Genomic DNA, 72,089 nt, shown 5'->3' on the forward strand with positions numbered 1-72,089 from the left:
CACACAAAACCTTTGAATTAATACCTTTTCATTAATGTTCATCATATTCCTTCCACAAACACAATACAACTTATTGCAACTCTTTATCCACAGCCACGGCTGTTGGTAGAAGTGGTGACGGTGATGATGATGATGTTGATGGCGGCACATCTACCACTGCTACCACTTGAATTCAACTCTATTTCATTATGGAAATACCTCATTGTAATCGTTTTTTCATATACAAACATACAGCCAGCAAAAGCATCATACATGGTTTAACATATGTGTAAATCTGAATAGATGCACAAGGATATGTGAGAGCGTTGTAGCAGTTTTGTTTCAACGTTTTTTATTACAACATTGTAGAGTACTTGCACTTGATTGCACATTGCTATGTATGTATATTTAAATGCATGTGTATTATTATGCATAAGTATACGTAAATGTGTGACTATGTATGTCAACTGTGTGGGTGAGTGTGCATGTTCCTCTATTATTACACATTTACCTCTATTTTCAGCTAGCGTACATATGCAAGCTTCATTTAGTATATGCGTTTAAGTGAGCATGTGTGTTTTATAAGGTGTGGGATCAGTAAAACCAGATCTAATAGACAAGATCTAGACTGTGATTAATAGACAATATCATAGTCTAGAATAATCTAGATCACAAACTTTTTCATATGCTAGTCATAGTCTAGATCATAATCTATATCATATCCTAGATCATAATCTAAATCATAGTCTGGATCATAATCCAAATCATAGTTCAGACATTCGCACAGTTTGGTAGATCGCAAATCTAACTGGGCAAAATTAACAAATCGTGTTGTGTTCACTTCTCACTTATTAATTATATAAAAAATTAGTTCAAATATATAAATGATTATAAAAAAAACTTATGGCGCAAGCTGCTTTTGATTTACATTTAAGTGAACACTTGAAAGATTAACCCAAATATAGTTTTAAACCGGAACTATCCGGAATAAATAGCTCTAACTCTACTTGAAAAAAGGCAATATTTTATATTTTGCTCTTTCTGAACTTCTCACAAATTTGGAAATAATTAAATGAAAATTGTAATATATTTCCTTGAAATAGAGCTTAATCTGTTTGACATCTAAAGCCACTTGTTGACAACAACTGACTTTAAAGCTTACTTTTCGCTTATCGGAGCTAAAAACCCAAAAAAAAAAAACATTAATTACAGTCTTAGTCTTAGTCTTAGTCTTAGTCTTAGTCTTAGTCTTAGTCTTAGTCTTAGTCTTAGTCTTAGTCTTAGTCTTAGTCTTAGTCTTAGTCTTAGTCTTAGTCTTAGTCTTAGTCTTAGTCTTAGTCTTAGTCTTAGTCTTAGTCTTAGTCTTAGTCTTAGTCTTAGTCTTAGTCTTAGTCTTAGTCTTAGTCTTAGTCTTAGTCTTAGTCTTAGTCTTAGTCTTAGTCTTAGTCTTAGTCTTAGTCTTAGTCTTAGTCTTAGTCTTAGTCTTAGTCTTAGTCTTAGTCTTAGTCTTAGTCTTAGTCTTAGTCTTAGTCTTAGTCTTAGTCTTAGTCTTAGTCTTAGTCTTAGTCTTAGTCTTAGTCTTAGTCTTAGTCTTAGTCTTAGTCTTAGTCTTAGTCTTAGTCTTAGTCTTAGTCTTAGTCTTAGTCTTAGTCTTAGTCTTAGTCTTAGTCTTAGTCTTAGTCTTAGTCTTAGTCTTAGTCTTAGTCTTAGTCTTAGTCTTAGTCTTAGTCTTAGTCTTAGTCTTAGTCTTAGTCTTAGTCTTAGTCTTAGTCTTAGTCTTAGTCTTAGTCTTAGTCTTAGTCTTAGTCTTAGTCTTAGTCTTAGTCTTAGTCTTAGTCTTAGTCTTAGTCTTAGTCTTAGTCTTAGTCTTAGTCTTAGTCTTAGTCTTAGTCTTAGTCTAGTCAGTAATCAGGTAAGTTGTGTAGTCAGTAGTGTAGAAAGTAGTTTAGTCAGTAGTCTTTTCAGTTGTCTAGTCAGTAGCCTAGTACCTTTTTGACTAATTTCAGTCCTTAAATATGCATATTTAAGTAAATAGGTATGTAATTTTATGTATTTTGCTATTTATATTATGAAGTTGCTTTTCGTTTTCTACTATTTTCATTTCGCAGCTACCATAACAAAACTAACATGATACAAAACTCTCTTTCTCTTTAGGTTTGTGTGCAAGTATTTTGTTAGTATTGTTCTTTTATCTAGGATTTAATGTATATAAATCATATGAGTAGGTAGGTAGTTATGTGTATCTAACAGTTTAAGTATATTGTAGTTGTAACAGTGCAGAGAGTTAAAATGTCAAGATAAGATTTGCATTTTAAGTATTTTTTAATAATGCTAATTTTTTCCCTTCTCATTTTTTTTTCCTAGATCTGTTTGTGTTTTTGTTCTAGTGGTGGTGCAATATGTAGCCATGATGTACATTGTTGGTTTATGCAAAATATTTTCTAGTTTCTAGTTCTACTTTTTGGTGGAGAATTTTCAGTGTGTGTCTGCGTTGAATAAACATGATAATATTTGGTAATAGTGTAATATTATAGTGCTATTATTCAGGTTATTTGCATTATTGAACAATGCATCAGTTAAAGTAATAAAATGAAGTGAATTTTTATAAAGTCGTATCTAATAGAGCTTTGGAAATAAGTTATTTTGTTCTTATGTATGTTTCTGTGTCATTTAAAAACATATGTGCGAAATATGAATATGACAAAAACTGTATCATATAAAGAAAAAATAGACGTTTTGAATTTGCTTAAATATAAATTTTAAAGGAAATAAAAGGCAACAGTGAAGCTCATAATCTGGTTCAAATCATTATTTTATTTGTTTCTTTTTATTTCCAAGATTTTCTTAGTTTCTGTCAACAATCTTTTCTTTGTATTTATAATAATTTATATAAATGCTGGATTTTGTAAAAGTAGCTTGGAATGATTACCAGACAAACTATTTTCATTAAATAACTTAAAAGTTCTATTCATTAATTCCCACCAGCATATAATCAAGTGAATAGAGACAATATTTCTGATATAAAAGTACCCTAAAATACATTAAAAAGCAGCATATTGTAAAAGAAACATTTAAGGTCTCTGTTTTGTAAAACGTTCTTGTATATATCCTGATAATTTCATATATGTTCCTTCATAAAACAGAGTTAATCGAAATGTTATTGAAATGTTAGAGTAAGAAAAAAGTAAAATGGGGTTGAATTTTACATTTCTGGTTACATACTTAAACAGAAATGTAAAATTGAAATGTGTAGTAAGGGGAAAGTAAAATGTGGTTGAATTTTACATTTCAGTTTACATACGTTATTATTAGCAGTGCTACAATATCTAAAAACATATATTTCAAATTACGATTAGTTCCATAACATTTAAAAGCCCTAAGCTCAAAAAGCTTAGTTTTAATATAGTAACATTTTAGAAGTTAAATGTCCCAATATAACAATAAAATGTAGTGTGAAAATACCTACGGTATTAGTTATGTTCCAAATTATTGTACAAAGTTTTACTATTTTTATAGCACTTAATTTTACTATGAATTGTAGCTCGTTTGGAAATAGTATTGATAATATTTGGGAAATGAAGCGAAATTATAAGTTTTGTTCTTTTCGGATTTGGGAAAGTTAAATTGTTATACAAAAGCTATTCACAACTGCTATACATTATTTAAAATATCATTTTTAGAACACTATCTAATGAATAATTTATTTATAACATTTACCAAACAGCTACAACTTTTTAAATTATAACAATGTTATATGAATTATTATAGTCAGCGGTAAAATTGAAATAAACGAAAATTGCATCTAGAATATTTGCAAGAAAAACACTCATATTGTTATAACCACAATCAAAATAATGGGGAGTGTATTGAATTTGTCATTCAGTTTATAACACATCAAAATATTCATCGCAAATTCATAAAAAAAATAATTATTTTCTGGGTCCTCATAAGATTTTAACATGATCTAGCTATGTCCGTAAGTCTGTCTGTTAAAAACACGATACTGATATTTTCCCCGAAAATAGAGAAAACTACTTTATTGTCATATATTGATATGACAATGAAGGGTACTTGTAATACCCTTCACCATGAATGGCAAGGGTATATATAAGTTTGTCATTCCGTTTGTAATTTCTACATTTTTCATTTGCGACCGCACAAAGTATATATATTCTGGATCGTCATAGACAGCGAAGAAGATATAGCCATATCCGTCTGTCCTTCTGTATGTTGAATCAACTTTCCGTGGATTGATTTTAAAATCGACAAAATCAACCCACAAATGGCTGACATATAAGAAAAAACCGGAACAACCTCGATTTTTGGCCTATCTTTGATCTATATCTATAACCAACAATTTGTCAAAACCGATTTTTTTTTTCATCAAAAATTTTTTTTGCCATAAATTCTTTTTCCAAAAAAAAAAATTTAAAATAAAAAAAAAATTTAAAAACAATTAATAAAAAAATTAAAATTTTTTTACCTAAAAATATTTAATAAAAATTATTTTAAAATATAATTTGGTGAATGGTATATAAGATTCGGCACAGGCGAATATAGCTCTCTTACTTGTTTCAAAATTTGTTGTTCTCAAGCTGAAACAATCTCGGATACAACTAAGTACAAATTACTCTTAGGGAATTCTGATAAAAAGGAACTTATATTTTTAAAAGCTATCTCAACAGATAAACTCTTAGAATATAAAAAACGCATACAATTTTCTAACAAGATTTTCCCTAGGCGCTTCCCAATTTAACCTATTTTTTTATCGAAATTTTGAATTTAATCTAAGTGTTCCACAAAAAAGGTGATATTCAAAAACAGGAAATAGTTTCAGCTATCATGTTGTATACCAATTCAACCATTTTAATTTTTTACCATCCATCAAATATTGAATTTATTGGCAAAATTCCAAAATCTACCTAAAATGTGATATTTAGTTTATTGTTTTCAATTATTCCTAAATCCTATATTTGGTTTCAACTTTAAATTTTCAATCAATTAAAATTTACAGTGCTTTTCAAGGTTTTAAAAGTTTGGGATTAATTTGGCCCCTTGTATGAAAGAGAGTGACAAAAATAGTAACAATAAAGATAAAGTTTGGGCTTAATAAAATATTACAAAATTTGTCATTTGACCTTCATGATTTAAGGGTCAAAGATTTTAGTAAAACTTATCTGGACTATAATATTCAGCGAAGGTATATAAATTGGCCGTATTCACCGGAATTCGGAAAAAATATGTTCTTCCCGAAATGCGTAAAATTCACATCGCAGGTACGGAAAAACTTTAGGAGGTATATCCACAATAAATCCCAAAGAGATATTCCAAAAATTCAAAAATTTATTTAATAAAATTTAAAAAAAAAAATTAAATTCAGTTTCGAAGAAGAATTTAACCAAAAAATCTGGGCAAAAATGCAAACATTAATTTAAGGAAATTTAAAAAACTAAGTTCACGACTCGATAGACAACAAAATTCTGCATCATATTGTGAATTTTCAAGTCTTGTAGTTTTGAGACGTTGCAAACCAAAAAAATTAACGACCAGCTTTAAAAAAAAAATTAATAACTAATCAAACCTAAATATCTCCTACAAACCTAAATATGCCTACACATGTAGGCATCTTTTTTGTAGGTCTTCTTAAGAACTATTTATACTTTTAATTCATTCGAATTATAAATGGATTTGGGGCGATTTTTTTTTAAACAAATTTAGACCCGAGGTGACAAATTTGAGGTAACACGCACTGGCCCCCATGACCCCTAGGAAGCTGATCAACTGTAAATCAACTCGAAAGCACCTCTGCTCTAACCATGTGAAATTTCGTAGCGATATCTCCATTAAAATCGGAGATGATAAATCAGACTGCTGTACATTTTAAGATAAATCATCCCAAATATATAATAAATATTGAAAACCATCCTCAAAATATACTTACAAGGAGCTGTTGCATATAAATAACTAAATTTAAATCTATTTGAAAGAATTTTCTTCAACTAAAAATAAATTAGTACTTCATAGCTTTACATTAAAATTCTATTTGTTAAACATTTCAAAATATCCAAAACAAAACTGAATACATACATTTCAAATGTGGTGATTTTTTTTTGTGCTGAGTTTATAAACTCTTTGCCATACAAATAAAAAACAATTGTATTCATATGAAAATGTGGTTAAAACAACATTTAATGCTCATGTTACGAATCATGGTTAACAAGGGAAATGGTAATTGAAAATTTTTACTCCATGAACACTGACACACTGTTAGAATTACTTACATGTCCTGGTAGTATTGGTAGTACTAAGTAAGTAACTAAGTAAGTAGTAGCTGTAACACAGTGAGTATTACTAGTTGTTAGAGAGGAATAAAACAAAAAAAACATCAAGTTTATAAGGATTAGAATAACAACTAGATACGAAAGGGAAATGAAATACAAACTCACACTTATTCACATAAATATGCATTACACTCACACATGTTTACAAGCACAATACATTGAAAGAATGAAGCCACTGACAATGAGACATTTACATAGACAAACAAAGGACGTCATACTCATACTCGCACTCACACAAAATGAGTCTCAGAGACAGTGTATTTTTAAACAAATGTAACCATTAACTTTGACGTTCAAATACGAGGAATATTTGAAAAGTAATTTTCAAATTAAAGACTAAAAAATACTAAAAACTGTGACAACTGGTAAAACTATTAGTGCAGAGTTCAAGAAATCGTATTATTTGACAGGAATGAAGTAATTTAAATAATATTCTGGAGATCTAAAAGAAACTGGGGTTTAAATTTAATTTCTTGTGAAATAACTTTTCATCCTGTCTTTATTCTATTATATGACATTAACAATCAAGTAGTTATGTAAATGTGTAAGTATATATACTCCGATACCTTACACATTTATTACTACATTTATATGTAATGGGATTTTTTCCTTTTTTTTATGTTTAATGTGTGGATTATTACAATTTAAATTGTTGAGATTGCAGAAAATCCATACAAATGAAATGAAAAATCACTGAAAAAATAAAAATAAAATCCCAGAACAAAAGAGTGAAAATAAAGTTTTCGTATTTATACTCGTATGAATAAAACTGAACAACAAAACAAAAAAAAAAGTAAAGAAAAATGATTTATGTGCATGTACATGAAATATAACAATGAATTAATTTGTCTCTTCATATTTTAATGGTTGCTGGTCATGAATTCGAGTTAATGAGACCAACAAAAAAAGTAAAATTTCCAGTTCAGATTCTAGATCAGATTCTAGTTCAGATTCTAGTTCAGATTCTAGTTCAGATTCTAGTTCAGATTCTAGTTCAGATTCTAGTTCAGATTCTAGTTCAGATTCTAGTTCAGATTCTAGTTCAGATTCTAGTTCAGATTCTAGTTCAGATTCTAGTTCAGATTCTAGTTCAGATTCTAGTTCAGATTCTAGTTCAGATTCTAGTTCAGATTCTAGTTCAGATTCTAGTTCAGATTCTAGTTCAGATTCTAGTTCAGATTCTAGTTCAGATTCTAGTTCAGATTCTAGTTCAGATTCTAGTTCAGATTCTAGTTCAGATTCTAGTTCAGATTCTAGTTCAGATTCTAGTTCAGATTCTAGTTCAGATTCTAGTTCAGATTCTAGTTCAGATTCTAGTTCAGATTCTAGTTCAGATTCTAGTTCAGATTCTAGTTCAGATTCTAGTTCAGATTCTAGTTCAGATTCTAGTTCAGATTCTAGTTCAGATTCTAGTTCAGATTCTAGTTCAGATTCTAGTTCAGATTCTAGTTCAGATTCTAGTTCAGATTCTAGTTCAGATTCTAGTTCAGATTCTAGTTCAGATTCTAGTTCAGATTCTAGTTCAGATTCTAGTTCAGATTCTAGTTCAGATTCTAGTTCAGATTCTAGTTCAGATTCTAGTTCAGATTCTAGTTCAGATTCTAGTTCAGATTCTAGTTCAGATTCTAGTTCAGATTCTAGTTCAGATTCTAGTTCAGATTCTAGTTCAGATTCTAGTTCAGATTCTAGTTCAGATTCTAGTTCAGATTCTAGTTCAGATTCTAGTTCAGTTCTAGTTCAGTTCTAGTTCAGTTCTAGTTCAGTTCTAGTTCAGTTCTAGTTCAGTTCTAGTTCAGTTCTAGTTCAGTTCTAGTTCAGTTCTAGTTCAGTTCTAGTTCAGTTCTAGTTCAGTTCTAGTTCAGTTCTAGTTCAGTTCTAGTTCAGTTCTAGTTCAGTTCTAGTTCAGTTCTAGTTCAGTTCTAGTTCAGTTCTAGTTCAGTTCTAGTTCAGTTCTAGTTCAGTTCTAGTTCAGTTCTAGTTCAGTTCTAGTTCAGTTCTAGTTCAGTTCTAGTTCAGTTCTAGTTCAGTTCTAGTTCAGTTCTAGTTCAGTTCTAGTTCAGTTCTAGTTCAGTTCTAGTTCAGTTCTAGTTCAGTTCTAGTTCAGTTCTAGTTCAGTTCTAGTTCAGTTCTAGTTCAGTTCTAGTTCAGTTCTAGTTCAGTTCTAGTTCAGTTCTAGTTCAGTTCTAGTTCAGTTCTAGTTCAGTTCTAGTTCAGTTCTAGTTCAGTTCTAGTTCAGTTCTAGTTCAGTTCTAGTTCAGTTCTAGTTCAGTTCTAGTTCAGTTCTAGTTCAGTTCTAGTTCAGTTCTAGTTCAGTTCTAATTCAGTTCTAGTTCAGTTCTAGTTCAGTTCTAGTTCAGTTCTAGTTCAGTTCTAGTTCAGTTCTAGTTCAGTTCTAGTTCAGTTCTAGTTCAGTTCTAGTTCAGTTCTAGTTCAGTTCTAGTTCAGTTCTAGTTCAGTTCTAGTTCAGTTCTAGTTCAGTTCTAGTTCAGTTCTAGTTCAGTTCTAGTTCAGTTCTAGTTCAGTTCTAGTTCAGTTCTAGTTCAGTTCTAGTTCAGTTCTTGTTCAGTTCTTGTTCAGTTCTAGTTCAGTTCTAGTTCAGTTCTAGTTCAGTTCTAGTTCAGTTCTAGTTCAGTTCTAGTTCAGTTCTAGTTCAGTTCTAGTTCAGTTCTAGTTCAGTTCTAGTTCAGTTCTAGTTCAGTTCTAGTTCAGTTCTAGTTCAGTTCTAGTTCAGTTCTAGTTCAGTTCTAGTTCAGTTCTAGTTCAGTTCTAGTTCAGTTCTAGTTCAGTTCTAGTTCAGTTCTAGTTCAGTTCTAGTTCAGTTCTAGTTCAGTTCTAGTTCAGTTCTAGTTCAGTTCTAGTTCAGTTCTAGTTCAGTTCTAGTTCAGTTCTAGTTCAGTTCTAGTTCAGTTCTAGTTCAGTTCTAGTTCAGTTCTAGTTCAGTTCTAGTTCAGTTCTAGTTCAGTTCTAGTTCAGTTCTAGTTCAGTTCTAGTTCAGTTCTAGTTCAGTTCTAGTTCAGTTCTAGTTCAGTTCTAGTTCAGTTCTAGTTCAGTTCTAGTTCAGTTCTAGTTCAGTTCTAGTTCAGTTCTAGTTCAGTTCTAGTTCAGTTCTAGTTCAGTTCTAGTTCAGTTCTAGTTCAGTTCTAGTTCAGTTCTAGTTCAGTTCTAGTTCAGTTCTAGTTCAGTTCTAGTTCAGTTCTAGTTCAGTTCTAGTTCAGTTCTAGTTCAGTTCTAGTTCAGTTCTAGTTCAGTTCTAGTTCAGTTCTAGTTCAGTTCTAGTTCAGTTCTAGTTCAGTTCTAGTTCAGTTCTAGTTCAGTTCTAGTTCAGTTCTAGTTCAGTTCTAGTTCAGTTCTAGTTCAGTTCTAGTTCAGTTCTAGTTCAGTTCTAGTTCAGTTCTAGTTCAGTTCTAGTTCAGTTCTAGTTCAGTTCTAGTTCAGTTCTAGTTCAGTTCTAGTTCAGTTCTAGTTCAGTTCTAGTTCAGTTCTAGTTCAGTTCTAGTTCAGTTCTAGTTCAGTTCTAGTTCAGTTCTAGTTCAGTTCTAGTTCAGTTCTAGTTCAGTTCTAGTTCAGTTCTAGTTCAGTTCTAGTTCAGTTCTAGTTCAGTTCTAGTTCAGTTCTAGTTCAGTTCTAGTTCAGTTCTAGTTCAGTTCTAGTTCAGTTCTAGTTCAGTTCTAGTTCAGTTCTAGTTCAGTTCTAGTTCAGTTCTAGTTTAGTTCTAGTTCAGTTCTAGTTCAGTTCTATTTCAGTTCTAGTTCAGTTCTAGTTCAGTTCTAGTTCAGTTCTAGTTCAGTTCTAGTTCAGTTCTATTTCAGTTCTAGTTCAGTTCTAGTTCAGTTCTAGTTCAGTTCTAGTTCAGTTCTAGTTCAGTTCTAGTTCAGTTCTAGTTCAGTTCTAGTTCAGTTCTAGTTCAGTTCTAGTTCAGTTCTAGTTCAGTTCTAGTTCAGTTCTAGTTCAGTTCGGTTCAGTTTCAGTTCACTTCTGTTCATTAGTGGATTTTGTTCACTGAAAATAGAAATAAAATCTTTTGCAGATTTCTAGATCCATAAACGATGTGTTGGTCACATTTCTCACAATTTGTGTAACTGAATAACAAGAAAAAACAAAAAACACTCTCCAACTTGAGCGTTCGTTGTTGATATTATTTTGTGGTGGTGGTCAACAACAAAAGAAACGCCACCGGATCTGCATGCACTCTCATACACACACAATAATGTAATGCGTTGTTCAACAATAAATGGAAATGTACCATAAATGTTGTCCAGTGGATAAAAGTAAGTAAGTACTTGCATGCTACAAGGACAGTTTATGAATACGGGGAGTCACAGAGATTTTTGCTCATTTTTTGTCATTCATTGAAAGTGGAAGTGTTAAAGTTTATGTAAGTTTTATTTTATGTATTACATTGTTTCATTTACTACACTTCCAGTTACTGTTGCAACTTGTAGTCCTGAAACTGATTTGCATTTTATTTAATGGAGTATTTTGTATGTTGGAATAAACGCTTGAAAATTGCCTGCATATATGTATATTACTGGGAGTTTTCGTAAAAGTATTGTTATTATTCAGTGTTTTTTTTTAATTTTGTTATTGTTTCTTTTTCTGTTTTGGTATTCAAGATTATTGTGTTTTAAGGACCATGTAAACAAGAGGAAATTATATGGTTGAATTGGTCAGATTAAAGGCAGTGGCTATTAAATCAATTTATTTTTAATGGTTAAAATGCAAATTGGTTATTTAAGTTTTAAAATCTTATAGAATTCCTTTAGTTTTTACTTAATAAAAATTGTTTTTTAACAATTCAATGCCTTAAGATAATTAAATAATAAATTCTTACTAACTAATCTAAATTCTAATTTTAGAGACCACAGTTTAGATCACAATCTTATTCCTAAATACCTGGACATGATATTGAACAGGACTTTGTTGTTCAACAAACACATTGTAAATATAGCAGAAAAATTTCAAACACAATCAGCATCATGCCTGTTTTCTGCGATCTGCATCTCTTAGTTGACTATATTATTATGCCAATCACACAGGCCACAAATTGGAAAAATTGGACTCACAGTTAAATACGTCAATCTATATGAATCAAATGCAAAAAGTTTCTTTATTTACGATCACTAAATGATCAAAGATTGATTTTCATATTCGATAACTAAACGAACCATGACCATGAGCTTAATCTTAGACTAGTTTATCGTAAACGGTTTATCTTAATCTTTGATCAAAAAATAATCCACGATTGAGCTTCAACTTTGACCTCAAAATGAAGTGGTTGACGATTGTTCTTCGATCACGAACTGGTCCAGATTGATCTTAATCTTAGATCACTAACAGAATTTTTATTATTCTTTCATCACTAAGTGGTTCACGATTAAGCATCATCATAGATCTCGAAATGGTCACCAATTATGCTTAGAACTAAATGTTCCACTTTTGAAAGTAGCCTTAGATCACTAAATGTTTCACGATTGAAACTGGACTTAGATCACTAAATTATCCACGATTAGATTTCGAAATTGTAAACAATTGAGCTTCATCTAAAATCACCAAATGATTCACGATTGAAATAAGTATTAGATTGCTAATAATCCAAGATTCAGCTTCATCTTAGATCTCGAAATGATTCACGATTGCACTTATTTTTAGCATCATCTAAGTGCAATAAATGGGCCGCAATTGAAATAATTCTTATGTCACTAAATGATACATGATTGAGCTTCACTTTAGATATTGAAACCATCCACGAAATGGTCATCTTACATTACGAAGAGGTCCACGATTTATCTTGATCTTAGATCAATTAATTAGTCAATATTGAGATTCATCATAGATCAAGAAATAGTCCGCGATTTAGCTTCATCTAACATCACTAAATTCTCCACGATTGAGCTTTATCTTAGACCACTGAATGATTTATTAATAAACTTTGTCTCAAGAACGATTCACTATTGAGCTTCATCGGCTGCGATACTTTGAATGCTACCACTCGTCATATATGAAAAATGCAAGTATTCGTGAACTGCTGACTTCGCAAAATCCTACGTGTATTCTGGCCGAGAACCATATCTAATCATACGCTCTGCGAAAAAAACAGAACAACAAATCAAATCGATTGAAATAAAGAGACGAAAATGGCGTTGGATTGGCTACATCTTAGAAAGCTGTCTAAAGACATCACTAGAACTGTCATAGACTGGAACCCGCAAGGGAAAAGAAGAAAGGGACGCCCAGCTCATACGGATTGAAGACAGATTGAGGCCAAAGTAAATATCAGTAACAAGAGTTGGGTAGAAGTGAAGGTGTTAGCACAAAATATAGATATCTTCAAACGTGCTCCTTGCAGGAACGACGGGAAATAGATATTGAGCTTCATTAAGAAAACTAAATGATCCACGATTGAACACAGTCTTTTATAACTAAATGATCTACGATTTAACTTTGTAATTGATCACTAAATGATCCACGATTGCACATAGTTTTTGATCATTGAATGATCCACGATTGAAGTTTGTCTTTGACCATTAAATGATCCACGATTGAACTTAGTTTTTAATATCTGAATGATCCTCGATTGAAGTTTGTCTTTGATCATTAAATGATCCTCGATTGAATTTAGTCTTTTATAACTAAAATAATACATGATTTAACTTTGCCTTTGATCACTAAATGATCCGCGTTGAACTTTATTTATGTTCACTGAATGATCCACGATTTAACTTTGTATTTGATCACTAAATGATCCACGATTGAACATAGTCTTTGATCATTAAATGATCCACTATTGAACTTAGACTTTTATAACTAAATGATTCACGATTTAATTTTGTATTTGATCACTAAATGACCCACGATTGAACTCAGTATTTGTTCACTGAATGATCCTCAAATGAAGTTTGTCTTTGATCATTAAATGATCCTCGATTGAACTTAGTCTTTGATCACTAAACGATCCACGATTGAACTTAGCCTTTGATTACTAAATGATCCGCGTTGAACTTTATTTATGATCACTGAATGATCATGTCTTTGATCATTAAATAATCCACGATTTAGCTTTGTTTTTGATCACTAAACGATCCGCTGTTGAGCTTTTTTTTTTGCTCACAGAATGATCCACGATTGAACTTTGTCTTTGATCAACTTAGTCTTTGATCACACGATTCACGAATGAACCTTCTCTTTGATCACTAAATTATCCACGATTGAACGTAGTATTTGATCAATAAATAGGCCACTTCATCTTGGATCACTAAATGATATACGGTTGAATTTCAGTTTAGATCTCGAAATTGTCCACGATTCCTAGTCAATTCAGTATATTTGCAAAACAAAATTTATTTACACATGTTGTGTTTTAACGCATTTCAAGTTGCAGTTAGTTAGTTTAACCAAGTTTATACATTTCATATGTATTTGAACGTGCTAATATACATACTGTTGCTGTATAAGTTGTGTCTACATATAGATATGTCTGTTTAGTTCCCACTTTTACCTGTTTATGTTAAAATTTTTACGCAAACATGTTGGTAATTTTTTGTTAAGACTGAATGTTGATATACATAAACGTAGCACGAGCTTGTAGTCATTAAAGCTTAAAGTTTTACAAATTGCTATGAAAGTACGTTTCTGTGCGAGTATTTAGTAATGGTATTATTTTAATTAGCTGCCACTTGTTAAAGTGTTTTTTTAAGCAAATGACCATATACTTACTACAACATGTGGCAGGACTTAGTAGTTAAATAAGAAAGTCAACTAAACAGTTCGAAATTAAAAAAATTACTTAGAATTAAGCAGAATTTGAATAAGAAATGGTAATTACGTAAGGACCAAGAAGTGTATCAATTATTGCAAAAAATACATGAATATCCTTTTTCTCTTGTTTTTAATAAAAATTTCAGTTTATTTTCAATATTTTCTCATTACTTCTTCTTTATTAAACAAGTAATATATTTCCTTAAAAATGTCATACTATCAAATCCCTTAAAATGAATCTATTACACACAATTTCACACTCCTTACATACATTTTCTCACAATTTGAACTTGCCAACTGGCCACTTCACATCTTTAACAACTGCACAAAACTTTTAACAACCAACAACAGCATTAACAGGTCTCTGTCCCATCGACTGGCATATTTTGCATTTGGTAATTCGTATCCTATAGAAAGAACCCTTTTTTTTTGTTGTTGGTCTACAAACAAAATTGAACTAAATGTTCAAAATTGTGTGACACAATTTGTTATTTTTTTTTTTGCTTTAGGTTCCTTACTCTCGAACAGCAATTGCAGCCATAGCAGTCGATGCAAATGTGTCACAGTTGTTTTTGCTATAGAATTAAATGAAAACAATTGGGGAAAAAAAATAAAATGTTACAACGAAATTGCAACATGATCTGTTAAATAGATTAAATTTATATATATTTTTTTCTTGTGTGTGTGTGTGTTCTGTTTATTGGACTTGAATTGAAAATGAAAACGAAAGAGAAGAAAATATTTTTTTTTTGCCATTATTATTTGTCTATGTGTCAGTCAATTGGTTTGACTGTAGCCCATGTACTTTTAGTTTTAAGTCTTGTTAAAACGAAATGAAATTTTAAATATGCAAATCTGTTGTTGATGATAATAATGATTATCAAGAGTTTAATCATCATGATGTTGTAGCAAAAAAGTATTGTAAAAACTGATAAAGTTTCTTTACAAAAAAAATAAAAAAAAAACTATTCCTCTTTTGTGTGCAGTTTTTCTCCTAAGAAATATTTTTGTCTATTTTGATGTTAAATGGCACGAACGAATTTGTATGTGAAAATATTTTGAATATAAACAGAGATGCTTACAAAGAATAAAACTAAATAATAATGAAAATGGAGCTAAAACCTCAACTATTATTTACCAATCTTCAAAACGACGAGTGAAAATAACAGACATTACAATTTGCACCAAATCACTACAAGTATACAGAGAGTCATCATTAGCTTAACGATCAAAATACATTTAGAGAATCTCTGCATAATTTAACTTCATCTTAGACTTTTAAAAGATTCACGATTGATGTACAATTGATGCTTATCTTGGACTACTAAAGATCTGCTATTAAAGTACAACTGATGCCTATCTTGGACTACGATTGACGCTTACCTTGGACTACTAAAGATCTGCTATTAAAGTACAACTGATGCCTATCTTGGACTACGATTGACGCTTACCTTGGACTACGATTGATGCTTAACTTGGACTACGATTGATGCTTACCTTAGACTACTAAAAGACCCACGATTGATGCTTATCTTGGACTAATAAAAGATCCATGATTGATGTACAACTGATTCTTATCTTGGACTACTAAAAGATCCACGATTGATGTACAATTGATGCTTACCTTGGACTACTAAAAGAACCACGATCGATGTACAATTAATGCTTACCTTGGACTACTAAAAGATCCACGATTGATGTACAATTAAAGCTTACCTTCGACTTTTAAAAGATCCACGATTGATGTACAATTGATGCTTATCTTGGACTACTAAAAGAACCACCATCGATGTACAATTGATGCTTATCTTGGGCTACTAATGGAAAAGATACACGATTGAACTTGATCTTAGACAACAAAAAGAACCACAATTGATGTTCATATTTGACTACTAAGTACAGGGCAGATCTGTTGAGACGGCTCTTCACTCGCTTTTGGCATTTGTAGATAAATCACTCGAGCACAAATAATATACATTGGTGGCCTTCTTGGGTATCGAAGGGGCCTTTAACAATATGACGCCAGATACGATTCTTCCAGATCTAGGCGGCCTGGATATAGATCAGTCTATAATCTGCTTCATAGGTAGACTAGGGTGGCCCTTAATAAACGAAAGTTGGATTTTGGCCATTCTCACCCCCCAGTTTGGTGAACATTAGTAAAAAAATCATCCTGAAAAAATTTTAGGTAAATCGGTTGGGGTTAAGACGTGCCGCAAGCCTTCTGAAGTTTTGAGATGCATTTACAAGGGGATAAAATGCATTTTTTTCAGTTTTTGTAAAAATTTTGCCATTAAAAAATTACTTTTGTAATTTAATTTAAAAGAATCGAAATGTGTACGTAATTGTCGTTCTAATGATACATAAAAAACAGAAATCGGTCAAAAAATGTTAAAGTTATTAAAAATTCGCCAGGCCATTAACGTGTCTCAGGTCACTAGAACAAGAAATGTAGGAACAAAATGAACATATTTTGATAAATATTAAAATAAAAGCTCATTTTTACTTAAAATATGTCCACATATACTTGTATATGAGTTTTTGTCTTCGTAGGATACCGTTAACCTATTCTTAGGTATGAACAAAAAAATAAAAATTTTTTAACGGCAGTTTCAAAACTCAATTTTCAAATTTTTAAAAATTTTGTTAAACAAATTTCACAATTTTTTGATCATCTCATTGGGATTTATTAAGAATATAATAGGGAATAAAAATGTGAAAAAATTATGAAAATATCCCTTATAGTTTTTCCGTACCTGCGATTTAAATTTTGAAATTTTCGAGAAAAACCAATTATTTGGCAATTTTTAGGCCAATGAGCTCTATTTCCTTAGTCTTATGAATTTTAAGCCAAACTTATTCAGAATATTATAGTCCAGATAATTCTAAATATACTCTGAAACTTTTACTAAAATCGGAAAACGTTAACCCTTAAATCGTGAAGGTCAAAAGTCAAATTTTTCAATATTTGGAATTTCTCTTGAAAAGATTTCGAAATGTTCGAAATGTTGTATATTTTTGGGCCGATTTTGATGAAATTTAACAAAAATATAACACAAAGCCTAGTATATACAAAAACAGCAGAAAAATTTAAATTAACCCTATATAGCACTTGGGGTTAAAATGACCCGAAACTTCTAAAACCATAAAAAAAAATATGATTTTAAAAGTTTGGTGTCATTTTAACCCCAAGTGCCATTAAGCGTTAATTTCCATTCTTGTGCTGTTACTATGAACCATAGAGTTTATGTTATATTTTTGTTAAATTTCATCAAAATCGGCCCAAAAATATACAACATTTCGAACATTTCGAAATCTTTTCAAGAGAAATTCCAAATATTGAAAAATTTGACTTTTGACCTTCACGATTTAAGGGTTAACGTTTTCCGATTTTAGTAAAAGTTTCAGAGTATATTTAGAATTATCTGGACTATAATATTCTGAATAAGTTTGGCTTAAAATTCATAAGACTAAGGAAATAGAGCTCATTGGCCTAAAAATTGCCAAATAATTGGTTTTTCTCGAAAATTTCAAAATTTAAATCGCAGGTACGGAAAAACTATAAGGGATATTTTCATAATTTTTTCACATTTTTATTCCCTATTATATTCTTAATAAATCCCAATGAGATGATCAAAAAATTGTGAAATTTGTTTAACAAAATTTTTAAAAATTTGAAAATTGAGTTTTGAAACTGCCGTAAAAAAATTTTTATTTTTTTGTTCATACCTAAGAATAGGTTAACGGTATCCTACGAAGACAAAAACTCATATACAAGTATATATGGACATATTTTAAGTAAAAATGAGCTTTTATTTTAATATTTATCAAAATATGTTCATTTTGTTCCTACATTTCTTGTTCTAGTGACCTGAGACACGTTAATGGCCTGGCGAATTTTTAATAACTTTAACATTTTTTGACCGATTTCTGTTTTTTATGTCTCATTAGAACGACAATTACGTACACATTTCGATTCTTTTAAATTAAATTACAAAAGTAATTTTTTAATGGCAAAATTTTTACAAAAACTGAAAAAAATGCATTTTATCCCCTTGTAAATGCATCTCAAAACTTCAGAAGGCTTGCGGTCTTAACCCCAACCGATTTACCTAAAATTTTTTCAGGATGATTTTTTTACTAATGTTCACCAAACTGGGGGGTGAGAATGGCCAAAATCCAATTTTCGTTTATTAAGGGCCACCCTAAGGTAGACTTCTTGTCAATAGAGTCATCATTTCTTCTATGGGAACTGCTACTATCTTTAGACTAGCGAACCGAGGCACTCCACAGGGAGGGGTTTTCTCGCCACTACTCATGAAGTGCAAAACTGTTGCGTATGCTGATGATGTAGCTGTAGCCGTTTCTGAGTACGCTTCTCTGTATCGTTGGTGGGCGAGTTACCTTCTTCTAGGGACACGTTTGTCATCTATACAAATGGCTCCAAGTCTGCGGTCGGGGTGGGTGGTGGCTTCTATATTCCCCATTTTCAGAAGTGGGTGTGTTACAAGATCAATGTAGTGTAATTCAAGCTGAAATTTCAGGATATTTGGTGTGCATATCCGAATCTGTACTGACAGTAAACCTGCTATCGAATCCCTATCTGGCGTATACTCGACATCCAGATTGGTACATGAATTATGGGTATCTCTTAACCTGGAGTTATTCTGGGTGCCGGGTTACTCTGGTGTGCAAGACAATGCTACAGCGGATAAACTGGCCAAAAGAGGCTCACGGCTACAAGTTGATGAGGTCGATCTTTTGGTCCTGCTGTAAATATTTTTTTTTTTTTAAACAAAAACAAACTGCGAAACGGTTTGCGAACCCGCAACCCTCAGATTAATAGTCCAGCACATCGGCCAGTCTATCGGGGCACTCATACAGCGTAAATTATTTGAGTATGCTCAGTTCAGATGGTCTAATCTGACATATTGCTCGATATCGAGGGTCACATGATCCGTTGTTGACCATCATAGGTCAATGTCCTGCACGGAGCTATCACGGGCTAGGCAGCGAGCTCTGAAATAAGTACTTTCTGGGCACTGCTTGATTGGTACGCATGCTAGAACACTCCATACAACGACTTGTGTAGAAGTTGCCAAGATGAAGACGAGGGGGAGACGGTTGAACATCTTCTCTGTCTTTGCACGGCCTAGCGGATTTGTCCACTGTGGCTGTCAGGAATGTAGATTCGTGCATTCGTTCATCAGGTTGGTTCGGCACTGAACCCATTTCTAACATATGAAGGACATCTTGAAGACCTGAGCATGATCCTTAGGGTATCTCAAAGGGACCAATTCATGGACCCAAGGGAGCTGGTTAATACTGGCTGCCTTTATAATATAACCTAACCTTTACTACTAAGAGAACAGCGCTAGTTAAGCAGCATATATTGAAGCTCCAAATCAAGGTTCTCAATAACCAAAATAGAGGTTTTAATCGATTCTCTTTGTGACTATAATTAAAGCTTCAAATCGAGTATTTATATAAACAAGATTAACACTTTAACGACTGAAGCTCCAAATTGAGTTTTATTCAAGTCTTAAATGAACGAACTATTACTAATTTTAAATAAAATAATTTCAACTAATTCGTTTCAACCCCATGCAAAACTCTCACTTGCTTACAAAAAATTTAAAAAAAAAATCAAAACTAAAATTCCTATTCAATCGAAAAAATGTTCTATAGATTAAATATGTTGTTTTCCTTTCTCTTTTTGTTATTTTTTTTGCTCTACATTGGCCTTTAGCATCAAAGCTGTGTACTACTGTCAGGACTCAGGACATAATAGGAATTGTGCTAAGCATGAAGCACATGCAAAACACAAACTGTAACAACAGCAAGGACATGAGGCAATATCGAAAGCAGCAGCTGTGTTACATGCAAAGAATGCATTTTGAAGGACATAATCTTTAAGCACAACACCAGTACGAAAGGAGAGCAATAGCAACAAAAAATAATATAAAATAAGAATATTTCCTTTTTGCATGAATGAAAGCAAAATCGAAAATAACTATAAGAATATAAATACATCTTAGCACAAGTCTTGTTTTTGTTGCTGCTATTTTGCAGCCATTGTGTTAAACACTTCTTGTTTTCTATTTTGAGGAAAAACTATTTCATGGATTGAAAATTTTGCACTGAATGCAAATGTACGGATGTAAAATGTAGTTCATAGAATTGTATATTTGAACAGTATATGAACAATTTTGGAAATTTTAAATTGGTGTTAATACTTTACTAAGTTGTACTATGTTAACTTAAAGTTGGTTTACTTTACTTATTAAAAAGTTGTAAAAAAAAGTTTCTAAAGAGGTCATGTAATTTTAAAAGTAAAATTTGTCATTTTTAACAAGAATAAAAATAAAATGTGCCTTATGTCCTTAATATTGAGCTTCATCTTCAACCAGAGAGCTACAGTTGACTTTATTCCTGTAGCACAGCAAGATAAAATATCCACGATTGATCTTCTAAGACTGGTAAAAGAGCCACTATTGCTTTCTCATAGACTCGTAAAAGATGAACCTTCTTAGACGATTGATTTTCCTAGACTCGTAAATGAGTCACGATTGATCATCTTAGACTCGTAAAAGAGACACGATTGATCTTCTTCATAGACTCATAGAAAAACCACGATTGATCTTCTTTAACTGGTAAATGAATCTCGAGTGTTATTATTCCTAGACTTTTTCATCATATACTACTAAAAGATCCATGACCAAACTCGATTCTGGACTTGATTTCTAATTGATTGGCTACGGAGAATCCAAGAGCACTTCAATTACACCCACTTAAGTATGCTGTTTGTTGCGGTGTATCATCCGAAAGGATAATTGGCCCATATTTTTTCGGAAAATGACATTGGTGATGATCTATTGTCTTTTATTACAGTTAAGGCCAATAATAACTGGTGACTGTTTAACCCTTTCGCTACAAGATTTAACTGGAGGTGTTAATAGATGTTTTAAGTATATCATATTCATATCATAATACTGACTGATATTAATATTAAGGTCCTACGTGTCCTTTGTTTATCCGTTATACCAAATTAAATTTTTAGACCTGTAAGCTTATCCTGACTTTTTGTGATTTTTTAAATATTTTTTATTTTTGTATTTCCCTAATATGTTTATAAGCATTCTAAATCATTTTTATTATAAATTCGCAGAAATACAGACACACTTTATAATGTACACGAATTCACTTGAAAAATACAGCATACTTTAAGGCACTCAGTTGATGTTTATTCAAATAGCGTATCTGATAAACTCACTAATGACTGCAACCTCTGCCACTATTTATAAGACTGCTATCTGCTCTTGCTATCTGCCTCTAGATTGCTCTTTAACTGTATTCTAAAACATACGCCATCTGTGGTGTACTTTCTACAATGTTCTTTAACTGAATATTCGAATTCGAATATACGGTCGCAGCAAACAGCGTTCCCATACTTACAATCAATGGTCAACTGAAAGCTTTTATTCAATGTTAATAATGCCCACAGATATGTTACAGTTTGCTATTACAGCACTGCTATTTGGAAGCATTCTGCTACTTTTAAAATCGTTATATTTGAATTCAAGTACAATTTCGTAACAATATTCATAAATGTCGAAGTTATGTGCAAAAATCTAAAATGTATCCATATGGATACAGTATAGCGAAAGGGTTAAAGCTGCACAAAATATCATTTGGGTTGTAGTGCGTGAGGACTCGCTAATAATAATAATAGCTATGAACATTTCCATCTTTCTGGCAACATATGGATTCCGAGCCAAAATAACTGCTCATCTTTTGAGGCCAAGAACGAAATAAGCCAATATTGGATACTCTGCTCCAAAGTGAAGAGTATTTCAAAGAGAGGGGTCTGCATCGATCGAAAGAAACAGTAATCGGAAAGTCTGGAGTCAAAACTTCAAAACCACTTCATTCTAAATACTTTTTAACACACAGAAAAAACAGATTCGTAATAGCAACCGAATTTGTTGACAATTGAATGATTCGGTTGCACATATAGAATTTGTCGGTTATATAAACAGAGAGTCAGTTGATAAAGAAGAATTTCGGTTGAAGCAACCAAACTTTTGTTACCACTTCTAAAATTTTGTAGCCACAACTGTAAAATTCGGTCAGTACGGTAGAATCATTCCATTGGCAACAAATTCGGTTGCTATTACGAATCTGTTTTCTCTGTGCAGGTATTGCAACATGTTGCGGAGCGTTGTCATGATGGAATTAATGTCTGGCCGCATATTTTGGGCGTTTTTCGGCCAATGCTCGCTACAAATGAATCAGTAGCGTTCGTTGCAGGTTTTATGTGATGATCTGGTAACATTTCAGACGCTAGTAATATATTGGACCCTTTTGCTGTTGTATTTGGTATTGATTCGGCTTTACATACAATCTCTTAGGCTTCGGGTTATCGCAATGGATCCATTTTACATCGCAAGTAATGTTGAGTTAGACAAAAATATTCATTCGGTTAGAAATTATTTTCTTTTATAGCGTTCCAGCAACATTTCAAACGTACAAACTCATCTTTCAAGGTATTTCAACTTCAATTAGTATGGTACCCAATCTCACTGCTTTTGTATGAATCCTGCTACTCACAAACGCACAGTGGGAGAAAACCCTTATTTAGTGGAACTAAATTCGTATCTTCTAAACGCTAGGCCAAATTAATTTCATTTATATGGAAATATTGCAGGCAAGGAGGTAAGCTAATAAAGTAATGCAAAATGGGTACTGCTACTTCAGTAGAATGAGCGGTAGTAGCTGCTAAACTACACTACCTCGGAAGAAATTCTATACTATTTTCAATTGTAAGAAATTATTTTAATATATCTTTCAAAAAATTTAAATTATATAAGTAATTTTATTTATAGCAAGTAACTATCTATCGATTTTGGACATTTACCCTATTGCCGGCATAGGTCGAAATATTCATATAAAATTAAACTTTTTTAGTTTTATTAATAAGTTTATTTTTAAAAACGAATAACAATTATTAGATATGAAATGATTTTATTTCATTATTATAAATAATTTAGTTATAATTAAACAATGAAATAAAGAGTAATTAAGCTAACTAACACTTGTTACAATTTTGTGAATTTTTATTATGAGGTTTTTAAAATTTATTTAAATTAGTCGTCTTCAGAGTCTAATGAACCACTAGGAAGTAATGGATCCAACAAAAGTTGCCTAACATCTTTCGATAACGGTTCCACTTTTTTATAGCTTGCAGATGAAGTTCTGGACAACGTTGATATAACAAAGCGTTAAAACAAATATATTAATATTTACATAAAACTACAATTTACCTTATTTATTTATGAAAAACGGGATTTGGAAAATCCTGGGATTTAAAATTATAAAATCCCGGTCTTCGGGATTTAGGAAATCCCGAAAACCCCGCGTTTTTCAGGAACGGGATTCCCCATTTGGCATCTCTACATAAAACGCTTTGCAAATGTTATATTTTTAATCTATATAAAGCACTACCATATTTAAAAGGACTCATAATTTTAAGTCAAATTTGGTATATGGGCATTTGTTTTTAGCAACTGGTAAGTAGTTAGAATTACATACATTTCATTTTTATATAATACTAGCTGACCCGGTGCGCTTCGCCACCCCAATTAGAAGAAAGAAATAGTACTATCAAGTCCCACTTTGTGAATCTAATTGTAAATGTCTAATTTCATATTTCTGGGTCCATTATTATAGAAAATGCAAAATGTGTTCCTAATTTTAAATTTTTAGGTTTATTATTATAAAATATTCAAAAAGTACCATTGCAATAAGGAAATAGTACCATTGATTATCACTTTTAAATTCGCATTCACTAAACCATAACCCGTCAAGTTTGAAATTTAGATTTGTATATCATTTCATATATTATCAACTAATTTTGTTTCAATAATACTTAAGATTTAATAAATTATCACAAAACCGAAACCGATCGGTTTTTAATTTTTTAAAACCGAAACCGCGGTTTTGAAATTCTTCGATTTTTTGGAAACTCTAGGTCCATTATTATAGGAAATTCAAAAAAGTACCATTAGAATATATAAAAAGTACCAAAAATCCCCCACTTGTGGTTTCCTACTCACTCGGGTCCATATAAGCTTAATTTCATTGCTTTAGGTTCATTGGTGAAGAAATTACAAAAAGTACCATTCGAATAAAGAAAAAGTACCAAAAAGTCTCCCCTAGAATTCTAACTCACTTAGGACCATGTATGCTTAATTTCATGTTTTTAAGTCCATTGATATAGAAAATTAAAAAAAAGTACCATTAGAATAAACAAAAGGTACCATGAGGTATCCGCTTGAATTTTCAATCACTTAGGACCATATACGCTTAATTTCATATTTCTAGGTCCATTATATTACAGAAAATTCAAAAAGTACCATTAGAATATAGAAGAAGTACCAAAAAGCACCCACTTGTAGTTGACCACCCACTCGGGTCCGTATAACCTTTATTTAATGTTTATAGGTTCATTGGTGAAGAAATTACAAAAAGTACCATTTGAATAAAGAATAAGTACCAAAAAGTCTCCCCCTAGACTTCTCACTCACTTAGGACCATATATGTTTAATTTCGTGTTTCTAAGTCCATTGTTATAGAAAATTCAAAAAAGTACCATTATAATATAGAAAAAGTACTAAAAAGTATACACTTGTGGTTTTCCAGTCACTCGGGTTCATATAAGCTTTATTTCATGATTCTAGGTTCATTGGTGAAGAAATTAAAAAAAGTACCATTCGAATAAAGAAAAAGTACCAAAAAGTCACCCCTTAGAATTCTCACTCACTTAGGACCATATATGCTTAATTTCATGTTTTTAAGTCCATTGCTATAGAAAATTAAAAAAAGTATCATTAGAATAAACAAAAAGTACCAAAAAGTATCCGCTTGAATTTTCAATCACTTAGGACCATATACGCTTAATTTCATATTTCTAGGTCCATTATATTATAGAAAATTCAAAAAGTACCATTAGAATATAGAAAAAGTACCAAAAAGCACCCACTTGTAGTTTCCCACTCACTCGGTTCCATATAAGCTTTATTTCATGTTTCTAGGTTCATTGGTGAAGAAATTACAAAAAGTACCAATCGAATAAAGAAAAAGTACCACAAAGTCTCCCCATAGAATTCTCACTTACTTAGGACCATATATGCTTAATTTCATGTTTCTAAGTTCATTGTTATAGAAAATTCAAAAAAGTACTATTAGAATAAACAAAAAGTACCAAAAAGTCTCCCCCTAGAATTCTCACTCACTTAGGACCATATATGCTTAACTTCATATTTCTATGTCCATTATTACAGAAAATTCAAAAAGTACCATTAGAATATAGAAAAAGTACCAAAAAGCAGTCACTTGTAGATTCCCACTCACTCCGGTCTTAATTTCATGTTTTTAGGTTCATTGGTGAAGAAATTACAAAAAGTACCATTCGAATTCTCACTCACTTAGGACCATATATGCTTAATTTCATGTCTCTAAGTCCATTGTTAAAGAAAATTCAAAAAAGTACCATTAGAATATAGAAAAAGTACCAAAAAACCCACACTTGTGGTTTCCCACTCACTCGGTTTATATATAAGCTTTATTTCATGTTTCTAGGTTCATTGGTGAAGAAATTACAAAAAGTACCATTCCAATAAAGAAAAAGTACCAAAAAGTCTCCCCCTAGAATTATCACTTACTTAGGACCATATATGTTTAATTTCATGTTTCTAAGTCCATAGTTATAGAAAATTCAAAAAGTACCATTAGAATAAAGAAAAAGTACCAAAAAGTCTCCCCCTAGAATTCTCACTCACTTAGGACCATATATGTTTAATTTCATGTTTCTAAGTCCATTATTATAGAAATTTCAAAAAAGTACCATTAGAAGAACAAAAAAGTACCTATAGTACAGTTCACACATTTTGGTACCTAAATATTATCCCCTATTCCTAACACTAACTTCACTCAAATACATATCAGCTAACTTTAATCTCGATAACTGAAATAATTTAAAATGTTAAAAAAGTACCATTAGGAGAAAAGTACCAATTTCCCTTTTCTTACTTGAACACCCCTCAAGTTTGAAATTTAAAAATATTCCATTTTGCCAAAATTGTTTATGCTATAGGCATGTATCAAAATATTAAAATCTGTGTTAATGTGCCCAAGAATAAATATGTTTTAAAAAAAGTACCAAACTGTTTACCCGGATTTGGCCCAATATACACCTTGGTACTCGAGTTCCAAATAACACCCTGTTAGTTAATTTTTGTATGAATCCAGGAACCAACGTTAAAAAATTATCAAAATTGGCTTAATTTCAAATATAATATATTTGCCCGATTTTATCCCCTTTTTGGTACCTTTTTTATCCCCATTGAGGTGGTACAATTTCATTCAAATAAATTTATGTAATAAAATAAATTTCATAATAAAATATTCGTATGTCTATGTCAAATTATAGAAAAACATATTTTATGAAAAAGTACCAAAAATTAATACAATTTTTATCCCTTAAAGGTTCGAATTTCCAAAAAGTACCAAACTTATATTTTTTATTTTTTGTTAATTAAAGAATACGATTTAAAATTTGTTTCTATGTTTATTAGTTTAAAAGATACATAGGGTGCAAAAAAAGTACCAAAATACAGTTTTTACCCGTTTTCTCCCCTAAAAGTTTCGAATTTCCAAAAAGTACGAAACACCTGTCAGCTTATTTTTGAAATGGAGTAACATGCTATTTTAAGTTTTTTTGTATCTTTATTAGTTTTGAAGATATAAGGTTACCGAATTTACCCGTTTTTACCCTTTTTTACCCCCTAAACGTTCGAATTTCCAAAAATCCCTTCTTATCGGATCGTTTTGGGGAGGGAGGAACCCACAGTTAAAATTTCGTGATTCTAGCTTCAGCCGTTTGGGCTGTGCGATGATGAATCAGTCAGTCAGTCAGTCAGTCAGTCAGTAACGTTACTCTTTTATATATATAGATAATTACCAACAACACTTTTTATATACAATCTTAAAAAAATAAGGAACAAATTTTGTACGAGATTTTACATCGTCCCAACGATAATAATTTCTTAAAAAAATTATATAAATTCACCTCGCACTTTTTCGCAGCTAAATTTTTCAGCATATGTAGTCTATAATATAGCCTTGATATTGGTAAAAAAATTAGGACTGCATCTCACAGCATTAGTAACTGGCAACCTTCCGAAAATTCAAAAAGTAAAAAAAAAAAATTCTATAAGAATATGGCCATTGGTTATCACAAAGAGCGGAAAATATATTTTTATTTTTCTGATTTACCAAGCCTCATATTCCATCTACATAAAAAAAAGTAAAAATACAACTTAAAGGAAACCTTGTACTATCCAGCTTAACAAGAACTTTGAAACCAATTCTTCATAAAAAAAATTCTGAAAAATTTTTTACATTTAAATAGTTGTCAAAACCAAACCACTGAAGTTATTAATAAATGTTAAATATTTTTAAGTACAGCAACAACTATAGATTGAAACTACGTAACAATAAATCAAATATGCGAAAGTTTTTTATTTTTTATTTTGCGCCACTAAATTGTTGATTTCTCCCACAGTGAAACGTTTTGAAATTGCTGCTTGAGTAGCTCCCAAATATTTTTCATGCTCTTGTTGAGTTTGTCAACAATCTTCATGGAGTAATGCCTCCTATTACACAGTGCAACAGTGAAAAAAACACACGATCATGACTGTATAGGTTCGACTCTACTACCAAAAGGTAGTAAACCCTATACTCAGTTTGTCCATTTTGGTGACCGATTTTTTTATGGGCCCCTAAATTTTCTGAAAATCAGTGGGGCGTGTAAAAAAGGTGTCATCAGTTTTTGGTTACCAGCTACTTCAGACTTTGTGATACGGCTTAACTTTATATGGCAATAATATAGCTAGGAGTCCGCCAAATAAATTTTGTTAAAATTTTTTTTGCAAAAATAGCATTTTTGTGCACTTTTGTTGAAAAAATATAGGAAGAAAAATTTATTTTTTTACTTTTTTTAGAATAACTTCCAGGGTCTCCTAATTTTTCACTAAATTTGTAGCTACGGTAAAGTTGAATAACTCTTGGGAACATATCAATGCATTCTGAACGTGTCTAGTCACTCTAAATATCACATAAAGAACACTTTGTACCTTAACAATTTTCGTTTTTACTATTTTTTGACTCTAAAATAATGATTTTTTGTTAAAATAGTATGATCAAGTCCACACTTCTACGTTGTGCTGTATTATTTACTCGGATGAGGTGTTCGGAATGGGGATCAGTGGGTGGACCCTCAATGTCACACATTTAAAAAAAAAATCGCCAAAAATCCATTTATGATCCGAATGATCTGAAATTTGAAATATAGATAGTCCTTGAGAAGGTCTATAAAAAATATGCATTTATCTGTAGATTATCTCTTTTAGTTCAAGAGATATTTAGATTTAATTTTTTTTTAAATTTTGCTCGATCTTTTTTTCGTATTTTATATATGATGGGCCTACGAAAGGTCGATATTTGTTTTTTATATATGACGTATATTTGCGATAAAATTTTAATGAAAATAAAATGAACCTGATAACAATTATTTCGTCCCTATAAAAAGTTACACGCATCCAAATTTGAAACATCTTTTTATATATTTCAACTTTGTATGCGTGTGTTTTTTAAGTTTTTTCCCAAAAAAGTCCCCATATTTTTCCTTTTATAAAAAATAATTTTCTTCGGGACTATATACATTTTTTTAAGATCTAGAGAGAGAACTTAAGACAAAAACGTATAAAGTAAAATTTTACTAATTTAAGCGGACATTGTACCCCCCAGCCCTATCCAAACTTGGCGAATTTCGAAACAAAATTTTAGGTTTGAGTAAAAAATTCTAAAAACGCAAAACACCAATCCTCACAAAATTGTCATATTTGTATAGCCCTATATGTTGTTAATATACATACAGAACGTTTTTACTATCATACTGTAAATAACGTCAAAGTGGGCTATTTTCTAAAAAAAAACTCAGTTTTTGGAACACATTTTCCCCGTGTTAGGAATTTCGGTGTTTAAAAACAAATAATGGCAACATTAGTGATGCCATTTACTTAAGAACATTTAGATCTATATTACTTCCAAATTTTATTGTGATGTCTGTAACTGTTCAAATTTGGCATTAATTCAAAGTTTTTATTTTTCTTGATGGAAAATCACCATTTTGAAATATTTTTAGTTTTTAAGGTAAATGAAGTCCAAAAAAAAAACAAAATTAATTCATTTCACTAAAATGTCAATCTCCAAGTCATAAGGTTTCCACCGATATCAAAGACTTATATAAAAAGTTTATATTTACTCTTCAGAAGCTCCACAAATCTTGCCCACTTTCAAAAATTTTAAAGTTTTTTCATATTTTGCATCAAGACGGTCTTGTGTGATCAAGATTGGATAAAGTGATGCGCCCGGATCATACCGATAATGATTTGAGCATTTTTCGTTATTCCAGCACAATAGAGAAATATACAGTCGAACATACATTTTTAACAAACAATTTTTGTTTTAGAGTCAAAAAATAGTAAAAAAAACTAAAATTTTTAAGCTACAAAGTGATTTTTGATAGTTATTTAGAGTACCTAGATATGTTTAGATTGCATTGATATGTTCATAAGAGTTATTCAGATTTACCGTAGCTACAACTTTGCTGAAAATTGTTACTGAAAAATTAGGAGTCCCTGAAAGTTATTCTAAAAAAATTAAAAAAAAAATTTCTTCCTATATTTTTTCAACAAAAATGCACGAAAAAGCTATTTTTTGGAAAACAATTTTAACTAAATTTATTTGGTGGACTCTTAGCTATATTATTGCCATATAAAGTTAAGCCGTATCATAAAGTCTGAATTGGCTGTTGACCAAAAACTGATGACACCTTTTTTAGAGGCCCCACTGATTTTCAGAAACTTTGGGGGCCCATAAAAAAAAATCGGTCACCAAAATGGACAAACTGAGTATAGGATTTTACTACCCTTTGGTAGTAGAGTCGAACCTATACTGTCATGATCTTGTGTTTTTCCAAAAGTCTTCATTTGTTGCATAGTGTTATTGGTCGTCAAACTTTTTTGGCTGGCCTGAACTATATTTGTCTTCTGTGTCAAAATCTCTCGTTCGTTGAAACCGTAGAAACACATTCTCCATAAGCTTTGATAAGCAATCGATGAGCTTCAGCAGCACTTTTTTTCAAATTAAAGAAGTAAAGCAAAATTTTCCACTTTGCTGGCATAGAATTCGACATTTTCGAAGCAAAATGTCGAATAGGTAAGTGAGAATAAACGACAGATATGTATCCTTCAAAATGACACGTAAGTTATTAAAAACAAAACTCTTGTTCAAAAGATACGCCATCTTTTGTAAATATTGCATGTTTAGGTCATACTCCCAACATATTTCTTTATTTATAACAATTTTTATGCTGTTCATAAACAAAAATTCCAAATAGTTTTTTATCTGTTCTACAAAACTTTAATAATTGCTATAACTTCTTATTTTTGTTAACAAATGAAGTTTTTATGGATATAGATGATTTTGCTATAAAAATTGTAGATGTTTTTCTATCATAATATGTTCAAAAACTTCATATATTTTTTAGCATAAAAGCTTTACGAACTCACCTAACCGCTTTCGCTTTACCACATATGTTTTTTATCATAAAAGCTTTACAAACTCACCTAACAGCTTTACCACATTTTTATCTAATATATTTTATTAATTCTTATAATTTCTAAAAGCTTTTGTTAACAAAAACTGCGTTTATGGATTTCTGGTTTAAAAATTGTTGATGCTTTCACAGCATATTTTGTTCAGAAACTCCATATAATTTAAGCAATAAAGTTTTACAAACTCACCTTACAGCTATCGCTTAAGCATTTTAACCCCCTAAAGAAACAAGATTTTTTTTTATTTTTATCCATATCTTGTGAATGTATTTTTATAAACATTTATTTCATTTAAGTTTCTCAGTTTTTATTTCATAATTTATTTATAATGATTTATGATTTATTGTTAATAACTAAGAGCTACTAAAAAGCACAATTAAAATGTTTTTTTGTTAAATTTATATTTACAAAATATAGAAAAATAAATTAAAAACTATTGGTTGCTTTTAAGATTAATAAATATTTTTCACAGAAATTTGTTTTGAATTTTTTATCTTTTTTTTCATTTTCATATTTGAAATATCAGGTTGTAGCGTTGTTTATATCAGGAGTTTATCAGAAAAAATATAATATTTATTATTAGAGTAGGTAGAGTTAAATAGAGATTTTATAATGTTTTTTGTTTTCTTTTAGATTTTAGATTGTTAAGTCTATATAACTAAACTAATAGTTTACATAACTAATAACTAACCTTAAGAAGCCTTAAATTGTTACATTTATATTGTAATTTAGAAATACTTTTAGGATGTATTTTATTAGGTTTTTCTTTTTGTGTGTGTTTTTTTTCAAAAATAGTTTTTTTTTTCAAATAAAGGAATGAAATGAACACAACTTGCGAAATAGTGTTAGGGACTCATATAATGAATTTCGATGATCTTTTGTCACAAAATTAAGGAATTGTTTTCTTTAGTTCTTTTTTTCTCTAAATAATTTGTTTACAATAGTTTGTTTTTTTTAAGTAATAAGGTTAATGTATAAAATATATATATGTATAATTACACTATGCAACAAATGAAGACTTTTGGAAAAACACAAGATCACGACAGTATAGGTTCGACTCTACTACCAAGGGGTAGTAAAACCCTATACTCAGTTTGTCCATTTTGGTGACCGATTTTTTTTTATGGCCCCCCAAAGTTTCTGAAAATCAGTTGGGCCTCTAAAAAAGGTGCCATCAGTTTTTGGTTAACAGTTAATTCAGACTTTGCGATACGGCTTAACTTTATATGGCAATAATATAGCTAAGAGCCCGCCAAATAAATTTTGTTAAAATTTGTTTCCAAAAAATAGCTTTTTCGTGCACTTTTAATGAAAAAATATAGGAAGAAATTTTTTTTTTTTACTTTTTTTAGAATAACTTCCAGGGACTCCTAATTTTTCAATAACAATATTTTGCAAAGTTGTAGCTACGGTAAATCTGAATAACTCTTGTGAACATATCAATGCAATCCGAACATATCTAGGCATTCTAAATAGCTTTCAAAAACCATTTTGTAGCTTAAACATTTTATTTTTTTACTATTTTTTGACTATAAAACAAAATTTGTTTGTTAAAAATGTATGTTCGAGTGTATACTTGCGCTGGAATAACGAAGAATGGGCAAATAATTATCGGTATGATCCGGGCGTATCACTTTATCCAATCTTGATCACGCAAGACCGGCTTGATGCAAGATATGAAAAAACATCAAAATTTTTGAAACTGGGCAAGGTTTGTGGAGCTTCTGAAGAGTAAATATAAGCTTTTTATATAAGTTTTTGATATCGGTGGAAACCTTATGACTTGAAGATTGACATTTTAGTGAAATGAATTAATTTTGTGATTTTTCGGACGTCATTTACCTTAAACACTAACAATATTATAAAATGGTGATTTTCCATCAAGAAAAATAAAAACTTTGAATTAATGCCAAATTTGAACAGTTACAGACATCACAATGAAATTTGGAAGTAATATAGATCTAAATGTTCTTAAGTCAATGGCATCACTAATGTTGCCATTCTTTGAAATTCCTAAAGCGGGAAAATGTGTTCGAAAAACTGAGTTTTTTTTTAAAAAATAGCCCACTTTGACGTTATTTACAGTATGATAGTAAAAACGTTTTGTACGTATATAAACAATATATAGGGGTATACAAATATGACGAGCTTTTGAGGATCGGTACTTTGCGTTTTTAGAATTTTTTACTCAAACCTAAAATTTTGTTTCAAAATTGGCCAAGTTTGGATAGGGCTGGGGGGTACAATGTCCGCTTAAGTTAGTCAAGTTTTACTTTATACGTCTTTGCATTAAGTTATCTTTCCAGATCATAAAAAATGTGTATAGTCCCGAAGAAAATTAGTTTTTTATAAAACAGAAAATATGGGGACTTTTTTGGGAAAAAACTTAAAAAACACAAGCATACAAAATTGAAATATATAAAAAGATGCTTCAAGTTTGTATGCGTGTAACTTTTTATATTGTTATCAGGATTATTTTATTTTCTTTAGAAATTTATCGCAAATATACGTCATATATAGAAAACAAATTTCGACCTTTCGTAGTCCCATCATATATAAAATACAAAAAAAAGATCGAGCAAAATAAAAAAAAAAAAATTAAACCTAAATATCTCTTGAACTAAAAGAGATACCTACAGTTAAAAGCATATTTTTGTAGACCTTCTCAAGGACTATCTACATTTTAAATTTCAGCTCATTCGGATCATAAATGGCTTTTTGGCGATTTTTTTTAAATGTGTGACATTGAGGGTCCACTCACTGATCCCCATTCCGAACACCTCAGCCGACTAAATAATACAGCACAATATAGAAGTGTGGACTTGATCATACTATTTTAACAAAAAATCTTTGTTTTAGCGTCAAAAAGTAGTAAAAACGAAAATTGTTAAGGTACAAAGTGATCTTTATGTGCTATTTAGAGTGACTAGACACGTTCAGAATGCATTGATATGTTCTCAAGAGTTGTTCAACTTTACCGTAGCTACAACTTTGCTAAATATTGCTAGTGAAAAATTAGGAGACCCTGGAAGTTATTCTAAAAAAAGTAAAAAAAAAAAATTTGTTTAATATATTTTTTCAACAAAAGTGCACGAAAAAACTATTTTTTGGAAAAAAATTGTAACAAAATTTATTTGGCGGAATCTTAGCTATATTAATGCCATATAAAGTTAAGCCGTATCACAAAGTCTGAATTAGCTGTTAACCAAAAACTGATGACACCTTTTTTAGAGGTCCAACTGATTTTCAGAAACTTTGAGGGCCCATAAAAAAAAATCGGTCACCAAAATGGACAAACTGAGTATAGGGTTTTAATACCCTTTGGTAGTAGAGTCGAACCTATATAGTCATGATCGTGTGTTTTTTTCACTGTTGCACTGTGTTATTTTAAGGATAAATGTTGTTAGTGTTAATATATATATAGATTTAAATTATAATTGGTTTGTTAATTTTAGAATTATTATTATTAATTTTTTATTTTTTGGTTTTAAAAAGCTTTGTCTAATTAAAAATTGATTGACTATGGTTGGCGATTAATTAAAATATTTTCATAATTTTTATCATTTTATTTTGGTTTTCATTTGATATGTTAGGCTATTATTTTGTTTTATTTAATCAGCAGATTTGAAAATGTAAATTAACCCAGCAAAAACTTGTATTACCAAATAATGATTTAAAAAATCAATTAAAAATTAATTTATAAATAATGCAGTCATTGAAAACTAAGTTATTGAGCAAATACAGGTCATTATCAAGTTATTACTGGGAAGTATTATTAAAATATCAGCCATGATTTTTACATAAAATCGAGTACAAAAACAACTATTACTCAATCATCAACTACTTCAAAATTCACATTGTCACGACATCTATACAAATAATCACTATTAAATTATAAAATAAAATAATCAAACAAAAATTAACACGATATCAAAATGGATTCACGGATTTAAATTCGTATTCAAACATTCCAACGATTCTGGAATGAATCTTAAATTAAACTTCTAAAATTAAACGATTAAAACTCAAATTTACAACCTAAGGGATCTTCAATTTAAACGAGTTCATTTTATCATTTTATTCTCAATTGAAAATTCTACTTCAAAACATTCACGATTAAACCTCAAATCAAACTTTAAAAATATATCTTTAATTGCTAGTCAAGCAAGACTTCTGTAATATCTATAATCGAAACTTAATAAAAATCTGGGACTAACACATAAATTTTAATTATGTTTGACGTAGGATATACAGACTCAAGTTGGATTTAAAAAACATTACAATTGAAACAAATTCAGCTTAAATTTATCCAGGATTGAAACTTTAAGTCGACTTCAAAAAGATCTTCGTTTAAAAATCTAATTCAACTTTAAAAGTTTTCTCAATAATTTCCACAACTGAAACTCTTGAATTTGACTCTACACAGCTCTAGGACTAAACCTCAAATTAAACTCCATACTTATTTACACTTGAAACTCAAACATAGAAATAATTGTTGGAATTTAGCAATCAAAGGAGTCACAAATAATAATCAAATTCAGCATCGAAAAGAAACACCATTGGAATTAAAATTCAGCATCACCCACTATTGAAGTACCTGAAACAGTACCTCGAAGATGCATGATTAAAGTTAAAATCTAATAATGAAGTCAAAATTATCAATGACCAATGATAGAAGTTCAGCATCTCAAAGACAATCTATTCCAGCATCTTAAATAACCACGATTACAGCTAAATTCCATCATCTCAAAGACCCATTATTTCATCTAAATTCCAGCATATTAAATAACCATGATTGCACCTAAATTTCAGCATCTCAAAGTCCCACGATTGCAGTCAAATTCCAGCATCTTAAATAACCACTATTGCAGCTAAATTCCAGCAACTCAAAGACCCACGATTGTAGCTAAATTCCAGCATCTCAAAGACAAACGATTCGAGCGTCTTAAATTACCACGATTACAGCTAAATTCCAGCATCTCAAGGACCCATGATTGCAGCTCAATTCCAGCATCTCATAGACTCACGGTTGCAGCTAAATTCCAGCATCTCAAAGACCCACAATTGCAGCTAAATTCCACCATCTCAAAGACAAACGATTCGAGCGTCTTAAATAACCACGATTGCACCTAAATTCCAGCATCTCAAAGACCCACGATTGCATCTAAATTCCAGCATCTTAAATAACCACGATTACAGCTAAATTCCAGCATCTTAAATAACCACGATTGCACCTAAATTCCAGCATCTCAAAGACCCACGATTGCATCTAAATTCCAGCATCTTAAATAACCACGATTACAGCTAAATTCCAGCATCTTAAATAACCACGATTGCACCTAAATTCCAGCATCTCAAAGACCCACGATTGCATCTAAATTCCAGCATCTTAAATAACCACGATTGCACCTAAATTCCAGCATCTCAAAGACCCACGATTGCATCTAAATTCCAGCATCTTAAATAACCACGATTACAGCTAAATTCCAGCATCTTAAATAACCACGATTGCACCTAAATTCCAGCATCTTAAATAACCACGATTGCACCTAAATTCCAGCATCTCAAAGACCCACGATTGCAACGAAATTCCAGCATCTCAAAGACCCACGATTGCAGCTAAATTCCAGCATATCAAAGACCCACGATTGCAGATAAAATCCAGCTTATTGAAGATTCGCGATTGTAGCTTAAAGATTCAAGATTTGAGCTAAAATCCAGCTTCTTAAAGATCCGCGATTGCAGATTAAAGACTCAAGATTTGAGATAAACTCCAGCTTCTTAAAGGACCGCGATTGCAGCTTAAAGATTCAGGATTTGAGCTAAAATCCAGCTTCTAAATATCCGCGATTGCAGCTTAAAGACTTAAGATTTGAGCTCAAATACCTTACCTTACAGATTCAAGATTTGAGCTAAAATCCAGCACCTTAAAGTTCCACCATTGCAGATAAAATCCAAGATTTCAGCTAACATCCAGCTTCTTGAAGATACAACATCTAAAGCTAAAATACAACATCTTAAAGGAGACACTTTTGATGCAGAAATTTTGAATGTAAAATACCTACGAATGCGGCTAAATTAGGCATCTTATATATCAAAGAGGGAAGATAAAAGACCCATGATTGATGCTTAAATTGGTAGTCTATACGACCCTCGATTGATGCTTAAATTGGGAGTCTAAACGACCCACGATTGATGCTTAAATTGGGAGTCTAAACGACCCACAATTAATGCTTAAATTGGGAGTCTAATCGACCCACGATTGATGCTTAAATTGGGAGTCTAAACGACCCACGATTGATGCTTAAATTGGGGGTCTATTCGACTCACGATTGATGTTTAAATTGAGAGTCTAAAAATTACACAATTGATGCTTAAATTTGTAGTCTAAACGACCCACGATTGATGATTAAATTGGTGGTCTAATCGACTCACGATTGATGCTTAAACTGGGAGTTTAATCGACTCACGATTGATGCTTAAATTGGGAGTCTAAACGACCCACGATTGATGCTTAAATTAAGAATCTAAAAGACCTATGATTAATGCATAAATTGAGAGTATAAAAGACCCACGATTGATACTTAAATAGTTTAGACTATCACGATTAACGATACAATTGATGATACAAAATGATGCTGAAATTGAAAGTCTAAATGTCTCACGATTAAGATAAAATTTAGTATTAAAAATATCCGCGATTTATGCTTAGTATTATAGTTAGAAATACCCAGGATTTAAGACAAAAGTTCGCATTAAAAAGTCCCGCGATTGATGCCTAAATTTTGCATTAGAAATATTCATGATTGATGATTAAATTTAGAGTCCTATAAGATCTAGGATTGGTACTTAATTGATAAAATATCCACTATTATAGATAAAATTTAATTATAATTACCCAGTATTGATTCTTAAATTTAGCATTAAAATAACCCATGATAACATGCTTAAATTTTGAGTCTAGCAGTCCTACTGTTGATACTTAAAATAATAGTCTAAAGACCCATGATTAAATGTAAAATCCCACATGTAAAAGACCCACGACTGATGCTTAAATTCAAAGTCTAAAATAACCACTATTAAAGATAAATTCCATATATAAAAGACCCACGATAGGCGCTTAAATTCAGAGTCTAATATTACCACGATTAAAGATAAATTCTCAAATGCAACTTCAAAAGAATCAAATTTAATACTTTAATAGAGATGAAGCTGAAATGCACCATCTAAAAGACGTACTATTTACTATAAAATTCCACATCTAAAATGTCCACGATTGAAGTTAAAATATCACGATTGCGAAGAACTTCTATATAAAATTTTACATTTTAATTATACACAACTGAAGCTTAATTCTATATTATTTACGTTTAAAGCTGAAATTCAACTTTTAAAATATATGAATATTTGGTTCATTTAAGTTAGGAAGCGCTAAAGTACATTTTAAACTATTTAACTCATTTCCCAAATCTGCTGATCAAATAAATTAGTTTTTTTTAGAATAAAATTATTATTAACTTATTCATATAATATATATATTATAATACTTCCGATAATTTATTGTATGCCAGATTAATAAAATTATTATTAATTTTAAACCATTCTTATTGATCAAGACTTATAGTTTTCTTAACATATTTGAGCAAATGTTCATATTTTATTGCCTTACAATTTAATGATACTCTAAACGTGCCCTAGATTGGCCTTTATCATCGATGAAAAATACTACCACTTTATGGGGTTTTTTCAACAAAAATGGATTCATTACTGTGGTCGTAGTTGAATCTTTCGTTGTTGTTCTTGTGGTTGCAATACTGGTGCTAGTGGTAGTTGAAGTAGAAGATGTAGCAGTAGTAGAAATACTGCTATTACTACTACTATTGCTACTACTATTATTAACGTTTATCGTTGTTTTATTCACTTTCGAAAGTTGACCAGCATTTGCTGTTCCATTCGTTAATTGAATTTTCGTTAGCATCGTTGTTATTGTTGTCGTTTTCATTTTCACTTGTTTATCTTTCAAGATTTCGTTGTCTTTTACCAATTTATCAATTTTCTTATCTGCCGTACGTTTAATTAATTCATCATTCTTATTTACACTCTTATCATTTGTTACCTTTCTTATGATGGGTTTCATTTCCAGTTTTGGTGGAGGCGCTGGTTTGGGTATCGGTGGCAAGGGTGGCAAGTCACATTTATCTTTTAGATGACGATAAACACTATAGACACGTTCCACCAAACGATTAACATATTTGGTGGCAGTACGATCAACCATAGAGGGAGCCTTTATACAATCATTGCCGCCAAATTCACAAACCTGCAGAAAATGGAAGAGTATATTGTAATGGGTTTTATAGGTTCTAGGAAAATGTTCTACTTACTCTATAGTGCTGTAATATGGCATCGGTAGGCGGCACATTTAATGATCCCTTGCCTGGTGAGTATTCCCAAACAAAATGGTTACCGGCCTCAATAACATCCTCTGGCTTGCAAATGTATTTGGAACGTTGTTTTTGGGGATGCAATTTAAAACGTCTGTAAGAAGATACAAATATATTTAATGACTATTCACTATCATCTAGTCATACTAATGTCTACAAATAAAATTATATTAAACTAATTAATGTACTACTTTTTAACGCTCTGCTATTATTGCCTTAGGAACAAATATTACTTTTTCAGATATATAGGATATCCAAGAAGTAGAATTTTAGATTCAATCTTTGACACCGCATTTAATATTTAATCGTGAATATTTTTCGACGTGGAATTTGAACTTGAATGGTAGTTGCTAAGAGGATGAATACATATAAAGTTTACTCGTGGATCTTTCAGACATAAAATGTGGAAATTAATCGTGCTTCTTTTGGAAGACTCCTGGTTCTTTTATTCGTTGATTTTGAGCTTTAATTATGGCTTTTTGAAGATGAATTTAAAATTAATTCCTGGATATTAAAGACGTCGATCTATATTTCGATCTATAATTGTGGATCTATTTTAAGACGAACTTATTCTTCAGTAATGTTTCTTATATAAAATAAATTCGAGATTTAATCGAGGATCTTTTAGAACTTGAATTTAATCATCATACTTTGAACTTTGACCTGGAACTTTTAGATGTTTAATACTGTACTCAACCGTGGTTCTTTAATAATGAATTATAGTCTCAATCGAGGATCTCTAGACGATTAATTTTGTACTCAATCATGGATCTTTTGGTATTGAATATAAAAATAAATCGCGGACTTTCAGATGTTGAATTTAAGTCTCAATTGTGTCCCAACCGTGAATTTGAGCCTCAATCCTAGGTTTTCACATTTTAAATTTGAGTTTCAATTGCACATTTATTAAATATTGAATTTCATCCTGAATCGCTGATTTATTATATGTTGAAATTGATCTTGAATCGTTAATCAAATGTTTAATTTAAGCCCCAATCGTGGATCTTGAGTCACTGAATTTTAGCCTTAATCGTGGATCTTTAGATATTGAATTTGTTTGTCAATCGTGGATCTTTAGATATTGAATTTAACTCTCAATCGTGGATCTTTAGAAATTGAATTTGACTCTCAATCGTGGATCTTTAGATCCACTCTCAAACGTGGATGTTAGACTCTTAAACGTGGATCTTTAGAAATTGACTCCCAATCCTGGATCTTTAGATATTGAATTTGACTCTCAATCGTGGATCTTTCGAAATTGACTCTCAATCGTGAATCATTCGAAATTGACTCTCAATCGTGGATCTTTCGAAATTGACTCTCAATCGTGGATCTTTCGAAATTGACTCTCAATCGTGGATCTTTAGATATTTAATTTGACTCTCAATCGTGGATCTTTAGAATTTGACTCTCAAACGTGGATGTTTGACTCTTAAACGTGGATCTTTAGAAATTGACTCCCAATCGTGGATCTTTAGAATTTGACTCTCAAACGTGGATGTTTGACTCTTAAACGTGGATCTTTAGAAATTGACTCCCAATCGTGGATCTTTAGATATTGAATTTTACTCTCAATCGTGAATCATTCGAAATTGACTCTCAATCGTGGATCCTTCGAAATTGACTCTCAATCGTGGATCTTTCGAAATTGACTCTCAATCGTGGATCTTTAGAATTTGACTCTCAAACGTGGATGTTTGACTCTTAGACATGAGTCTTTAGATATTGAATTTGACACCCAATCGTGGATCTTTAGAATTTAACTCTCAAACGTGGAGGTTTGACTCTTAAACATGGATCTTTAGATATTGAATTTGACTCTTAATCGTGGATCTTTAGAATTTGTGGATGTTTAGATACTACATTTGAGCGTCAATCATGGATCATGGATCTTCAGAACAGTGGATCTTTAGATGATGAATTTCGCAGATATTTAGATATTGAATTTGCATATAAATTGTTGATTTTCACATTTTGAATTTGATCTTCAACCGTGGATCATTAAATGATGAATTTGATCTAAAGTCGTGGATCTTTAGAATTTGAGTTTCAATCTTGGATCTTTATATGCTGAATTTAAGCTTCAATCTTGGATATTTAGATGTTGAATTTGAGCCTCAATTACAGATATTTAGATGTTAGATTGTAGATTTTTATTAGTTTAGTTTGAGCTTCCGTCTTGGTTGTTTCAAATTTGAATGAAAGACTGTATGTAAGAATTTAAATTTAAGATTCAATAGTGGATATTTTAGAAGACTCTTTAATCCAGAGTTGTTCGTTGAACGCAAGCCTTACTCGTAGCTATTTGGAAGTTGTATTGAATATTAAATAGTGAGTTTTTTGTAAGATGAGTTTGAGCATCAATCATGATTGATCTTTTGATAGTTGAAGTTTAGCTTCGTTCGTGGATTCATGTTTAATATGTTTAGATGTTTTAGAAGTTGCATTTAACTTATCGTTCTAGTTTACTTTTAGCTTCTTTCGTGGTTATTGCAGAGCTTGAGTTTGGACTTTAATTGTGGGTATTGTAGAGTTTTAGCTCTAATCGTGGATATTGAAGAAGTTGAGGATGAACTTTATTGAAGGATATTGTAGAGGATGACTTTGCTATTTAATATTTTTAAGTGAGATGCAGTTGAGTTGGTACTTTATTCGAGGATATTGTAGAGGTTGAGCTTGAGCTATATTCAATAATATTATAGGGGATGAGTTAGAACTTTTATCGTGAATATTTTAACGGTTGAAGAAACTGAGGCTAAGCTTTAATAGAGGTTTTGTAGAGGTTGAGTTTGCGCTTTGTAAGATAAAATTTAATTAATAATACTGGGAACTAATCAAACGTCGGAGAATTCACTACAAAGCAATAACAATGACCAAATAACACATGTATTTTCAGAACTTTAGTACTACTTTCATTTTAAATTATTTACCTTCCAGAACTTCCATAAATCATATCATTACTTAAAACCCTACATACCTTCTCGTTTTTCTCTGTGTCACCAAAGCAGCTTTCAATTTGGCTATATCCATATTCTCACCCTCCACCAAACGGGCCAACAAAGGATCATCGGCAAATTGTAAATAAAAGAAAGCATTTTGAAAAGAATATGCACCCAAATTACGATTACGGAAACGGGAATTCAAGGAGCTAAGAATAAAATATCATTATTGTTAATATTAAAATAAGTTAGAGAGACTTGAACATACCTTAACAACTCCTGAAGAGTGTCATTTAGCCTTGGCACTATAAATTCATCCAAGTCCACTAAAGCTAAATATTTATAACGGTACATGGTGCGATACAGACAATCATTTAAAGCGGCAAATAAGCCCTCAGTACGTATTTCCTTTTGCGAACGCATGCGCAAATTCCAGGGTAAAATCTGTACTGAAGGTGGATGATAGCTGGAGCTTTTGAGCAATTTGGGGGGAGGCAATGAAGAAGCTAAAGAGGGATCTGAAAGGAATTTATAATGAATTGATGGCACAAATTTAATAGTTTTTTCTGTATTACCCTCATATTTTCTGGCTGTTTCGTTTACATCAAACACATCTTGAGCTGTGGAATTACCCGGTATATCTCCTCTGATATAATGATCCAGTACACAAGAGGCATGTGTACCCACTGTGTGATTGTAGAAGGTAAAATGTGTTACACCCAATAAGGAATAGAATTCTAGAAATTCCATTAAGAACAAAGATTGATCATAATCAAAATGAAATGGTTTGACACAGATGGCAATTTCATCTTTCATTTCAGCTTCCGAAGGAAATTTGTTGTTGGCAAAAGGAGCTTGATTTGGCTTGGTTTGGGGCTGTGTTTCCAATTTTGATACGTTTGGCTTGGCAGCTTTTAGGAAATCTTCATCCCAATCGGTATTTCTTAATTCCAAAATATTGCCAGGAGGTGCACGTAAACGAGCCACTATACTAACATAATCAGGAACATCGTATTCTGGAGGACGTACTGGACATAGGATGAAACAAGCGCTGTACTTAAGATTCCAATTTTCACGAATGACCTGTAGGGAAGAAGGAAACGAGGAGAAAAGTTTAGTAAAAGAAAACGTCTAGATGGAAAGCTTAAATCTTAAACAACTCACCTTTACTCTCGCCATCACTGAGACCGATTTGTATTTCTCCTTCATATTCGATCTGCCCGCTTTGCCGGCAAACGTAACATTTCTAGCCACATACCAAAATCTACACCATACCCTCTCGGGGCCACGTGTTTTTGTAGCACCAATAACACGTACCAACTTCGAACCATTACGACGATCATAGTAGGCAGAGAAAACAAAAAATTTAAAACGTGTACCATTTACAATTTGCCATGAGCCATCCGTTGGCAATGAGCCAAATGGTAGACGTGGCAATGAGTTCTCTATTTCAGTGGGCAATGTTTTGCCCCATGGTATGAGGGGGCCATTGCCACCACTAGCACCCATCAGCGATGAGGAGCCCAAACCAGTGCCACCACCAATGCCAGCACCCATATAAGCATTACCGCCAGTTTGTGAATTTAATAAGACACCAGCCAATCTGCCAACACCACCACCTCCAGCACCGCCAGCACCATTATTATTGCTTTCAGCATCTGTAATCATAAAAATCAACAGTATAAATATGTATAAAGAGAACTGGATAAAAGTATAATGTAGACGTAAGTTTTCATTAGCAAAAAACTATTTACTCAAAAGTTCAGTTCAGTTGGTTTCTGGTGCTGTTCGTCTTTTTTTTTCTTCTCTGTTTTGCATTTTCATTTCCCAGTTTTAGTTTAGTTACATGAATGTTGGACGTTGTCATCAACGTCCATGTTGGCATTCATTCAATTGTAGTTATTTTCTTTTTTCCTTCAGTATTTTTTTATACGTTTTGTTGGTTTTTTTATTGTAGGTACACAAGCACCATTCAAGATACTTATCAATGTATATACGTATGTTTGTTTGTCTATCTTGTATTCTGAGTGGTATGTATGTAGGTATGAGAGCTTGTACTTGCAGAAAACTTTTGAATTGTACATTCAATTGCCAGTTTTGAAGTGATGATATTTTAATATTTTACTTACCTTGAATTTTAAATTTATTGTCATGAAACTGCACGAAACCTAATTTATTATCATTTAATAAGCCAGCATCCAGGAGATCATAATCATCCTACAAATATAAGGATTAAATAAATAATATGTTACAAAGTGTTTTAAGAATTTAATTTTAAATTTAAGATGAAAGGAAGAGGTAATATTATAAATGAGGGTGGGGATTAGCAACATAAAAAACAATCAATGCAAATATTATAAAGGTAGCATTAGTATAAGTTATATTTCCTTAGTGTCTACTAATCTGATGATATTTATATACATAGTAAAATTCTATAATAAACTTGTGTTACGTTAAATCGTTTGTATTAAAACTAAACGTTTAAACATATCAGCCAAGCATTTGGAAAAAAAATACTTAATTTTAAAGATTTGTTAGCACCCAAAAATGTGGAATGAATAATATTGTTACGTTTTAACCTTTTCAAAACGTTGGTTTATTTCCTTTAAATAAACCGGATACTTTTGATTGCAAATAAAAGCTGTTTAGTAGTTTGAAAATTGTAACAACTCTTTATTTATTTAAAATGTACAATAACAGAAATAAATAGTCACTCAATGTTTTATTTTATACACGTTTATAAATTCTCAGAAATACAGATACTTTATAATGTACACGAATTCACTTGAAAAATACAACTCACTCACTACTGCAGCTCTCTAGATTGCTCTTTAACTGTCCAGGTATGTGCTACCTTAGGCGGCATTAGTGTTTTAAAAGTGGACAATCGTGGAACCCCGCAGGGAGTTCTGTGGAATATAGCTATGAATACCCTGTTGCTCATGATGGACAGCGGAAGGATCAGAACAGTCGCGTATGCTGATGATGTTGCGTTATAATTATCTGGTAAATTTCTGGATACAATATCTGGAATCGTCATTAAGTACACTCAGTGAGTGGATTGTTTCAAGTGGACTTAGTGTGCACTCCCAAAAGACGGAATTGGTTCTCTTCACTAGGAGGTACAAGATCGATGACTTTAGACTACATAGACTCAATAGAACCAGTCTTGAGATAAGGGATAACGCAAAGTAACTTGGCATCATTCCAGATTAAAGATTATCCTGGAATCTAAACATTCTGAACAGGAATAATAAGGTCTATGTGGCCATCTACTCCTGCAAAAGGGTAGTTGGAACTAACTGGAGTATTATGCCGAAGAGTATCCATTGGATCTTCAAAGCTGTTATTAAACTCATCTTATTTTATGGAGCACTAGGGTGCTCCTTGGAGAATGCTACTCACCGGTAGGCTGTTGAACGAGTTCTACGGACTATCGCGATACTTATTACAGGCGCTATAAGGTCTAACTGCTCTAAGACACTTTTTACTCTTTTAAAATGGCTATCAGTTGATTTGATGGTGATACAAATGGCTCTCAACTCTGCTGTGACACTGAATGCTGGACTTTGGGCATTCTATGGTACTGAATTACTATGGGCATTACTATACATACTAAAGTCGATTATTGCATCGCTAAACCTGTTTTTGATAGGCATTTCAATATTATAATCCCGAATAGGTATTTATGGCAGCGCGGACTCTTCCCCCTAACGATGTCACTCTTCCCCCTGACAGGGTATATACCGACGGCTCTAAAAGGGGCTATAGGGTCGATGGAGAACTTGATAATAAAAACCTACTTTAGGCTACCTAACTTCTGTACTGCTCTTCAGGCGAAAATTACTGCCATTAAATGTGCATCCAATTGGCTGAGGTATTATCGAATATCTGGTGATACAGTGGTGGCGGTTTTATTCGACTGTGTTAATTCATACATATTCACCACGAACACATAAAATTTTTCTACAACTTGAAAAAAAAAATTGTTTTTAAATAAACATATTTTCTCACATTTATATCATTATATTTTTATTATTATAAAATATTCGGACCAAATTTCGTATTTTTAGTTTCATTAGTTTCGGTCATATCATGTTATTAACAGCGGATGTTCGCTGAGGTGGGTCAACGTATTTCCACATATATTTGTCCATATATGTTTTACCGATTTTTCGAAACATTTTTCAGAAACTAGAAACATTAATAATAAATTTCATACCCTTAGAGGTCCTTTTATTTTGGCTCTATCGCACTTCAAATTCAGTTGATGAAAAAAATTCAAGTATTTGTCTTAAATTGGTGGCCACCACTGTATATGTATATTTACTGATAGCAAAGCTGCCGTTAGCGGAATAGCAGGTGTCTTCACGACATCTAGCTTAACCGACCAATGCCGGGTATCCACAAATGAGATTGCGAGACAAACTAGGATAACGCTTATATGGGCCCCTGGGCACAATGGAAATCAGGGTAATTGTATAGCAGATGAATTGGCCAAAAGGGGTGCGACGATGAATGAGGAGGCGACCCCTTTTCTGGACACATGCTAGATGATTGGGCCTACGATACAACGACTACTGTAGAAGCTGTCATAATGAAGAAGAGGAGGAGATTGTGTCTCACCTTTTCTACACTCAAACATTTATTGCAGTGACTGATTGTAGTTTATTCAAAAAGTATTCCGTAAAGTTAAAAATTAATGAAAATGTAGTTATTTTGATAAAGAAATTATTTTTTAACTTTTTATGCACATTCTTTAAAAAAAAAACTACAAGAAAAAAATGTTTTTCTGTATAGTTAATATTTACAGTCATTTATTTTCATTTCATTCTAAAAACAGAAATAATTTTTCAGTATAAACATTTCGTTTGCTGTCACAAAAACTAAGGAAAAATCTGTTATTTTTACGTAACTTGTTAGTTATAAAAACAACATTAAAATATAAATGAAAATTTCTTTTTATTCAAATGAAATGTTAGCGGTCCGTTTTTTAAATAAATTTATAGTTATTATTAATGAATTTTCTGAAATTTCCTACATAATATTTTGAGTGTACCATTTCCCGGCTCTGACAAACCTGAGGGAACGCATCCTCGGAATCCCATTCTTGTCAAGCTTGGATGAGCTATCAAGGATGAATCTTAAACGAATGTACTACTTCTACTCGGAGATAGTCTGTTGTCAAAAACCTAACTCTCGCAACAACAAAATGCATGTAAGTCAATGTATTCTGTTGTTGTATCAGATATATGACTTGTGTTAATTTATGTTTGACAAAACTCCGTGTCTTATCTCCATGCCTGATTCTTTTTACATATATTATTTTCACATCCAAATGACAAAGATATATAATCGCGAAACTGTTTTCAATTAAAGCAAATTTTTCACAGGTCTTACAAATGAAATGAAACAGTATACTAATTATAATTAAGTTCATTTAAAATAATATAGAATGTGTTGGACTTACCTTGACATTATCATAATCTGGCATGGAATCTCCCAAACGGCCAAAACTATTGCCACTACGTAAGGTCATCATTCCACCATGAGCACGTTCATCGATCATAAAAAGCTAAAATATAAGAAATTGTTTAAACATAAACACATACTTATTTATTTGAAATAAACATTTATAAACAATATATATCTCAATAAATAATATCTTAAGTAGATTTTACTTAATAAACCTCTTCATATTTAAATAAATTTCACAAATAATGAATTAGAAACGAAAGATCCAAAGCATACAATGTAACATGTTAAATTTTTTTTGTGTTAAGCGAATATATGTTGTGCAACTTCCTCCATTTTCGTAATAACGATATATCTCGAAAATAAGAGCTAACCTAAATAAACGGTTTGCCCCACTGAACTCAGCGTACTCGGGTGCCCCGCTTGATAGTGTTTTCAACTAGCACAGTGTATTTACAATATAAAGAGACTCCATTGTATCCACTGTATTTGTGGGTTCGATTCACGCCTTAGACTCTGGATGTATCTGCAGACAAGCAACACGCCTTGTAATACATTAGTGTGAATTTCATATTGGAGGCATATTTTGTAGCCAAATATATTTCTAGCCATGTTACGGTCAATAACGTCTGCTGTCACGACATGCTGGAAAACTATTTTTGTCCAGAATTGAATGAACTTGTGCAATTCATTTGAAGGTAATTTTTAATAATCCCGAGAAATAGCTACAGCGGTAATGCGATTAACCTCATCGGATATGTCTGAAAAATTGTTGAAAATATCAAGAAAAAAAATGAATTCTGCCAAATGTATGTACCTCTAAATTGGGCGAAACTTTAGGCTGTGACTTACATAAATGATATACTCTTCAAAGATTTATCAGAAATAGTACACCGGGCATCATAAAAAGAATGAGCTAAAAAAAAATTCAAGAAAGTGAAAGCTCGACCTGTGCATCAAGCAACTCTTACAACTTCTGGTAGTATATCGTTTTCAGCCTAGCAAATCTGTCAAAAAAACATATTCGATCTGACATATTCCTATTAAAAATCAAAATAATATTAACTCCTTCTAGTGTTACAATTCTCCAGAGCATTTCAGATGATCTGTAAGTGTTAGACCACTTGAGTTTCGTTTCTTTAAGACCTCATTCGTTGATGAAGTTTGACACTGCAATATCATACACTCGTGTTCCGGAATCAAAAAACATATTCAACATGTTTAATTGATTTTTAAACTTAGAGCGAGAAAATAATTTAACCTTATTACTTTTCAAATGAAGGTCTTAATATGTCAATGGTCCTCTCTTATCGATATATTATATTATAAAACTTCAATTTATGTAATATGTAATCAATTGGCTACGCTAAGATAGTCCTGCCCATATGATGAAGTATCCAGAAGAACCATTCACATTCGATTCTCAGCATTACGTTTTTATGAGAGCTTTTAGCTGAAACTAACGCCAAGTTATTTGACTACTCTAGAAAATTCCAGAGTGTTTTTTTACCCCATAATACCCAAAATATAGTTTATAAATGCAGATGGTTCATATTTCAACCTTTAGCGTTATGAACACTCAATGTCTTGGAACGACAGCATTTACAGTTTGTCACAAGATCCCAATTGAGGGTATATTCTGCCCTATATCTCTAAACTGTCATGATCAGCCTATAAAGTGATTTCCTTAAGAGAAAATTGTATATATATTCGGTTTGAATTGGGAGCTATTCAAGCAGTAATTTCAAAGTGTTTACGAGCAACAGTATTCATTCAAAAGCAGAGAAATTGGGTACCATACGAATTGAAGCCGAGAGAACTTGAAAGACGATCTTGTATGTCCGAAATGCAGCTTGAAAGCTATAAAAGAAAATAATTTTTGCACCGAATCATCAGCGATGAAAAATATATCTATTTCTATAACCCGAAGCGTAAGACATCTCGGCCAGCCGACTCCAAAGCCAAATATCCATGGCGCTAAGGTAATGCTCTGTATTTGGCGAGCATTGGCCGAAAAACGTACAGAATATGCGGCCAGACATGAAATCGTAATATTCCATCATTTATTAATGTTTGTTCTTCAAGTTTCTCCAACCCACGCACACCTGTTCTTATTTATTTGCAAATAAAATATCTAAATTTGTACTGCATACTTTAGGGAGCTTTTTTATTACAGTTGAAAAAAAAGAATTTCCGAGTTTTACCCGGAATTTTTGAATTTTTTTTCTTTACAAACCATCTCCTGAAAATTTCGATTCGAATAAAAAAAATCAGCCAAATCGCTCCAGCCGTTCACACGTGATGCCATTACATACATGGACCATTTCATTTTTATATATATAGATGAAGTGGTGGGAAGATTTAGCTCACCCGCTTCGACTACACAGAGAAAACCGATTCGTGATAGCAACCGCGTTTATTGCCAATCGAATGATTCTGCCTTATTGACCGAATTTTACAGTTGTGGCTAAAAACTTTAGAAGGAGTAACAAAAGTTTCGTTGCATCAACCGAAATTCTTCTTTATCAACTGACTTTCTGTTGATAAAACCGAAAAATTCTATGTGTGCAACCGAATCATTCGATTGGCAATAAATTCGGTTGATATTACGAATCTTTTTCTCTGTGTACTCTTTCTTTCGATCGATGTCGAACTCTCTCTCTCTGAGATACGGTCCACAGAGTATCCGATATTGGCTTGATTCGTTCTTGGCCTCAAAAGATGAGCATTTCTTTTGACTCATAGCTAACAATGGCAAATACTTTAATAAATTTATATTGAACAAATGTTTAAAAATGAAAGCTATACATTTGAATAAACCTCGCATTTTTAAATAGTTTATAAGAAAATTAAATTCAATCCCATTCAATTCAATTATTTAATATATTCTATAATAGACATTAATAACACATTTAGTCGACTGCCTACATTCAAGAACAATAAAAACCTTACAGCGTCCTTAGAATTAAAATGCATGACCATCAACAGCCACTAAGTATTGATTTATTTAAGTATTTAATACCCACCCACTGACTGATTCTAAAACCAATTTCCAAAGCAATTAAATTAAAAACTAAATATTCCACTACATAGACATATAAACTTACCTCCGTTAAAATAATTAAACCAAAAACAGCAAAGAAAGCAATCACAATTAAAAAGCTCATGCCCGTACGTTCTCTGGTGCCCCAGTTGTGTTTTTTATGATGACGTTTCGATGATGCAGACAACGACATTGATATGCGGCCACTGCTTAAGCCCACGCCACTGCTGCCACTACTAGCGGAGCCACTATTGCTGCTGCTGCCACCACCGCCACCACCATAGTGATGATGGTGATGATGATGAGAGTCTGAATGGAATTTGCTGTATTTCATTTTCCTTTCTTTTTTCTGCTTAAACCACGCAAATTTAGTTGTTTAATTTAAAGATGATGTGTGTATATTCCAAAGTGTTTCGTATTTCGTAATGGAGCCCCCCAGTTTTGTGTTTAAAGCATACGGAGTTTTACATAGTAAGGGGGGCTCCTAGAAAAAGTTTCAATATAGGAAATTTTAAAATCTTGTAGAAAACTAAAATGCAGGCTTTAAGATTTTTAATTTAGATTTTCCTATTCAATGGATATGAGATGAACTGTAGAGTTGTGTTGTGTACTTAAATGCGGATGTTTGTTTTGTAAACAACTTCCTGTTTGGTATTCTTTTGTTTGTAAACACACAGCTTTTGTTTTGTTGACAAAAATAAACCAAACACAACAAACTACCAGCAACAGTTGGTTTTAAATGGTGTAAATAATCCCACTTGCCGGCTGATTTGAGTAAACTGGAGAGTAAAGAGTGCTAAGCTCTTTTCCTTAATACTCTCTCATACTCGCATACTCTTGCTCCTTGTTTAAAGAGCCACAGGAATTATGGTTTGTTGTCACAGCAAAAAAATAAAACTTCAAATGAAAAATCAATAACAGGCTTGTTATGGTGCCAAATGGAGATACCAAATTTGTCTAGTTTTTTTTTTAGAAATTAGAAAATGTTTTAAATAATATTTAATAAATTGTGATAAAAACTTTGTAATTATCTTTATTTAATTTAAATAATTTTTAATATAAGTAAGCTGTAAATTATTGCAGTTATTTAATTTGCTTTAAAATTGTATTTTATTAGGAAATCCTTTTGTATTTCATATTTACTTTACACCACTTTTATGTTTTTTAGTTTAATTTAGTTATTTTTTAATATTTTATGTATTTAATTGTAACTTTTGTTATGATTTCAATTAATTTATATTTATTTAAAGCTGTATTTATAATTTTATTTATTTTAAAAGAAATTTCTTTTATTACACTTCACGCTTTGTCTAGAAATTTTCAGCAACTGTCAGAATTTTTTTCGCAATCGCCTCAACAGTTATTGTTTTAGAAATTTCATGAAACAGGAGCAGCGACATGCGCACAAATTTTAAGGAGAGCGATTAAGATGTTACCAGAACTAAAAAATTACAACATTTCTAAATATCCTGGCGTAAAAAAATGGTATTGAAAATAAGAAAAAAATAAAATTTAAATCAAATTTAAATTTTTCTATTAAAATTTCAGTAATTTATTGCCATGAGTGATTTTCGGAAATGGGCCTTATATGGGAGCTAAGAACAATTATTGACAGATCGCCATGATATTAAGCGTTCTGATTTATGTCTATATGAAACTAAATTTTGTTAAATTTTATGTGGATAGACAGAAAAAGAACTGAGAGAAAAAATAACACGACCTGATTGTTTGTGGTAGAAATAAGAACTAAATTTGATAATATTTGATCTTCTTACAAACTAACATAAAATACTTATCAAACATAAAACAATCAAACAATGCGTGTGGAAAGTTTAATCACAAAATATTCTGGTAATAAATTGTATATTTTATGGATAGACGTAAAACCACACAATCAAAAAATACTGAGTCGATGACCTGATCGTGCATTCGTCAACATTAGTATGCACAATCAGATGTTACATCTTAGTTAGACTTTATATACCTCATGCATTGTTTTCTATTTTAAATCTAAAAATACCCTCAATATGATTGAACAGATACAAACATTTTTAAGAGATTTATGCTGGTTAAAACATATTTCGGAAGTTGGCCTTATATAGGAGCTATGACTAATTATGGACCGACCATAATAACATTAGGTGATAAACTTATTTGGAGTGAAAATTGTGTAGATACTAGGGTATTCGAATTATTCACACGTTTAAAATTAATCGAATTGTTTGAATAATTTAAATTTTTTTTAAAAAAGTAAAGAATGAAGTTTTGATGTCGGTTTTTATACCCTTCACCTTCGTGAGAAGGTTTGTAATTTTTACATTTTTCATTTCCGACCCTATAAAGTATATATATTCTGGATCCTTATAGATAGCGGAGTCGATTAAGCCATGTCCGTCTGTCTGTCTGTTGAAATCAATTTTCTGAAGACCCCAGATATCTTCGGGATCCAAATCTTCAATAATTATGTCAGACATGCTTTCTAGAAGTTTGCTATTAAAATCAGCAAAACCGGTCCATAAATAACGGCGATATGAGCAAAAAACCGGGACAACCTCGATTTTTGACCTATTTTTGATCTATATCTGGATTACTGTCATTAATATAGACAATATGGATATCTAATGGTAGATAAGGCTATAGTAAGTTGGACCTACAATGGGTCAAAATCGGGAAAAATATTTTTTAACCCGAATTTTTTATTCATCAAAAAATTTGTTTGGTCTGCTTTTACACACAGCAAGTTTACTTGAAGCAAGTCTCTTCGATTCCCTTTTAAACTTGCTCGACTGTTTACACACAGCAAGTCTGTGTTCAATTTTGTATGTCAAAACCTAATAGACACCATAATGAAAATGAGAAAACAAAAGAGAATTGAAGAGACTTGCCAGTACAAGCAAGTGTGTACCCCTCTTCTTTCTTCTTGCCTCTCTCCTATAAACTCTAGACTTGCGCAAGAAAACTTGCCCTGTGTAAAAGCAGACTTGTCATACATTTCAAAAAAAAAAAATAAAAACTAAAAAAAAAAAATTAAAAAAAAAAATTTTAAAAAAAATTTGGAAAATACTGTTTTTAAAAAAAAATAAAAAACAATTTCAAAAAAAAAAAAAAAATTGAAAAACAAAAAAAAAATAAATTTTGTTTACCTAAAAATATTTAAAAAAATTTATTTTAAAGTATAATTTGGTGAAGGGTATATAAGATTTGGCACAGCCGAATATAGCTCTCTTACTTGTTTAATATCATTAAATTTTCAACAGAAATATTCTGATCAGATTAACTCCCGAACAATCTACAAAACAATTGACCCTTTAGTTTCCATTTTGGAGCTAAATTTGAGCTAGTTGGACATTGGATCCTGAATTTAAATACAATCTAAACGTATTAAGAACTTTTTATGTCGTTCATTAATTCGGGTTTTAAATTGAGTATTCTTTAGTAAATTAATTATTCACTATTTCAAAATTATTTATAACAAATTATCAAGCTCTATCAACGTTGCCGAATCTTTGCTTAAAAATGTGGTCTTGGGGAATTACACAATAAAGGAAATCTGTACAAAGTTTGATATTATTGTCAATGAACGTGACTAATTCGAAGTCAGGCAGTGCATGATTGACGCATTTACAAATACGCAAAAAGTTTATTAGCATGTTAGACAAAGATGTTCAACGATGTTCAAAATCATGTATAAGACGAACTCCATACTTGTCATCCTCAATATCACTTTCGACGACCGTTTCAAAATCATATTCTCCATCACATTCAACTCCACTTTAATCTAAGTTAAAATTTTGATTATTAATTTCGATTATTCTAACATTTCGTCAGCTAAATAACAAATATTTTATTCCGTACCTTATATTTTCATTGGTTAAAGTCCTAAGTTAAAAATGTTGAAAGATTTGTTTTTAGAATTGTAACTTATTGCAGTAATATTTATATATTTATAGAAGAAGCTATCGCAACACTCATCTACAGTGATCGAAATACCCTTTGTCTTTAGTTATTTCAGAAACAATACAATTTTTGAGAGTCATTATTACTTATTTAGATTTGAAATTATGAAAAATTTTAAGCAATTTAATAAATTTAAATATTTATGAACATTTATTCGTTTTATTTGATTGTTCGAAGAATTATTCGTAAGAAATTTTTCGATTAATCGAACGATGAAGTCGAATGAATACCCTAGTAGATTCCTACATAAATTAAATATTTATGACAAATTAATTCCTATTTCGGGAGGACATTTTTATAGAGGCTAGGTGAAATAATGAACCGATTTCGTCCACTTTCAGTAGGGCTTGTGCAAAATTTTATCGAATTATCGTCAAAATAGAGATCTGTTAAATTGACGTCGTTTAATCGTCTCAGAAAGCGATTCTTATTCTATTAGTATACTTTAAATTAAGAAATGAAAACTGGAAATAAATGAAAAAATGGAAATAAATCTGTATATTCTAAACGTATTGTCCGATTTTTATAAAATTACCCACGGCTATAGAGGACGTGGAGGTGAGTTTAAGTTTTGAATTTGGAGTTAAAGCACTAATACGCGCCAGAGCCTCAAGGCCTCAAAGTGAGGTAACTCGGGATGAGAAAAAACACCTGTTTGGACAAATTATCAAATTTGGAATCCGTCAAATTTGACCGATCTTGTTGAAAAATTGTGTCCAAATTACTATCCGATAGGACCATCTTTGGTGCAAATTTCGTCCCGATCGGAAGACATCAGTTTTAAAATTTTTTTCAATGGACTTGAACATTTTTTTTTGTTAAAATTTTTTTTATAAAATTTTTTATTTAAAATTTTTTCTATTTTTTTTACTTAATAAGGCATAATCTTTAAATAAAAATATATAGAACAAATCTAACATTATTGCTTGAGTTAAGCATCACTTTGGATGCGATTCAACCCACTGTGCGACGTCCTATTGAAACCACATGTCAATGGTGTCCATATCATTCAATTCAGAACAATATAAGTTGTCAGTCAACGAACTATAGAGCTCATCGTTAATGGTGATGGCCTGGATACCGTCATTTTCAAAGAATATACAGATTCTAGTTGAAATTCTAGTTCAGATTCTAGTTCATATTGTAGCTCAGATTGTAGTTTCGATTCTAGATCAGATGCTAGATCAGATTCTATTTCATATCCTGGTTAAGATTCTAATGCAGTTCTAGTACAGATTGCAGTTCAGCTTCTGACTAAGATTGTAGTCCTGATATAGTTCTAGTTCAGATCCTAACTCAGATTGTAGTTCGGATTCTAGATATCTGATCTAGAATCTGACTCTAGTAGATGTCCTAGCTTAGCTCAGCTTATAGTTCAGATTCTATTTAAGATTCTTGTTCAGATTCTAGTACAGACTGCAGTTCAGATTCTACCTCAGATTGTAGTTCGGATTCTAGTTTAGATTGTAGTTCAGATTGTAGTTCAGATTCTAGTCCAGATTCTAGTTCACATCCTAGATCAGATTCTAGTTCAGATTCTAATTCAGATTCTTGTTCAGATTCTAATTCAGATTCTTGTTCAGATTCTAGTTCAGATTCTAGTTCAGATTCTAGTTCAGATTCTAGTTCAGATTCTAATTCAGATTCTTGTTCAGATTCTAGTTCAGATTTTAGTTCAGATTCTAGTTCTGGTTCAAGTACAGCTTCAGATTCTAGTAAAGATCCTTGTTTAAATTCTGGTTCAGATTCTAGTTCAAGTTCAGATTCTAGTTCAGATTCTAGCTGAGGTTCTAGTTCAGTTCTGAAAATTTAATTTAGCTACAAGTGAATTTCATACAAAATACTTCAGTTACTTTTTGAAAAGTTTGAACATGCGTATATCATTGGTTTACGGCTATTACAGTGTCTTATTTGTTTTAAATAAATCTATTGCAAACATTTTTATTTTTCAAATACCTCTATTAACTTTTGTCTAAACACAAAAACTAACTAATAAATTTAAATTTATTTGTATGAATTTGTTCTACAACTTTCAATTGTATTTTTGTTAGTTTTCTAACAGAGAGACGCAAAAAAACACACAAACTTTTTCACATTTCACCTGCCATTTTAAATTAGTATTGGCAAATAAATATTTAACAAATAAAAAAATCACAAACCTACACACAAACACAAACTTTTTCGATCTGGTCTTTCTTGCACAATAAAAATATCAACAATTGTTTGTAAGAAACTTAACGTACAACTATTTGAAATCAATTGGAAAATAATCACAAGAATTTTTGCCCATTGAAAAGGCTACAAAAAAAACTTAAATTTTATTCTATGTTTTTATTTGTTTGAAAAGTATGACTTTTGTTTTAGGAAAACAAATGAAAAACTATTTAAATTTATTGCTGTTTGTTTGTTGGCTGGTTGGTTGCTAACAAAATCCTTTTCATTCTTTGCAAAATAACAGAAAAAAACCTTTTGATAATTGCCTTAGAAATATGAACAAACATTCTAGCAATGGTATAGGAAGGAGTAGCATTGCATTTGCTTCTGAAAAACTTTAAAGTTTCTTGGTTATGTTATGTTTCGAATAGATACATACATTTTACAGTTTCACATAGAATTTTCAGAACAGTGTGAAATATTTATTTAACTACAAAATATAATGTGTAAATACAAAATTAAGTTAATTTTACTGGCTGCTAAAAAATTAATAATAATTTTTATTATATTGTCACGCTTAAGCACGAATATTAATATTATATTGTGGTCATAAAATATACCATTTACAGAAATTAATGAAGTTGTACTGTGAAGTGTCACAGTAAACAAAGCTCTTTTCTGTTGAAGTTATTTTAAAGAAATTGTTAAAAATACTATGCTGTATAAAAGTATAAACTTTTTTCTAGATATAGTTGACACAATTCACAGTTCTTATCTAATTGAATCAATTTACCTTGACCTTCACTAGAACTGAACTATAATTGTCTAGGAAATTGTGCAAATGTGGATAATGACTCCGATATAATACCTTTGGCATTTACTATCCCTTCTTACAAATCCTTTCAAAATGGTACTAAAGACAATGTGTTCCGCCTATAAAATAGTAAATAGAATTTGGAAAAACCAATTGATGAGTTCACTGAGTGTAGATCTTTTCCTCTCTCTCTCTCTAATGCACACTTACCCACATCGAAGATTACCTAGTGACGCATCTCATGTAGAAGACGACAAACTTAAACAGTCGCAGACAGCAGCAGCACCCAAATGTCAACGATCTAAGGTAAAGTATACGACAGTGAAATTGAACAAATATGTGGCGAAGGAACGTCTCATTTGAGTGATAATCGGCCTCAGGTCAAATGTTGGCACAAGTATGATAGTCCATGATAATTCTGGTCTACCATCACAGTGTAGAAATGTTTACCAATCCTGTAGAAGATTGGTTAACAGCAGTAGAGTGGAAGGGAGTATTTAACAAAGAACCATCTTATTTGAGTGATCACAGGTCAAGCGATTAGTTATTAGTTAGTTTCCTTTTCAGATAAGCATTCAAGGGAACTATACAAAGTCCATTTGTAGATAAGACAACTCATAGCTCGAAGAATTACCATTCGTGTTACGCAGAAAACAATATCGATCACCAAATTCCCTGCTATGCCATTTGACCCAAAGGAAATTCTGGAACATAGACAGTTCGGAGAGGGCAATTGGGATCAAAAAAACAGAAAAATGAATTTTTATGGATAAGATTTCAAAAGAACTAAAAAATGTCTCTTTGAAGATAGGAGGACGCGTAACTCGAAGCGATAGCATTCGTCAATATTCCACATAGAACAATATCGATCGCAAAGTTCCCTGCTGTGCCATCTGACCTAATTGAGATTCTGAAAAATTCATAAGGCAGTTCGTGGAGAGCAACTTTGGGATGAAATAAGTAGATAAATGTACACAGAGAAAACAGATTCGTAATAGCAACCGAATTTGTTGCAAATCGAATGATTCGGTTGCACATCTCGAATTTTTCGGTTCTGTCAACAGATAGTAAGCTGATAAAGAAGAATTTAGTTTGAAGCAACCAACATTTTGATACCCCTTCTAAAGTTTTGTAGCCACAACTGTAAAATTCGGTCACTAAGATAGAATCATTCGATTGGCAACAAATTCGGTTGCTACCACGAATCTGTTTTCTCTGTGTAGTTTATGGATTTGGAACTATATTTTCGGTGATCTATCAAGATAATGGAAGGGAGTATTGTTAATCTTCGGAGAATTCGACCAAATGTCATATGACTGTGAAGACACCCCAACGGTCAACTGACTTAGGACATTTTGCTGATATTGGTTGTTGGCTCAGAGAATGCTAACATATATCTATGTAGAGCTACCAACAATAAATCAAATAAACATTCACAACTACCAATAAATGTCAGGTAGCGTGCTTATTTAAATGAATCCGGCTTAATGCTCATTTTTGGCCTTGAACTATGATTGTATAAAGACTGGATCTACTCAATCACTCAAATAAAGGTTAAACCTAATAAATACTATGGTAACTCCACATCATCAATTTCAATTATAGAAAGGTGTGTTACTGAAATTCGTTGTGGCCGTATAAGTACGAAAGATGCCAAACATTTTGAACGCCCAGTTGAGGTCTCTACAGCCGAAGCTATTGAAAAAAACTAACGGTATGGTGTTGGCCGATCGGAGATTGAAAGTCCGAGAGATTGTGTAAGCGTCTCATGTGGTTCACAGTCAGTGGTTTTAATTTTTAATGATTACTTGGGTATGAAAAAGTTTTGCGCTGCTGCATTTGTTCATAATCGGGAGCACAAAAAGGTGCACAAATGTGTACGTTCCAAGGCAAAAATCCATTAATTAAGCTACGAAATGCTTCCTCTATTCTCCGGATTTAGATTTAGCTAGGCGGAGAGAGATTTGACTCCAATAATGAAATCATCTTCTAAAAAATACATATTTTGATGACATCTACAAATCTTATAAAAAAATTTAAAAAACTTTTGGCAAAATAAAATGTCCAAAAACATGTATTTCACCGACTTATTGACCTGCCCTCGTGTATATGCGAATGACGTGGCTGTTATATGGTAAAAATCTTAAACTATTGTCTTGATTTTGGAATCAGCTTTTGATATATTGGTCTAACGATGCTGGAAACTCAGATCGGCCGTTAACGAGTCTTAAACAGATCTGTGATTATTCACTAAGATCCTTAATTTTGGTACTCCAAATTGAAAGGATCCGACGTATCTGCTAAGAGACAAACGGTAACTTATTATTGAAAAAAGGCTGTTCTATGATGCTTCTTTTTCTGAAAACATCCGTCAGTGGCCAATATGAGAAAGCGTATTTTTGGCGTCCCTTTTCTCTCTCGTATTTGTAGGAGCTGTTGGGAATGAAATCTTGGTACATATATTCTTTCAGCAGAGAATCTGTTCTATGTACTTAGAACATGCAATGTTATAAACCATGGTCTCATTTTCCACAAATACTACTTGGGATATATTAAAGTTATCAAAAATTGCATGAATAATTTGAATTTGCCATCATATGTGGAGAAAGGTGACAGTTTTTAATAGTTACAGTAGAGAGAACAACGATTAAAATATGGTGAGATTAAATTCAAAGATTCAAATGCGAACATGGAAGCAGTGTAGTGTTGGTAAATGTCCTTGTTCATTAAATTCAGGAACATTGGATTAATTGGTGACGATAAACATACAGGATTTCAAGAAGCTCTCAATAGCGTATAATCTCAGAAGATCTGCTTCTCCATTCTTACAAAGTTCAATTGTCACAAGAACTGAATCTTAACGACCATGCACAGCGAAGAGAGTTCATTGAATGGACTCATAAACATCAAAAAGTGGATTCTGATTTCGCAATTAAAATCATCCAAAGCGATGTAGCACATTTTCGCCATGATGGCTTAACAACATTCCGAATAACAGTTCGAATATTGGACTGAAGTCATCATTGGATCATATAAATGAGGCTGAGCAAGGAGTGGCTGTTACGGATAATAGATATCGCGATATGACAATAGAATTCTCTTGCATAAATTGTATGATTTTGAACCGGACGACATATGAAATAATTCAATTCACAATTTCTAATCATATATTATCTCGATTCGGTGATCAGAATAGTTTTTAAGATAATGTCGGTTAACACTATTCAATTTCTTTTGATGGGGTTATTTGAAGTCTTATTCCAACTATTATGACTTAAAAATGCAGAATTTGAACACGGCTTTTGTTTTTAATAACTCATAAATTATTGTCAAACTCAACAAGATAAACAAATCATTGGGAGCCACATAAGCAACAATTTCAAAACTTTTAGAAGCAGCTGGATTCAATCAAAAGCAAAGAATTTGGGAACCATACGCATTGAAGCTGAAAAACCTTGAGAAACGATTTTGTACGTCTGAAATGCTTCAACGCTATAAATGAAAATAATTTGTCGCTAAGGTAATGATCTGTATTTGTTGGGAGTAAAAGGGTCCTATTATCTCAGTGTATCTGTAGCGAACGCAACTGATTCGTTTGAAGTGAGCATTGGCCGAAAAATCGCAGAATATGCGACCAGATATGAAGCCGTAATAGTCCATCATGACTACGCTTGGCCACATGTTGCAATGGCTGTTAAAAAGTATTTAGAATGAAGTGATTGGGAAGTTTTGTCTCACCCGCTTTATAGTTCAGACCTAGCCACGTCCGACTACTTTTTGTTTCGATCGAAGCAGAAATCTCTCTCTGGAATACGCTTCACTTTGGAACAGTGTAACCTTGATTGGTTCTTGGCTTCAAAAGATGAGCAGTTCTTTTGGCTCGGAATCCATATGCCAGAAAGATGGGAAAAGGTCATAGCTATGGTTTTTATCCCGGGAATTCCCGGTACAAATTTCCCGGGAATTTTGTCAATTTTTCACTACCCGTTTCCCGGGATTTTTAGTCAGGATTCCCGAGAATTTAAAACTGACGAAACTACAAAAAAATTATTATTATTATTATTATTATTATTATTATTATTATTATTATTATTATTATTATTATTATTATTATTATTATTATTATTATTATTATTATTATTATTATTATTATTATTATTATTATTATTATTATTATTATTATTATTATTATTATTATTATTATTATTATTATTATTATTATTATTATTATTATTATTATTATTATTATTATTATTATTTATTTGGGGTTTTTCCAATGAACATTTAAAAAAGCATATGGAAAACTGCACGATCTAGAAATAATGGTGAATAATCTTCAATGCCAAGATTGACCAGTGCGAATTATTCCAGAAAACATTAGTAGAATAAAGGACCTACTTTAGATGGCGGCACACCATTTGGTATTTTCAAGTATAGAATTGATTTTGGCCTTGAAAGGAAACACAGCAATAGTACTTGGTAACAATGACAGCTTTATAATGAGTGTGTTTTACAGATGTTGTATTATAAAAATTCAACTTTGAATCCAATAATTTGAAATTTTCGAGATCAACATAAATTATATCTCTTAACTATTCAGTTAAATGTATTGAATTCATTCCTTTTACTAAAATGCTTAAAATTTTTTTTTTCAATTCATTTTGAAAATGATTAAAAGCTAAATATAACTGAATGAAGAAAAAACATTTTAACTCAATTTGTAGTAGATTTGATTCAACAAAAATTTAATCATTCAAAGTTTGAATAAATTCTGTTATTAATTAACTTCAAAACTAATTCAATTTAAATGAAGTTTTTGAAGGAAGCTAAATAATTAGATATTGGGAATGGATTTATGAAATGAAAGGCTGACATTTTTTAATTACGGATTAAGATTTTAGTGAATTAAGCTAAAATTGAATTAATTACTACGAAGTTCTATATATAATGATTATAACACTAAGTTTTCATATGAAATTTTGCTATAATGTTAATAGTTTACAGTATTGTAGAATGTAGAGAAAAATTTTACCGATTCCCGGTAATCAAAAAAGGTCGGGAAATTAAAAACCCTAGTCATAGCTAACAATGGTCAATACTTTGAATAAATTTATATTGTACAAATGGTTAAAAATAAAAACTAAAAATTTTAAAAAATCCCGCATTTTTAAGTCATACACCCAACAAAATTTCAACTGGCTTATCCCCCAACAATTAATTTTAGTGAATTTACTTACTAAAATACAAATTTTGTATCCCAAAATATTCTTTAAAGAACTAATTTTTTTTTTAACTTTTTATTGATTTATTGAATCTGTCTATTTTGACCTTACAATAAGTATTTAAATCTTATAACTAAAATTAAAACTATTTGCTCTTCAGCAATAGAGCCATAATGGTAAACTGTCACTCATCTTAGCGGGGTGGTAGATCTGCTCTACGGAGCCTGGATCGGGTTTGGGTCTGCACAAGTTGTCTTGCAAGCGTATTGGGATGGTTTCGCAGCTTCACAATATATTTCTCACGGACTTTCTTGAACTCTTCCTTTACCAATGTCACTTCTAGGTCTCTGTGGATGTTTTCATTTCTTATGTACCATGGTGCTCCCGTCATGGTCCTAAGAATTTTAGATTGGGCCCTCTGTATAAGATCAATACTGGTGTTGCTAGCCATTCCCCATAATTGAATTCCATATGTCCAAATTGGTTTTAAAACGGTCTTATACAGGATGACTTTATATTCAAGGCTTAATTTTGATTGGTCACTGATTAACCAATGAAAGCTAGAGGCTTTTAACTTCATGTGAAGTCTATTGGTTTCTATATGTCGGCGCCAAGTAAGCCGTCTATCTGGATGAATACCAAGGTAGGTGACATAATCAGACTGCGGTATATTAACGTTGTTGAGTGTGACAGGTGGGCAATTTCCTTTCCTTAGAGCGAACGTAACATGTTTACTTTTCAGCTCATTTACCTTTATTCGCCAGTTTTTCAAACATGACTCCACACGTACGAGGTAATTCTGTAGTTGACTAGATGCCATGAGTGGGTTTTCGTCTGAGCTAATAATGGCGGTATCATCAGCAAATGTTGAAATTGTTAGTTTATTGCACGTAGGGAGGTCGGAGGTGTAAATCAAATATAGCGTAGGTCCTAGTACACTTCCCTGTGGAACGCCAGCTCCAATCTTGTATTCTCTCGTCACATAATCATTGTACTTAACTCTGAAAAGTCTATTCGATAAATAAGACTCCAGCAATTTACAAGTACATAGTGGTAGTAAACATTTGATTTTATGTACTAGACCCTTATGCCATACCTTGTCAAAAGCCTGAGCAACGTCTAAAGAGATGGCAGAACAATATTTCTTTAATTCAAAAGATTTTCTAATCTCTCCAGTTAAACGATTGACCTGTTCAATGGTGCCATGATGTTCACGGAAACCAAATTGGTGTACTGGGATAATGTTTCCATCATTCAAAAAAGCTATTATCTTTTCCTGGAATATTTTCTCGAATATCTTCGACAAACAAGGGAGTAGGCTAATAGGTCTATAAGAAGATGGCAGGGTTAAATCTTTACCCGGTTTAGGTATCATTATTATTTGAGAAATTTTCCAATTTTTTGGATAAATTCCTAGTTTCAAGAACTAATTAACGTTAAAGAAAAATCTTCATTCAGAAAACCATTCTAAATTACAATTTAAATAAACATTGAAAAAACTTTCTGACTTTAACAACATATAATATTCTGTTATTTTACAAATTACTGCTTTATTGACTGCTCATTTCTTTGCTTTGCTCTCAAAAGTCCTATTACAATGTCTCAATTACAAACCATAATAGACTGGACCATTGACATCTTTGCTAGGACAAAAACGTACAACAACTATTTAAAAACAAACTGTGTGCCAACAATGACAAAAAGTAAAGAATGGCAATGGAACACAAAATAAAAACGAACTAAGCTCTGGAAGCCTAAATAAACTAGCAATTGGGGAATATTTTATTTAGCCAAAAGGCACAAATGTCTACGTACATTTATACACATGAAGTGTGTCCGAAAAACTATTTGACAGGTTTGAACAAATAGCCAAAACAAAATGGTTTCAATACTTTTTCTATTTTTTTGGCTAAATGGACAATATGGTTTAATAAACTTAACAAAAACACAAAAAACAGAAACACTCACACGTTAAATAACTATAATCGTAGAATTAAGTTAAAGGCTGTTTTTATAGAAGCATCAGAGTTAGTAAGTGTATTTATTTGAACGTATTCAACAATCTAACTCAACTCTTTGGTCAATGGTCTTAATTTCAACTGTAGTTAATAGAGGATTTTCTTAGACTTGCAGCTAGGAATTTACAGCCTCATAAATTAGTAGCCAATTTTTTTTTTCCTTGCCATGTGCTTATTCTCTATGTTTGGGGAGGATATATTCACTAGCTGGGATGTGCTGACTTTAGTGGTTTTATTTTTTTTTGTTTTATCTGACTGCCAAGCAAATCAGCAAAAATTGTATTCCTTTAGGCTGCATCATATGGAATTATTTTACTCACACATTCATATAGTGCACTAGTACACGTGCCAGTATATTTTTCAAAATTACTATTGCTATCAGTTACAAAACACTAACCCATGACTTAGTAATTAGTCCTGTTAAACTTCTATTTTCCATTTCCTTTTCCTTAACAAATTTGCCATGCTCTAGAGCCAAGTTAGTTGCAGGCCTTTAATGTTTGACTAAAACAAAATTGTATTAAATGTTTGCATGTATAACAACAATTTCTAAGTCGTTTTTGAGAAAAACACAAGAATATTGCAGAATTTTTCTGTTACTCCTAGCATCTAATAAATGTTTCATGATTTTTTATGCTTAGTTTTTTACTTCTTTCTTTTTTCCCAGCAATTTACTTTTGCCAACTATTCAATAATTCATAAATAATTTGCAATTTTGTGTGTCTTGCACTCTTCTTTTAGTACTCGTACCTTCATAACGTGTACAATACACAAATTGACCAAAACTAAACCTCATAAATTTGTACTTCAATACATCTCTTATACGTGCTCTATTATGCATTTCCGCTTAGATTCGTATAAGTATTTATTGAATAATTTCGTTCTGTTACTTCCGCTTAGTTAGGAAGCAATTGTGGAAACAGTGGTTTTATAAGAACAATGAAATTACATCTTAGTGAAAAATTAACTAGAAATAAACTAGAATCTGATAGAGAATTAGAAATAAAATAGGAGTCAGAATCTGAACTAGAAACTGATCTAGATTATGAACTAAAATCTCAACAATAATCTCAACTAGAACTTTAACTGTAATCTAAACTATAATCTGAACTAGATTATCAATATGAATATTAACTTTAATCTCAACTACACAGAGAAAACAGATTCGTAGTGACAACCGAATTTGTTGTCAATCGGATGATTCTACATTAGTGACCGAATTTTACAGTTGTGGCTACACAATTTTAGAAGGGGTAACAAAAGTTTGGTTGCTTCAACCGAAATTTTACTTTATCAACTGACTTTATATTGATAGAACCGAACAATTCTATGTGTACATCCGAATCATTCAATTGTCAACAAATTCAGTTGATACTACGAATCTGTTTTCTCTGTGTATAATCTGAACTGGAATCAGAACTAGTATCTCAAATGGAATCTGAAATCGAACCTAAACTAGAACTCAAAGCGAATATCAACATTAATCTCAACAAGAATCTCAAATAGAAGCTGAACTAGAACCTCAACTAGAATCTCATCAAGAATCTCAACAAGAATCTCAACTAGAATCTGAACGAGAATCTGAACTAGAATCGGAACTAGAATCTGACATAGAAACTGATCTAGATTATGAACAAGAATCTCAACTAAAATCTGAACCAGAATCTTAGAATTATAACTGAAATCTGAACTAGAGTCTCAACTAGAATCTGAACTAAAACCTGAATTAGAATCTGAACTAGAAAATCAAATAGAATCTGAACAAGAATCTCAACTAGAAACACAACTATAATCTGAACTAGAATCTCAACTAGAATTTAAACTAGGATCTTAAATCGAATACGAAATCTAACCTAAACTAGAATCTCTAATCGAATCTCACCAAAACCACACACTCGTCAGATATAGTGTCATTTACATCGTAATGTATGTATGTATATCAGAATATGCCAACCTGTAGCCGTGATATATCTCAATAAGTCATTAGGTTTAGATCCGGCTACCTCAACAAGGTTTGTCAATATGTAATTGTCCCGGAATATATGCCTTTTGATATTCAGGGCAGGGTATTCGCAGAGAAAGTGGAAAAACGTTTCTTCGTTTTACCTATCCTTACAGCTACCACAATCGAAGTCCCAATCAATTTGCATGCTTGTCTATCGCCCAGTTCCCCATAAATTCTGCCAGTAACCTTGATATATCCCTTTTATTACGAGTTATCAGTTGCATAGACATGTGTCTATGTTATGCCTAATATTCCCAGCCTTTGTAAGAAAGTGTCCGAAGATAATACTCTTAATAGCCCCAGTGGAATTGCGACCTCATTGGATATATCTGTTCATGCCTTTTCATTGCCATAGTGGTATCTGTGCGCAAGGACCCAAACTAAAGTAATGTTTGAAAATAGTTTTACTAAAGTTTTCTTAAATTTTTTTGAGACCACTGATCGAATCTTCAGCAATTGACATATTTTTAAGTTTAAGTCTAAGTATCTCATTAAATTTGAACTGATCGGTATTTCTTGGGATCCCAAATTGTATTTTCTCTATCATGTTCTGAAGTCTAATTTCCTATCATTAATGAGTGTAATATCTAACACTTCCTCTCATGCATTATTATCTAATACATAAGTAAAGACCTCATCCGCTTCACCGCTCCCCGCACCTTAGCATCACTCACCCCGAAGAACAGCATAAAACCCGACTTTTCATGTTCGATTTAACCAGATTCAGTGATGGCGAGAATTAGACATGTGTGACAATCGCTCGTCCATCAGTCAGTTTGCAGTTTTAAATACTCCCACATCTTATGCGCATCGGCTTGTCATATTTTATAACCAGATTCATGCACGCGGTCTCATATAAATTTCTTGAGAAAGGATCAGTTTAAGACTTAAACCTCCCCATGCATCACTGATCTTTGCGATGCATTTGCTTAGAAAGTCCTTTGAGAACTCGTCCAAGCATTTAATAACCCTGTAGACCCGATGAATTTCCCCAGAGTCGAAATGCGCGAGCAGGTGTTCTATAACAAGCTATGTTAATTTAGACTCGATAGCACTCCATTCTGTTACCACAGGATTAATTAATGATTATCAGTCGCCAGAGCCACTAAAATGTGGTCCTTCACCACCTCGTTGAAGGGATCCAGGAGCGGAATTTTTTTCGGCAACCTTTCTCCTTTTGGGTGATTTTTCTCCATCTGTCTGAGAGCGATTGCGCTTGGAACATTCTGTGACTTTGACTGCTGCCTTAGGTGTGCTGGGTAGGGAATCCAAAATCTTTTGGTACACATCTACCACAGCTTTATATTTTACGCATTCTTCCTCATCAAGTTCATGGGTGGCACCGCTGGCATCATTCTTATCAATCTTAAGTTAAGAATGAATAGCGCCTTGTCGTATCTAGACTTGAGGATGTCTTTCTGATTCATCCTACTTGGCCTTTTTTTGTTCAATTGGTAGCCAACCTTAACATCCGATTGAAGAGGTTAATTTTTCCTGTTTTTAGAGGGCAGCAGAGTACTGTGTCTACCAAAGTCTCTTGACTCGAAGCTAGAAGGTCGTCTTCTGATGATGACTTAAGAATGCGGAATTTTTTCAAATTTTTAGCATTTATTTTGAAACATTTGTACAACATAAATTTATTCAAAGTATTGACCATTGTTAGCTATGACTTTTTCCCTTTTTTACTTTCAACATATGTATTCGGAGCCAAAAGAACTATTAATTTTTTGAAGACAAGAACGAATCAAGCCAATATCGGATACTCTGTTCCAAAGTGAAGTGTATCCCAAAAACAACATTCTGCATAGATCGAAACAAATAGTAGTCGGACAGGACATAGTCTAGACTATAAAGAAAGTGCGGTAAAACTAAATACTTTTGAACAAGTATTGAAACACGAAAATTGTCATGATGGAATATTATGGTTTCTTGTCTTTCAATGTGATGGTCTGATTTCAGCAGCTCATAATAGATAGAACCCTTTTGATCCCATCAAATACAGAGCATTACCTTAAAGGCATGGATATTTGGCTTTGATATCGATTCGGATGGTTGACGGAGCTTCACATACGATCTCTTACACTTCGGGTTATAGTAATGGATCCATTTTTCATCGCAAGTAATGATTCGGTGGACAAATAATTTTCTTTAATAGCGTTCAAGCATCATTTCGGACATGCAAAATCATCTTTCAAGGTCTTACGGTTTCAATTCGTATGGTTCCCAATTTCCCCCGCTTTTGGATGAATTCTCTCTCAGCAAGCTCTTGCTGAGTTTTACAACAAACTTCATGGAGCAATGCCTCCAATTCTTGGCCTTCAAACTTTTTTGGCTTGTCTGGACGATCTTTGTTTTCCGTGTCAAAATCAATGCTTCTGATCCACACAAATCATCTCTTGTACATTTAAACTGATGGAACACATTCACCATAAGCTTTGGTGAGCAATCTGTGTGCTTCAACGGAAATTTTTTCAAATTAAAGAAGTAAAGCAGAACTTCCCGCACAAGACGCTTTGTTGGTACAAAATTCGACAATTTCGAAGCTAAAAAACTGTGTTTTTTCATGTCAACGGACCCATATACTGTTTTATACCAATAGATTCGTTTTGAAATGCTCTTTCAGAATCTATGGTGATATTAAAAAAATGATCTCAATTCCAGAGTTAGCAGTTATTTTTCAATGTAAAAATAAAAGTTCACATGAAACTCTTAGAAAAAGAATTTTAAATAGTCGTCATAAAAAAAACTCATTTGAGGAGTTTTATTTTTCCCGTTAGAAAAAACACTCATTTGAAGAGTTTTATTTTTTCCGTCATAAAATAAAACTCATTTTATGTAAATTGACACCTAAAGCTTGTCGCTGGTCTGATCATTTCAATTTATAAAGCCCCTTGCATTGCAATTGAATATATTTTCATTAAAATAAAATCAAGTGGAATTTTAATTTGTTATTGTTTGATTCCTATTATTAAATTTTTGTTGTTTTCTTTTTCTTAAATAAATAAATTACTACAAACATTATATCAGTATACTCAATAAAGAAAGATATAAAAATAAGAATAAAATAAACGAACTTTTATTTTCTGACGGGAAAAATAAAACTCTTCAAATGAGGGTTTTTCTGATGGGAAAAATAAAACTCCTCAAATTGAGTGTTTTTTCTGACGGGAAAAATAAAACTCTTCAAATACGGGTTTTTTCTGACGGCTATTTAAAATTAAAAAAATATTTTTTTTATGACGGCTATTTAAAACTTTTTTTTTTAAGAGTTTTTATTTTTACGTTGAATAATAACTGTTTTAGATGGATTTTTATTTTTAAAGTCACAAAATAACTATTATAAAATATCTTTTTCGTTATTCCTTATAACCGTTACGGTCCCTGAAACAAGTACCTTAACTAAAATCTGAAATGAATCTGAATTTGAATCTTAACTAGTTTCTGAACTAGAATTTGAAGCAGACTCTGACCGAGAACTAAACTAGAACCTTCACTGGAAGTTCTAATAGAATAAAAACTGGACTAATGTCTACTAACCATAAAGTTCTGATAAGTTACTGTATAATTAATCTTATTATATTTAAATTTAACTTAACATCCTTTTACACCCATGTGCATTAACACCATAAACATCTCTAGAAGAAATTTGTTGAACCACAAATACCACAAGTTATTACACTTTGACTTGCTACGGCTACTCCAACAAAATACCAACTAATTCCACTCTAGAACACTACATACTCCATGGAAAATTGCTCTTGTATGTTTCTGGACAAAGATAACAAAGTACAAATTCTCCTACAAACCAGAACAAATAAAGCAATTGAAAAGGAAAATAATGGCAGCCAGGTTTTAGCAGTTAAATGTATATTTTTCTGTATTGGCATTAAATCAAAATATGGTAATTTTTAGTGTGTTAAAAAATGCACATACTAAACTAAACCAGCAAACAATGAGGGCAATTGAAAAGTAATTCAGACTTTAAGAAACAATAAAATTCATTTTGGAAAATAATTGAAATCAAAGAAAACTAAAGAAATTTATAAAGAAAAATCTTGCAAATAAATTTGTTTAATAACTAATAGTGGACAATTTTCGAAGTTGGTTGGGTTATTCATTTAAGTCATATACATTTTGTATCATCGTTTGACTATGATTCAATTTTTTTTTTCACTCACATTATGGTTTGGTGGGGCTCTTAGCTGGTGACTGGACTGATCTGGTTGTCCATTGTAGCAGGGCAGTTGGTCTTTGTGGTCAATAAATATTATGTATTTTTCATTTTTCATGTTTTTTTACACAGAGTGATTTTCTTTTTTTTCCACTATTATTTGCATATTTTGATAGTAAGTAATATTGGTAAAATTGCATATGGTTTCGAAATACAACGATAGTGTTGACTTTGTGATGTTCGTCTATATGTCTGTCTGTCCTACCATTTGTCTGTATATATAGACAACGGTGTATTTATGGTAAGAGTTTCGGCTGGCTGGTTGGTTGGTTTGGTAAAAACGTGTCAAATGCATGTAGGAAGTGTAAATTATTAAGCTTATGCAAATATATTTTCACAACCAAACACTGCAAAAAAAAAATAGCAAAAAAACATCAAAAATTAAATAAAAGTGGAATTGTGGAGGAAACAAAGATAAGACAACAATTTTGTATATAAAATTTGTTTGGTTATTTTTAAATATATTTTTATGTTGTAGGTATTTCTTCTTTTTTTTTTTTTTTGGTTATATGTATTAAGGAAATGTGAAATTACAGCCTGTAAAATTAATGGTCATCAGATGGCAAAGATGTCATTTATATACATACATCGTTATATTGTGTAAAGAGAAAACGCTTTAAATGAGACTTCAATACAAATTAAATGTTTAAGTAAATTTATTTTTTCTCATTGATAACGAGTTTTTTTTAAATTATAGTCTTATAATCTGGTACAAATATTATACAATCATTATTTTCAAATATTGCATACATTTCGATAACGATGTCAAAGGTTTTTCATTTAAACCAATTCAATAATCTATATATATAAAAATCAAATGGTCCATGTATGTAATGGCATCACGTGAGAACGGCTGGAGCGATTTGGCTGATTTTTGTTTTATTCGATTCGAAATTTTCAGGAGATGGTTTGTAAAGAAAAAATCAAAAATTCAGAAATTTTAATTTTTAATAAATTGCCTCCTTTTCACTTCTTA

The 72,089-nt window shown here is 31.7% G+C and overlaps 1 protein-coding gene across 1 annotated transcript; it reads right to left on the reverse strand.

Annotated features, from left to right (window-relative positions):
• Nucleotides 1-38,438: 38,438 nt before the first annotated feature.
• On the reverse strand, nucleotides 38,439-51,661 carry LOC135951130 (uncharacterized). The gene is made up of 9 exons (XM_065500715.1): nucleotides 50,777-51,661; nucleotides 47,665-47,769; nucleotides 44,324-44,411; nucleotides 43,359-43,852; nucleotides 42,770-43,277; nucleotides 42,463-42,712; nucleotides 42,233-42,403; nucleotides 39,196-39,349; nucleotides 38,439-39,131 (listed from the first exon to the last, which is right to left on the reverse strand). The coding sequence occupies exons 1-9, from the start codon at nucleotides 51,044-51,046 to the stop codon at nucleotides 38,487-38,489; spliced, it is 2,685 nt and encodes an 894-aa protein (XP_065356787.1). The 5' UTR covers nucleotides 51,047-51,661; the 3' UTR covers nucleotides 38,439-38,486.
• Nucleotides 51,662-72,089: the final 20,428 nt, after the last annotated feature.

This window comes from Calliphora vicina, chromosome 2, assembly GCF_958450345.1.
Source record: "Calliphora vicina chromosome 2, idCalVici1.1, whole genome shotgun sequence".
NCBI classification, from domain to species: domain Eukaryota; kingdom Metazoa; phylum Arthropoda; class Insecta; order Diptera; family Calliphoridae; genus Calliphora; species Calliphora vicina.

Coding starts and splice junctions, on each gene's coding strand:
- LOC135951130 (XM_065500715.1), bottom strand. CDS start 51,046: ATGAAATACAGCAAATTCCATTCAGACTCTCATCATCATCACCATCAT. Junction 43,853..44,323: donor CAATAAATTTAAAATTCAAG/GTAAGTAAAATA, acceptor TTATGATTACAG/ATGCTGAAAGCAATAATAAT. Junction 39,350..42,232: donor ACACAGAGAAAAACGAGAAG/GTATGTAGGGTT, acceptor ATCTTCTTACAG/ACGTTTTAAATTGCATCCCC.